Source organism: Melampsora larici-populina (genome assembly GCF_000204055.1).
Source record: "Melampsora larici-populina 98AG31 unplaced genomic scaffold MELLAscaffold_24, whole genome shotgun sequence".
NCBI classification, from domain to species: Eukaryota; Fungi; Basidiomycota; class Pucciniomycetes; order Pucciniales; family Melampsoraceae; genus Melampsora; species Melampsora laricis-populina.
Window position 1 is genome coordinate 296,584 of NW_006768788.1, and position 66,675 is coordinate 363,258.

Consider the following 66,675-nt stretch of genomic DNA (forward strand, 5'->3'; position numbering starts at 1 on the left):
AGTTTTGAAGAGTTGAAGAAAATAATCATTTGTGCTAGAAAAGATACAAAGATTGATGATTTCTTTTAGGTAACTTGAATGAAGATAATCAAGTTTGTAATTCCAACATCGCCTATCTTTGGTCTCATGGAGCTAAAGGTAAGCATAGAAGAAAGGATTGCTAAGTTTTCAAAAGGATTATGTAGTTGATGTGATTTTGATTTTTGATTGAACTGAGATATATGCTTAAAGGTTCTGAGGGTTTGTTGGATATATACATTGGTACTGCATCTGTTTTTTGGAGGGTTGATTTATTTTCGAATTAGATGATGATGAAAATTGAACAAAAGGTTTTCAAAGTGAATCTTATTCACCTTGTATGGGTTGGAACTTCGAAGGTAAACTTAAGGGAAGGAACGAGTTTAAAGCGTTGAAGGCTTTAGAAAGTTCTGATACAAAGATGAAGTAGGAATCAGATTTTGATGAAGAACTGTTTTGATCTCAAGGGAAGTTTGATTATATATATACCCATCTTCCACATTCGAAGGTACCTTTGATTCGGTTTTCTACACTTATTTGAGTTCCATCAACTATGTAAAAAGAATGTGGGTTCCTTGTCCCATTGACACCTTCCGGCGCCGAATACTGTTAAGTAGAAATGTCACGGTGGCGAGGGAGGACTTAGTTAAGTTTGTGTCACGGTAGGCGTTGAGGTTTCGTACATATGGGCTCTGTTGCGCTTGCATTGAGCCTGAGAGCTTGAAGGTTGGGCCTGTCGCACCTCTGGAGTAGGCAAAAGCCGAAAAATGAAAACAAACTAATTTCTACATCTTCGTTCCCGCTGCTTCAATTGCGATAAATCGATCATCTCAAATTGTAGATCAGCTGTAGTTAATCAACCAGATGATCTCTCATTGGGTTCATTGAAAGTTCATGTAATCAAAACTCATAGGTAGCTTGTGGAATTATAGGGTTTTTCACTACTAAAAATCACATGTTGAGGACATTGCATTTTCCACAAGTGAGTTCACGCATGCAATATGGCTAGCTAATTGGGGAATTATTGCGAGACAAAGTGTTACTTGTGAAAGAGTAGAAACGGGTAGGTTTCAAATTCCAACAGAGGAAAGAATGAAGTTTGAAATCAACAAAAAGAGACGAGTAAAGCCAAAGCGCTTTGAAGAAATTGAAACACCTAAATGAGGAAGGCAGCATTTTTACCGAGAAACAGATATAGATTATTTATGAACAGTGAGCTTGGCGGATTGAACCTGGCCGAGCTTCGGGTGCTTGGTCTTGAAGGTGATCACAGTTTCAAGCCGAATCGGAGTTCCAAAAGGATTCACCTTGAGACCTAACACCGCTCCTATCTTAACTTTGAAGAAATTGGGGGTTGATAGATAGACAGGAGCTAGGTTTTGAAGGAATATAATGCATAGATCAGATCAAGTTGATTACAAATCGAACGCGATGAGAGTTTAAGGAGATATCACTAACTATCTATACTTGCGAGACTGATGGGAGCAAATGATTTATAGGCGTAGAGAATTCCAGCAAAATCTGATGAAACAGGTGAAGGGGATTGAGATATTGGTCAAATCTTTCTTTCGAGCATCACGGAAATTTAACCACACACCGTCTCTGTTTGAAACTGTCTTGCTTGTACCGAATATCTGATTATCGACGGTCACTGTCGCACCAGCACCCATCATGTCATATATACTCTTATACTGTCCCGCTTGAAGGTAACTTGCGAGGACGCCTGTGAATTTGTGGATTATATCTCGGTCTTGTTCTGTCAAAATAAAAGGGATTTCATCAATCCCGTCAGTTTAATGAGGACATAATAAAAGCATGGAGGTTCAAAAACAATAATTACGTGTTTGGGTAAACACCGGGGCCAGAATTCCGAAGAGACAGAGAAGGATAGAAAGGAGGTGAAGATTCTGCATGATGAGGTAAGAGAAGAAGTTCTGGGATGAGATGAGGGAGGTATATAAAGATTGTACAGTATAGAGATTGAGAATCGGTTCCGATTGTAATTTATGTTCGCTTCAAGAAAAGTTTTAAAAGTTTTGTTGGAAGGGCTTGAGGTTGCTTGATCCTCCATGAACACACCTGGTTTTATACCCTCAGGATTATATGAGATCTTGATTTTACATATATGCAAACCTATGCAAACCCCGAATTTTGTTCCAATATCAACGGAATCAACGGTATGTAATTATATGGAAAGATTAAATCTTCAAATTCGATGCATTTTTGACATTTGAACTTCACCACGTCATCGAGAGAACATCAGACAAGCAAAAGCAGGCAAAAACTCAAAAACCCTAAACTTATCCAACAAAGCGTGCGAGAAGCAGCGAAGGACTTGGATAGGTTTTACTCAAACAAATAATAATTAAGTACTACGTATGCACCCCAGGGGGTCAATTTCCTCGGCCTCAGTAGGTTCTGGCAACTTGTCCAAGAATTTTGATGGGATCACCCAGGTCCCACAGGTCGCGGTGCAGAAATTTACATATATGTGACAGATGTCCTGAAAGATCTGTCACAAATATGTAAGTTTGTTTGCAATGGCTTCTCGGACCGTGAGTTTCCGAAAGTCATTTTTGGAGTCCGACGGATTTAATCCAATTATGTAATGGGGGAAATTGCTGGAAATCGTCGCAGTGACGTTTTGGTCTTCCAAAAATGATGACATCGAAAATCTTGGTGCGACGTGATCCGAAGGGTTCCTTCATAGGCCGCGAAGCGGGCGACGGTCAACTTCTTCTTGAATCGCTATTTGTCAAAGGGCCATCGCGGATGGGATCTGTCGCTCACGCACATACGGTCTTGACGATTCATGGGCCTCGCCAGGCGCTGTCGTCGTGGAAGGCGCGTAAACCGAAGCCTCGTCTATTCAAGATTTCATCCGAGTGGAGGAGCTTGCCCTGCGATCGAAGGGTCTGAAGGAGGCCTGGAAATTGAATTTCATCGGGATGCAGGCATATGAGTCATGTGAAAGAATCGTGGCTATAAAGAAGGTGCAGTTTGAGTCTTGGACAGGAGTACAGGTGTGTGGTGTGCGCAAAGTTTCCAAATTAAATGTGACATCCAAAAACATCTTGGAGATGTCCCAGAAGTTTCTGGATGTCACTTCTGGGCACTTCTGGGACCCGAAACTCAGCCTGAGCCGCGACCCGAAAAGCTCGGGTAATGGCCTACCCGCACCCCAAACCAATATCCAATGAGCCCCCCCGCGCCCCAAGCCCGACCCTGACCCGGTCAAAACCCGGCTCACAGAAGCCCCCCAACCCCTATCCCAAAGGCCTAAAACCCGCGGGTAGCCGGGGATCCCCATGGATAACATTGGGGGTTTGAGGACTATGCCGCCCCCGCCCCCAAACCCTACGGGGCCCCCGACGTATTGGGGTGCCAAAAAGCCTGACTGAACCCGGACCCCAAGGGTTTGGGGCTTGGGGAACCCTTGGGGCGTCAGTTTTGGGGCTCAGGCTGACCTGAAACATGAGTTTTGAATACCCCTATCCTTATCTGTGTGTTAAGTGTTATTCACAGCAGATGGGAATAAGCAATGATTGTGTTACTTAGCCTTTGACCTGTCAATTCACATCACCACATTATTGATGGCTGAAATGCAACTCACACCACCAGAATCAACAGGTTCAAAACCTTCTTGAACAAATTTGTGGTGATTGCGTCCTTTGCCACTTGTTTGCAACACTGTGTAAGTTTTCTGGTAGCACATCAACATGCACACACCAAAAACAATTCATAGAGGGATGATGGATGCTTTGAAGAGGTCTTTGCATTCAAAGACCCATTCCCTTTGTCCAGGTGATCAGAAAGCAAGGTCAACAAAGGGGTGCTGAGATTGTCACTGAAATTCAACAAAAATACAGAGACCTTTCTTCATTTGTTTTTTCAAATCTCTTTGTGTGTGCACATTGACGTGCTACCGGGAATTGTACACAGTGCAATGTAATTGCTGAATATTTACCCTTGCCACACTAATGATCACACTGAATTCTCATTAAGATACCCAAGAAAGGCTCTCCTCATAGATCTTCCCCAACATCAGTGACATTTCCTCTTTGATATTTATTTGTTCTTTTCATCTCTCAGCTCCAAACAAGCTCAATCCAGGTGAGAAAATTTCCCATTTGGCAAGCTCTCATTCAATTCTGATTATAGCCTAGTTTGTTCTAGATTGCTTCTGAGGTATTTTGACCCAATCGGTTCTATTCAATTTGTATAAAACTTCTAGATCAATCACTTTCTTCTTTTTTGCATGGATCCTTTGACACTTTGATGGTTTCTGTACTTCTTAAGCAAATTTCTTCTTGATCTCTGTTCATCTCTGACTCAATCTATCTGGCTTGCAGCCCGCCAATAACTTTGATCATTTATCTGACCAATGATTCTTTGTTTTGCTCTCTCTCTCTTTATCATCTATATCAATTTTTGAAAATTCTACTATGCAATTGGTGTTAAACATATAAGGTAAGCTCCTTATTCATTGTGGATTGCTTCTGAATTGATTTGGACTAATTCTCACCCTTGATACTTGAACTGGTGGTGTACGTTTTTTTTCAATTTGTTTGCACTTGAGAAAATCAATTGTCCACCTGTTTTTCTGGTCAGACAAGCACTTCTATTGACACAGAAAGTGATGACTTATTTTGCAAAAGTGGTCAAATCATTTTGTTGGAAAACAGGTTTCATCTTACAAAGACATGATTCATTCTTGATTTCTTTGAGAGGACCCTGGAGGCACGACTTGGTCCTAAAGCCCAGGGGGACTTAGTGGAGCTAGGGGTAGCCCTGAGTGATTTGGGTCAGCGGCCTGCGCCTGATATAATTGTATTATTCTGGCACAAACTTTTTTTCCACAGACGAATCACTCCCACCCTGAAGCTCAAATTGATGACTGATCAATTTTCTTAGTCCCTAGAATTTCTTTTTAAATGCCCGACCCACCCACCCCAAACAAAACACATGAAACATGGTAACTCTTGAGTTTGAGTGAGGAATGAATTCTCCCCACCGACCCAGCGGCGGTCAGCTAATCACAACAGGTGTTGGTTCTTGTGAACCAACCTCACCAGGGATTTGTTTCAGACAAACCAAATCCCTTGGTTCTGAGAAACCAGAGTTTGGTTTTGACAATGTGGTAATCAATCTATGAGACCAATCAAAAAAATCAAATTTTGAATTACATCAATTATATTACATATATTTTATCTTTACATACTCAATTTATATGAACAAACTTAATAAGATAATTATAAACTATTAACAAACAGATTACAAAAAGAAAGAAAGAAAAAACATAAGAAAAACTCGAAAATATAGGTATACAGGTTGAGAAATGGGTTTTCAGGTAGTATTATTAGGTTTATGGGTTTAGTAGGGTTAGAATACGAAAGAGGAGCATTGTTTTAGTCAGCAAAAACTTTAATCTTGATGGTTGATAAGAGAAAATAGAAGTTATTAAGGAAATGGGAAAAAGTCGAAATTGGTAAGCAAGGGCTTACAGGTAGTTTTACATATGTAACAGTGGTATCAGTAATATATAAGGTTGCCAAGGGTGTTTTTAGGGATTTCCACGGTTGGATATTACTGTTTAATGTTACAGAAGGAAAGAAAGGCTTAGTAAAAGGTGTGAAAAGTGAAGAAAATAGGTGAAAATAGTCGAAAATGAAGGTTTTCAGCTGATTACATGTGTCAAATGACGTCAGAACATGATGAGTAATAGTTCATTCGACGCGGAATCATCAAATTCATAATGTACAATCTTTAAATCATTAGTTACAGAGGTGTATGACAAAAGTTATAAGGAATCAAAGGATTTGATTACACATCAACAAAATCACAAATCATCAATAACAAGCAATTACATCATTGAAATGCTGAATCATCATAAGATCCAATCAATATTCATTCTAAAACATTCAAAACACAGCATATACACAGCATATACACAGCATTTGATCATAAGAATAGAGATTGGTCATGTTTTACTGGTCAAATTAGTAATAAATCTTATCAGATGACGAATAGAAGACCACATTACATCATAGTAATGATCATAATGGGTTGATGAGGTACTGATGGCGAAATTTAGGAATGTAGAGAGTGGTTGAATCATTGGATCAAAGCTGTTTACCAGCATTTTAGTCATCTTTTGGTTTTTTAGATGGTAAAGAGGATTTTTTAAGAGCTGTTTACCACTTTAACAATTTGTATTGATGTGTTTATAAGCTTGTGTACTTTGTGCGAAATTATGTTTCATTTCTTCTTCATCTCTTACATAGCATTAATCATTTTTATCATTATAAACTTATTAGAGCAGTACTAGGTCACTCAAATCAGCCCTTCATTAGAGGAGAAATTTGTTTTATGTGCTTTATATGACACTGTCATTCTGGGATAATATCAAAAAGATATTGAGCTTATTTTTCAACATTTTGACTTGACTGGAATAACACTTTAAATGTGTTGAGCTTATTTGTCTGGTGCTTTTTATCAAGATACTTTTCTCTTATTATCAAAGACCTGGTTATATTTCTCTGTTATCAGGAGACTTTAACAACAAAGTCCAGTTTGTTAAAGATTCTCAGAAAGAGCAGTCTCAGACACCTTCTTTAGATCTATTATATCTTCAGATTATCCTCTTTCAAAGCACTGTATAGCCCTTGTTGTGCTATAAGTACTACAACAAACCAAGGGTTGTGATAGTTTGGTTCTTGCAGAGCAAACTCGGAGGCTGGCTGTGCCACTGCCCCAAACGAGCTACCCTGACCTCGAGAGGTAAGAGTAGCTCTAACTGGGGGGAAATTCCCACAGCTCAGTTGAGCTCGTCCAATTTCATGTATACAATAACCTCAGGGTGCAAGTAAGCGCAACTCACTGAGGACTGGGTAAACAAATACATGTATGATATAAATTAGAGATTGAATATCAATCACTTTTTGCATTGTAAGTGATACAGTTTTAAACCAAACCAAACAAGATGAAACCAAGTGAAACATTACACACACACACAAAAGGATGGCTTCAATTGAAGCCACTTTTGGAAAAAGGTCATAGTAAATCATAAAAGATCTTTCAGATTTAGAAAGAAACATAACATCTTCTGTTTCAAAAAAAGATCAACTTTTCATAAACAAAATACCTATGAAGAAATCTGATCAAAAAAAAAGAAAAGCAATATCAATACCAAACAAAACAAAACAAAAACATGAATAAAAAAAGGGAATAAAACTTAAAGCAGCAAGAAAAAAACCAGCACCTTCAAGATGTATATTACTTTGTGGATTTTAAGTTTGAGTTTGATTTGAATTTCCTGAACTCTAATACCTTTGTTCAATTCAAAGACCATTTCATTCTTCTTCCTAGGTAATCTCTTTTTCTTGAGTTTCACATAAACATTAAAACTTTGAAACTTCATTATCAACTTTGAATACATCAGTATTTGAATCCAGACCTGAATTCGATTTAGAATCAGAATTTACATTCTCAAAGATAAATGTAAATCCTTGATAATTGATTTATAATTTTGATTTTGAGTTCTCAGTTTTTGGAGTTGAAATGCAAAAGAATTTGGATTTTACGGAATCCAGCCCCCCCTTTTGAGGGTTGACCACCCCCTTTTAGCCGGGGAAAAGAAAACTACAAGTGTATAATACAAATGTGGGATGAGAAGGGGGCGGTCTGGTACGGTCAAAATTCAGGTGAATTGAAACCAGTCATGATACACATAATTTGGTTTGCAGTGGTCTCAGATTGGTTGATGTGACACAGCAATAAAACAGCAGATGTAGCATCTTGATTCTGACTGTGGTTTGGGTTATCGAACCTGTGTAATCATTGAAATTGTTGATTATCTTTGTCCTCAACATTGGTAAAGGCTCAGACCAGTCATATGTTTCTGTGGCTGTGAGGGACACATACCTCCTTCAATGAGAAGATTTCTTCTAGTCAAAAACTCCTTTGCTATTTGAGACAAACATGATTCTTGTAAGCTACTTGCCATGGAAGTTGTGTTAACAAAGAGTGTCTTTGCCTTGAATCTGATTTCAAGGCATTTCTAGAAGGCAGATTGATCAAATTTATAGATGATTGGACGTTCAAATACACTTGCTATGGCATGTCCCAGTGAAGCACTCATTATGGTGGAGGTTTGTCAAGGTTGGTCTCTCACTTGGTTTTGCTCCCAAATCTTTGTTCCCTGTCTTATTTGGAGAATACAGCTCTAGACCTCCCCCTGCGTGGGATATGCAACATTTTGAATTGAAATACAGTGTGAAAGGGGGAGGTCAATCTTCACAAGGGGGGGCTGCTTTTAGTAAAATCCAAGAATTTAATTGAAGTTTTTGAACCAAATCATTTCTTTGACTATTGTTTAATTTCATTCAGTTAAAATTCTCATTTCTTTAATCTTGTATTTTGGAGCAAGTTTAATGTGTTCAAAATTGATTAGTCTTTCAAACATCAGTTTATTTGCTTTATTTCTCTTTCTCATTTTATGTTTTAATGTTTCATTTGATTTTGAATGGTTTTGGTTGTTTTCTTGTTGGGAATTTCAATTAATTGATCATGTAAATTTCTACATGATAATCTCACCTCATGTTCATTCATTTCATTTAATCTTCAAGGCCTCTTGTTAGTTTACCATATTGGCAATGAAACAAATGTAAATCTTGATTAAATTGATAATGAGGATCAGATTGGAAATTGAGATAGGCTTTAGTTTTGGTGTGCTATTCTCTCATGTTACTGGCAAGTCCCAATGTTTGTGCTTTGGTCCTTCTTCTTCTGCTTCTGAAGATGGTGGCTTTTCTTCTTAATCAGAACCAGATGAACCAGATCAACAAACTTGATGAAGTTACAAGTTGACTCTGTGGATCTTCAAAAACAGTATCATTGCTAATCCTACTTTTTCATCCACCCCTTCATCTTCACTGGAATTCATTCTTGGATCTTTTCTTGAATCTGCAGTTCATTTATATCTTATCACAATATTAGTTGATTTAGGTTATTCATTAGTTTTTTGTTGTATAACTCCTTCTAATCTATGTCCAGTTGTGTTTCCTAAATCATTGACTAAGGTTTTAAGAAAGGCTTGAGTTTGAATTTTGGTTGATAATTTATCAATTGGGGTATTTAAAGTGGATTTCAATTGAGAAATCTTGGATACCTCAGAATTAACATCAAGTGAAGGAGTATATATGGCAGAATTTGGGCTAATTTCTTTGGTTTGAATTTTGTTTTTTTGGATCTTGACTTGACTAAGATATCATCTATAGTTGCTACTGTCAAAGGCTTGTGAATTTCAGACGGGGCAAAGCCCCGTGACAACCTCACTTCACGGGGTGAATTTCAAAAGAACTCACTTTTGTATTTTTGGCGTTATCAAAGATCTATCATCTGCCTGCCCAATCCCTGCTAGAATCTGATATCGAAATTATGGCCGTCAATAAACGCTGTCAGGCTCAACGCCGCCGTTGGCATGGATCACCAGCTTCAAAGCCATCAAAACCTGCATCCAACAAAACTCCCAGTTTACCTTCAAAACCAAAGTCTTCTTCAGATATGACAATTGATCTAACAGCCAACAATAACCTTGAACTCGACTCTCAAAACAGCAGTCAATTGGATCTTAATTCTCTAGGCAAAGATGGATTAATTGATATAGAATCAGACTTTGATTCTGAGTCTCAAAACAAGAATCAATCTGGGCTCGACTCCCCAGCTCCTTCTATCATTGAAAGACATATCAACCATCCAGAGAACATCAACATATCCGCTGAACCAATATTTAAAACAAAACCCCAGCTAGCTCGAATCCACCAAAAATGGGAACAACTCAAGGTTGGCATTGACAAAGCTGAAGCGTACTATAATAGCCAATCAACTTCAAATTCACATTCCAATGAACAATATGCCACTCTGCTTGAACTGTGCGAGTACAATAATCTTCTCAAGGAACTTAATCTCAAAAGCCGAGGGTCTTGTAGCATAGAGGCCTCAAAGTCAGTATCAAAGGCATCTCTTCGTCGGAAAATTGGACCTGAGTCCGGAGTGGGAGGCGGAACTGGACATGCAGCTCGAATCCGGAAACAAGCAAGTTATCTGATGATTCATGGCCGCTTGATTGAACCACGAAATGGTCGTTCCACCAAGCATCCTTCAATACTCGATGATCCTGAGATTCTGCAGATGATCAAAGATTGGCTTCCCAATTACAAAGTTGGCAAGGTATGCACAGCACTTTGAACTTGAATGAAATCTTTTTAACAAGTCCTCCTCGATCCAATTACTTAGGTCACACCTCAACAGCTAGTTGACCATGTCAACACAGAAATCTTACCCAAGTTTGATAAATATCCAAATAATGTCGCTTTATCTACGGGCAACAAATGGATGCATAAACTCGGGTTACATGTCAAAGCTCAGTCTAAATGTATCTATTATGATGGTCACGAACGTGCGGACGTTGTTTTGAAGAGACAGGATTTTAACGAGCAACTCAATGAATTCAGCAAACGCGAAGTTGATTACACCGGAAACAAGCTAGATCAGATTGTGCACCCAAAACTTGACGGCTCAACCCGAGAGATTGTTCGGATTTATCAGGACGAGTGCACTATTCACACAGGCAAGGAACCAAAATACGCTTGGTTGTCAGAGAAGGACTGCGCGATCAAGCGCAAAAGTGAAGGAAAACTGATGCATCTTTCAGACTTTGTTGAAAATAAGCACGGCCGGCTTGTGATACCTCCAGATGTTGACTGTACACTTCCATTCAAGGATGCTGCAGTTGTAATTTACCCTGGAAGCCAAGGCGATGCATGGTGGGACTGTAATCAGCTGATTATCCAGGTCAAAACTCGAGCGATTCCCATTTTTGAGTTCCTCAACCCGAGATGTCAAGCTCTCTTCATATTTGACTGTTCCTCGGCTCACGAATCTTTTTCTCGCAATGCTCTTCGGGTTGAAAAGATGAACTTAGGATCTGGTGGTGTAAAACCTTCTCTTCGAGATACTATCATCCCCTCTGATGATCCGAACATACCTGCCAACCGGTGAGGTCAAATTCAGACAATGAACTTTCCTTCCGATTATACTGGCGTCAAGAAAATCAAAGGTCAGCCCGACTTCAAATTAGCAGACCAACCAAAAGGAGTCCAGCAAATTCTAGCCGAACGAGGACTGTGGAGCTATCACAACGAACAACGCGCATCAAGAGGTCTCAAAGCCATGGGATTGAAGTGCGAAAATTGCAGACAAACTGGTAGGGCTAAAGACAAGATTCGTCGAGCTGAAAGAATCATTCAAGACGCTGCAGAAAATCTCAATTCAGACACCACCTTGGGACTCAATGCGGCATCACCATCTGAAGACAACTCGCACGACTGCTGTGCGTTCAAGGTTCTATCCAACCAATCTGACTTCAAAAACGAAAAGCCAGTACTTCAGAAGATCATTGAAGAAGCAGGCCATTTGTGCATGTTTTTACCCAAGTTTCACTGTGAATGGAACCCGATCGAGCTCCTTTGGTGCTTTATCAAACCACGTAAGTTATTTTTTACTCCTCCATAAAATCACTCTAATTCATTGAATGCTCATCTTGATATCAATTTTGCTCTAGGATATCGTAAATTGAGTCACACTGCCGAGACAATTTCCGAAGCTAAAACTTTGTGGCAAACTGTCAGGACCAGCTGTCCGCTGATCACTATACGCAAGTTTTTCAAGAAGGTGGACAAAATAAGAGCTGACCTCATGTAAGCCGTTGCTTTTTGGTTCGATCTGACATGATTTCCCCTAAATTTACCATAATATGTCATAGGGAAAAAACAACGGGCCCTGATCCAAATGCGCAGGTCTACGCTTCTCACCGACAAGTCCCTTCGACAGCTGTATCAGAACTTTTGTGATTGGTTCCGATCGTTTTACTAGTTTATTGTTTTATTTGTTTTGTCTTTTTCATCGTTCATCTCCACATCATAAACATCAATTTCCTTTTGCTTCAATTTGTCATTTAACTACAGAACTATGTACTTCATGAGCAATGAAATTGGTTCTTCCAATTCAACATCCGATATCCATTCTTAGATACACTACAAGTTGACTTGCAAGCGAGACCAGTAGGTTTTTGTAAAAAAAAAAAAAAAACTAAACACCTCCGATTCCAGAAAAAAGTTATACATGGATAGAAATAGGTCTTAACATCCGATATCCATTCTTAGATACATGACAAGTTGACTCGCAAGCAAGAACGGTAGGTTTTTGTAAAAAAAAAAACAAAAAAACAAAACACCTCCAATCTTGGAAAAAAGCTATACATGGATAGCGATAGGTCTCATCATCTGATATCTGTTCTTGCATTCGCTAAAAGTTGACTCACGAGTGAGAACATTGGATTTCTAAGAAAAAAAAGCAAAAAAAAAAAACGTGGTCGGATGGTGAAAAAAAGGTATGCATGGAACCGCAGTGGGCTGAGGATTCTGAAACTGTGCTCTGATGCTGAGATTGTCAAGATTTGAGTGAGAACATTGAATTTGAAAACTGACGGTGCTCGTTTGAAATTCACAAGCCTTTGACAGTAGCAACTATACTCAGATATCATCTGGGTAAGTTGGTGAGTTGAATTGTGATATCCAAATGATTGAGTAGGTCATGTTGCAGCATTGGTAAAATGGCAACACATTGAAGCATGTGGCTGGTCACATAGTGGTGACAGTGTGGTGAGCGCGCAAACATGGTGCATGGATGGTGGGGTGCAAGATAGAAGACTGAAGGTGTCAGGCTGAACATGTTTTGCCGCACTGATGAAAAATGAGGTCATGTTGGAGCATTGATGAGATGGAAAGGTACCTTGGGCCAAAGGTGGTCAAAGGACATCAATGGTGATCAGGCGGTGTGGTAAGCAAACAAAGATGTTTGTGGGAAAGCAATGGGTGATGGGCGCGGCACAGAGAACATACTGCATGAATTGGCACAACAGGGTGTAGTGGGGCACCGGGACAAATTTAATTAAGCACACTGGGAAGGGGGATTGGGAGACCATTGCCTCAGTTTGTGATTTCATGATATATACAAATATATTTCTGTAAAAGGCTAGAGCAGACTGTAGCATGGATATGAGCAAAAACTGGAATAAACTTGTATTTGTTATGCTGTGCTGGCAGCACCACAAAACTATTCTGTGGCCCAAGTCACACACCAACCCAAGCCGGTTAGAGTCAGTGAGTCCAACCGGCTCAGGTCAGTGTGGGACTTATATAGGTTCATTTGTGGCCAATCTTTAATCACCTGGTCTTGTTACATACATCTTCTTTCCTTACCTGAAGTCCCTGATTCAACTACCTCTCAATCACCTCTCAATTGCAAAGCAGACTGCTGTTCACACAACATAAATCAATGTTGAGCTATGTGTTGTTCCTTCAGGCATTTCACCAAGGATACAGCCTGCAAAGTAAGTTGTCAGTTCGAGTCTAATAAAAGAGTCTTATTTGCTCAAAACTGATATAGTAACTTACTTGCTGCTAGTAAAAGTGGTGGTGTTGGCTTTGTTTCAATACAATGGGTTCCTAGTATTGAGATAAATTTGAGCCTAAATTAAATCTAACATCTTTGGGTGTTAGTATTTAAGAAAATTATGTACTTACTGAATTCTTGTGAAAGGATTCAATAGTCTTCTACAGATGGGTATTACTAGAATACACCTATCTCAGGGCAAGTCTAATTCTACTCTAATTTGATGAAGATGATCTTTATCAAATGCAGAGATATTGGAATATGTTGGACAGTTCATATCTAAGTAAATGTTAAAGGGTAGTAGGGTAATTATCCTTCAGTGATTGTTGTTAATTTCTTTCGAGTCTTTAGATGAGAAGTTAAAAAGTAAAACGGAAAAGCGTAAAAACCATGCTAGTAACTAATGGAGTAGATATCACTATTGGGAGATAGATGAGGTCTAGTCAAGAAGTAATCTGCTGGTTTTGTGGGTTTTTGGTTATAGAGTTTCAAGTTCTAAATCTGAAGTGGGGTTTTTGTTATGGTTGTAAAAGATGATTCTTTGCTTTTTGGATGGGAAAGATGATGGTATTTATACTTGTATTTGTTCAACAAGTACCATCGAAATCTAGTAGAAAGTTAGCCCAGGATATTAGTTGGGTGTTAATTGCCTAGTCAGGGTTGGAATGTAACCCTGACTAGGTTTTTGTTTTATCTGTATCATTTCGCCTAGGCAGGGTCAACACAGTCAGCCACTTTACTACATACCTGGTCTTGATCCTTTCTTGAAGGTGGCTGGTGTAGTATTGTGTTTCATTTCATTAGATCTTGGTCAGGGTCTAGACTTTGTTCATTGATTAATTTCTAGAAGGATTCTAGGGTCTTCAAGTTTCACTCTTGATACATGAGTGTGAGATGTAGCTTTTCTTATTTCATATTATCTTCTATGCGAGATGATTCTCGAAATAAGGGTTTTTTTTGTTAGTTTATTATTGTATAGGTACTTAAGTTTTCCTAGGGAGTTTGTCGTTTATCTCTCTAGGCTGACATAAGTTGTGATGAAAGTCTGAACAAAATCCATCAAGTGCTTGCAGTCAGGCATTTGGAATTATCTGGATAGCAATGCAAATTGGAAATACAGTAATATAGTTCATACAATGCTTGGTTCAGACAACACCCAGACCCCACCACGGAAAACTGGGGCAGCGCTGCGGCAGCGCGGGGGTCCCGCCGCGCCCTCAGTCTACTGAAGTGGCACTGGTATAAAAGCGCACCGGGGCCCGGTTTTTACTGGGGTCTGACCCGTTGCTGCCCCATTGACAGGACCCCAGGGGGAACCCAGGGGCCCAGTTTGGCTCATACTGTAGGTCACGCTCATACATCAAAGAAGAGGTTCAGATCAATTTAAGAACAAAAGTCACAGAGAAATGCAGAAATATATAACTAATTTATCAAAGACTGTACTTAACAGATAGATCAAAGAACATGCTTGATGGATCAATTCAAGAATGAAAACAAAGGATTGATTGAAGATGTGACTGGAAATTGATGAAAATCAATGAAGATGAAGGGCACCAAAAAAAAGAGAATTTGTAAAAGGTTTAAGTTGAAATCAGTGGTTCAACAAATTTGTATTGAGTACCTAGGTGTCATTTGTTCTGATCAATTTTGAGATTTGTTCAAACTACAATTGTTTGAATCATTGATCAATCAATTTTGGTCAACTTTTAAGTGAATGCAAAACCAAATATTGATTCCAAAGGACTATCTCAGAGTTGAATCCTTGGTAATAGAACAGAACAAGGCCTATAGCAATCCCAATCCTATTACCCCTTTGATCAAATCCCTTTTCCACTTCACTCTCTCCTCTGTCCTCCGCAAATTCAGGTTCTGTCTTGAATTTTCTTTTCTCAACTTCTTTCTCAAATATATTCTTTGCTATGAATCCTTCTGCTTCTTCCGTTGAAAGCGAGCTTGGATTTTTTTTGGCGGTAATTTGATTTTTTCGGATTTACAGAATAAAACCCCAGTCTGCGGCGCGCTGCGGTCCCCTTGAGACTTTTTCTCACTGCGGCAGCGCTGCAGTGAGGTCCCCTTGAAACTGGGATTGATTGCACCGCTACCTCTGTGAACCCAAGATCCGCCGCGCTGCGGCGGGGTTTGGGTGTTGGTTCAGACAATGCCTGAACCACTCTGCAGCAAATCTTGGAAGAAGAGCAGTAGTGGAGTGGTACGTAGATCTGCTATAACCTCCTCAATATGTAGCCGAAAGTAGGCAGCACAATCCTGGATCCAATTTTCTCATAGTGGTATAACTGCAGCGCAACCCATCAGGGCTTGAGTTTTTCCGCTATATAGCAGGAAAATACAAGGGTTGCAGCCTCAATTTGTGCCAAAAACCTCTTTCCAGATCCTCCAAAAGCTCCTCCCCATCATATAAACTAGATCTCAGACTACTGACACCTAGTCTTTTGTCTCTAAACTTCAAGTGTCAGCACTGAGTACATATGTGTGTACCTAGAGACTAACTTGTAATATATAAAAAACACATAACATGCCTAATTACATGTAAATACAGCCTAGAATATATTTGTGAAATGTGAATTTGATCAAACATATAAAAACACTAGCCAATTGGGCGGCGGGCGCCGCCTTGGTGGTTCCTCCCTGTGCCTTTCAAGTATTTGCAACATGACTCCTTGAGTCATGAGGGACTTCCCTCTAAAAACAGAATCCTGGTTAAGAAGTGAATTATTCCGGCTCAAAGATTGATAGATTGGTTGCTTTGTTTTGCCTCCTTGTATACACTCCTCAAAGTAAAACAAAACAGGAAAAGCAAGAAATTGTTACAAGCACTTGAGCTTTGAGTTCCTCAATTTTTCTTTTAGGTGATCCATAAGTGGTCCTCTTCATCAGTTTCTGAGTGGTGGACCTGCTCATAGCCTGTTCACCCAGAAACAGGTTGCAAAGTCCAACTACGGAGCATTCAAAAGTAGGCCCTTGCCGCGTCCCCAAAGTTGAACCCCCGTGGGACGGGGAACAGGGAAAGCCGGGGATTCCCTGAATCAATCTTGGAGAATCAAAGTCAGATGAGTCAGTCTTCAAACGACTTGTTGTTCTGTCCACAGGTGGATAATGAAAGAGTTGTACCTGTATTGGAATCTCATTCAATCAATCTTAGAAAAAAATTTAAAGGAACATCAACTTTCAAGAAAATCATAATGAACCTGATCCATTATTAGAAGATACATTGAATCAAAGTATGTTTGGAATTCCTGATCCATTAACTAACGAAAATTTCTCAAAAGTTTTCAATCAAATTATTAAAAGTTTTAAATCATCATTCATCTAATAGGAAAACTTCATTTCAAGAAATCTCATATAGAAACATCTTTGAAGTTGAAGTTGAAAACAGATCGTGTCTTGGAGGTAGAAATGGTGGTGGTAGTTCTTGAATAATATGTGATTCTAATGATCCCTTCCACTCGATCTTGATTGGAATAAACTGACATTGATGATTGGTGATTGGTGAAGGTCTTTTGTTGTGCAGTTGTTTGTTCTTGTTTGGTGAATTTGCGCTATTCCCTGAAAATACCAAAATAATCCCCAATCCCAAAATTTGGGGACTGGAAGTAACCGGGGCAAGGGTCTATTCAAAAGTGCAAGTTCCTATAGAGGCATGGGGAGCTTGAAGTTTGAGCATATATGTAATGGGTTCTTCAAAATTGTATTCTGTTTTAAACAAAGCTGGTTTTTTGTTGTTATAACTAATGTAGAGATGTTGGAGCAAATATATCCCACCAACACTAATACACTTTGATGAAAAAAGTGTACAACACATCCAAGCGCACCACAGGAGCTATATTCCACACCAAAGCACACTACAATGGGTCTCTTGGTGCCTGATACATTTCCTGATGGTAACTTGTAGTCCATGAGGTTTTGGGGCCATTTTTTGCAGGTTTGAATTCAACACAACCCCACAATGGGCCCCTGGCGTGAGTATATCACACTGCTGCAATCAGGATAGAGAAAAAACACTCCAGAATAAAACTTTGATGGAATGGAAATGAGCTACAAATCCAAGTCAACAGTTTGTAGTGTCTTTCAATTCTTCAAACCTCAGGAGCCCAGTGGCCAGCCAGACAAACTCACATCCTACCCACAGGGATCACAGTTATGAAAGCAAATCCATCCTCCAAAGGTGAAAGGTACAGGGTCCTTCTGTTGAGCACTTGTTTATCTTTGACTTGCCATGGTTCACACCTGAAAAACCCAACCATATAGTACCTACCTCTCCTTGGAATTGATCAATATCTGAAACCAAATGGATGATGAAGATATCAAAAAATTACAATAGCTCAACATGTTGATGAGAGATGCAATGTGTTTGACTCGCCTGAGACAAAATATACTTCATCTTTCAAGTTCAATGATAGTTTTTATGGTTCAAATCAAGTCAGCACAATGACTGTGCTCTCCAGATTCATTTTGATTTTATACAATTCCAAATTAAATTTGAGATGCTCTAAACCAAAGTAAAGAATCAAACATCAGAGCAGGTCTCATCAGCAATTTTGATGGCTTAAATTAACTTTGAGTTGGGCCCTCATTTGGAATTACATTAAAGAATTCAGGTGAATGGCACATCAAAGCATGTAGTTGGATGCCTTTGTTTTGATGAGTTGGAGCTTGAAAATTCAGAACAACAAATACAACCGGAAAAGATGAATGAACATCAACAGGTTTTCAGAATCAAAGTTGTTATTTAAAAGGTCAAAATAAGATCCAAGTAGAACCATTTGATGTTGTTGAAAGAAAATAATAAGTGCTGATGCAATTGGAGAAATGTCATAGCAAAAACAAAAAGACTAACATCTCAGATTGACTCCACCATCTTTGATTGTTTTTCACCTCGACCACCTGCATCAGTCATCATGTTTGGTTTTTGTGAACAAATTAAACTTTTGCATTTTGATGGGGCTTTGATAAGAGCACTATTGGTCAACTTTTAAAAAACAGAGGTCAACTTTTGAAAAACCAAGGTCAACTTACAAGATCAAAGACACATAATTTATTGAATTCTCAATCCTGCTCTATTACTACTTTAGCCACAACATGTTCTTTAACGGCACCTAAATTGTTGGGTGTTGGTATACCTGAGATCTCAGCAGTAATCTCTGGAACGGGAAGGGAAAAACAGGAATTGATTAAATCTTGTAGTTGAGAAGCAGGTAAAGGGAATTAAGGTGTTGACATTTTTCCCATGCAAGTTTCAAGTCTAGTGATGCAATTAAGTGTGATGGTTGAGATGGCTTTACAAAATGTTCAGAAAGTAAGGTTAAGATATTGGATCAAAATATTTCTCTCTTAGAAGAAAATGAAAAAAAAACATTGATTAGCCAATCAGAGCAAGGTAGCAAAATGCAAAAAAACAAATAACAAAAGTTGAAAAATTAATCTAGAATAAGGAACCTTTTGATTTATGAAAGACCATGACACTACAGACTAAAATTTCAAATACTTGCTTTCCACCACAATTCTAATCTGATTCAATCAAATTTGAATTTGAATTTTCATCAAAGTGAAGCAATGAGTTGACCAATTCTGATCTTCCATGCTCTGAAACAAATTGATAATTGAACTTGATACTGTACCAATCAGTTCATTGACATGTGCAATATATCCTCCAGATCCAATTCTGGCTAAAATTTCATTTGATACAAAGTATTGATTTGGTTTTAGCTGATAGGTTTGCACTTGAAGTTTCTGGATGACAAACACAACTGTGATTGAATAGAACAATTCCTTTATCAGGCTTGTTTGCTTTCATATCAGCAAGAAAAATAACACTGACTTTGATTGAATTGAACTAAGTGCTGATCGCACCCAAGACAAAGTGAGCCATGTCAATTCAACCAAACATGAGGAATGTAAAAGACTCCCTCCAAGTAAAAGTGAACTGATTTCCTATTCAAATTGATTTTGACTCTTGTCATGTTAGTTGCTTGATTCTTGAATTCTGCAATTAAACACAATCTTCACTTGCTCTACAATTGTGACCAAACAGTGTAGTTGTTGTCTAATCACCAATACACAAATTGAGTTCAAGTTACACTTCAATCTACTACTTCTGTTGATTGATTGGGACACATTAGTACATTTCCATCTTTTAATTCTTTTGATTACCTCCAATTTCTCTCGTAGAATAGAAAGCACAGTTTCGAAATGTTGAAGAGCAGATTCTGGACTATTGGCCAGCTGAGCAAGATAGAGATGAACGGTAGCAGAATGATATTGGATTTGAGATAACAACATGGGATTATTGCCGTCAATAATGATTCAGCGGATATCATCTCCACATCACCTGAAACATGTGTCTTGACTTTTGTGAGATCTTCCGTACTGGTTTCTTTGGCTCGATTTTTACTTTTCAGCCACATCATCATCCTCAAAGAGATCTTCTGGCTTTGTTGTATGCCTCGCATCATGATAGATTGTATCATGAGTAAGTACTTGATCAGGTCCGAGAACAACAAAAAGAAAGAATCAAAAAGGGGAGAAAGAACATTTGCAAGGTAGGATCGAGCTACTTGAAATTCCTAAAGTAACCTTCTCCACTGGTGGATAGGACACCACCGGTACTAAAATGTGGTTGGGAGGACTGAGATGGACTGAAACCTTTGCTGAATGATAGGCCATGGGAGTTTCAAAGATGCTGATCGCATCTCTAGCTAAGACTGCATCTGATTGATCTCAATCTTGCCATATTCTCCATTGTTTTTCTGACCAATCTTCGAGCACAGCCATCTAAAGAAGAACCAAGAACGAAGAGAAGAAAAAAAAGTTTTGGAAGAGAAGCGATTGATCAAATGATTAGAGGAAGAAGTTTGACAAACATTTTTGGGATTGTAGCCTGGAATCTTTCCAATGTGTTCCTTGACTGGTTGGATAGTAGATTCCTTTGGTAGCTCATACACAACCTAGAGACGAGGCTTGATATGGTCAAGAGGGATGAAGAAGACCATTCCTTTCGGTTTCTTGTTAACAGGAAGTTGTAGAGTCCGATTTGTCAAATTTGATGGCAACCTAAAGAAACAGACGAACAGTAGTAATCGATCAGGATCCACATGAAATGGTAAAGAAGATATGGATTGTAAGATGGTAAAACAATTGACCTTATCACAATCAGGACAAACCAAAGTACTTTTATACTATCCTTGAAAGAGATCTACAATCACACCATCATTCCTTCCTCTATATAAGTTCCAACAAGTTTCAGCCAATTTGATTAATTCTAAATCACTGTCACCATGTTGAAAATCGGGAACCTCATCAGAATGCTTCTTAAGAACTCGATTAAGATCTTGCAGTAAAGCATCTAACATAAAGATTGAAAATTCTCGTGAATTGTGTTGACCATGAACTGAAGATAAAGAATTAAACCTTCCAATGATTGATTTAAATTATCTCGATGCAATTGATGAAGAGCCGAAGCATAAGATGCTGGAGATTGAAGTGTGGTGATTGAACCTTCTTTATGTTTAGGATAAAGTTTATTGATATTGGTCATTTGATCCATTTGACCTAACAAGGCTCGCCATTGAATACTGGAACCGTGGTTTGTCGATCTGAAGCGCCCTGATTGAGTTAAGATTGATCAGACTTGATGTATTACCAATCAATCACCATCATGTGTTTGTTGCTCAATGACTGAATTTTTGTCTGGATCAATTAAGAGAGCTTCATTCAGATTGATTTGATCGGATTCAGGATTAATTGGTTTGTTTAAAAGGCTTGAGAAATCTTGAAGGTTGGGAAGGTGGATTGGATAATCTCCAAAGTCTTGTGGTCTGAAAAGGATCGGATCAAATAGATCTTGGAAAAGTGAATGAGGTGAGAAGGGATTGTGAGAGAGGATTAACTTACAAGTGCATTGGCTAAGGGGGGGTAAGGGTGAAAAAAAGGGTGAAAACCAGGTTTTGCCCAAATTTTGTCCAGTTTTGGGCGAACTGGGTTTGATGATATGATATGATTAATTACAATCTAAATATAAAAACATGCAAGAATCCCGCATTAGTACCTTTGGATTCTGTTTGCCTGTGCTCCACCCCATATGATTATCAGCTTTCTTTTGTTAATTTTCAACTGTGATTTGTTCCATTGATTTTTGTATGTAGCACATTCTTTGTTTCTGTTTGAGTCTTTTATTTAGTAGTGCTTTTTGTAAGAGTTCAAATATTCATAAGGATTTTGGTAAAAGCTTTGTCAGCAGTTGTGGAAACCCCTCTTGTGTCCCAATGCTGTGTGTTCTGAGGTTCACACTTTTCCCTTGTCTTGAGACATTTTGACATGTTGTTTGCTTATATGTGGTTTTCTCCAAAAGATTATCTTTGCCTCTGCATTGTTCTACAACCTACTTGTCATTCTTCTCAGTTTGCTTTGTTATCCTTCTTAGTTTCCTTTCAAAATTTGTCTTTCCCTCACCACGTGGACTGCTTTTGAGCTGTTTTCCCTTCAATTTTTTTTGTGATTTTGAAAGTTTCACTACAAAAGTCATAGTTCTTGCTTGTGTCTTGCTTAGTTTTCTTTGCCATATAAACTGGTCATGTTCTACTGAATCTGGAGTATATTTTACCTTGTCCAATTTTCTTCTACCCACAAACCATTGAGCATTCAAACGTTGACCAAACTCACCATCAATTATACAAGAAATCAGCCCTGCATTATTGCTTATTCTGTAGGATTTTTTTTCACTTCCTGCATCAGTCCAGCTGTCTTTTGCAGTGTGATCTCCCTCAGCTTTTTCTACGCTTCCATCTTGCCCAGGTCGTTAAAAAGTGTTCAAAAGATACCTAAAAATATGCTTTATTCTGTGTTAAGTTGTGTCAATTGCAGTGAAAACCATAACTAATTAGGTTTTGTTATAGCTGCTAAGTTATAAGAGCATCCACAGTGGTCAGGCCCCATATTGAGGCCCCAAATCGACCAAACCCAATTTTAGTGGGGCCCTAAACCACTTGGGATGCAGTGGTGTGGGCTCCAAGTTGGTACAGAGCATGGGTTACACATACTCTGAGGCATAGTATGGGTGTGTTTACACATGTGAAGTATGGGGTTTGGCAAGTGCGGCAATTTGGGGCTCGCCGCTATTGTTGTCAAATCTGACAAATGAGGGTTAAAATTTGGAGTCGGCCTGAAATATATTTAGCAATAGGGCCCTCCATTGCAGCAAAAATCCAGGGCCCTATTGCTATATTTTGCAATAGCCCCAATTTGGGGGTTGCCACTGTGGATTCTCTAAAACATTCAAATGGTTCAAGTTCAAGTGTATCCCAGTGAAACTGTGGCAGGAATTCCTGTCTGTTCTCTAGTGTACTTATCTATGTACACTCAAAACAGCATGTAATATGTAATAAAACAACATTTACACCTCATGACTCAGTGTCAAGAGTCAAAATGTTTATACTACATGACATACTTAACGTGCTTACATGTAATTAAGCGTAACTAGTAATTATAATAACAATTAATAATAAAAGCAGTGGACCATTGAAGTGTTATAGACAATTATAACTACACTGATCCTGTCAGGGTGGCTATACTAAACTGAGAATTAAAGATCTCAAGAACTTACTCAGTGAGGTCCCTGACTAGGTATTCCGCTGGTTACGGGGAATAATCAATAGTTCTAACCTAAATGTCAGAAAAAGAACGCACAATATGATTAATTCGTATTGCTTATAAAAATTGAATCCTTGAAGGGATTTCACGGGCCTACTGTTAGATTAACAGAAGTAGGATGGTCAATCCTAGACCCGTTTTTCTCTAAAGCTGGGGAGCTTAGAGTGCCTGGTTATCCTAAGATAACACAGGGATCTTGTCCAACTTTGCGTTGCAAGAACTGAAATGTGACCAAAGAGAATTCACTTACTAAGTAAGCAAAGAAGTGTTACGTTGGAAAATCCGGATTGATTGAATTAATAGAAGTGGTTTCGAAACTGGGTCGCTGAAAGTTTTTGGCGAAGGAGTAATCAGAAAGCTACTAGTAAAATAGACAATGAGAATTTTCTTTAGTTAAGCAAGGGGAGAGCAAATACGTTTATTGCACAGTATCTAAAAGCTGAACTGGTGAAGTTAATAACTGATTCTGGAAGTGGAATAATTTAGGCTTTTTAGAGAGGGGCTACTTTAGTTCTTAGTAAAGGAATCTAAAGATCTACTAAAAGAGAAATATTACTGGACTTCAGAGGAAAGATATAACTAAAGGTTATTCTAGTTTTAGGTGCTGTGTAATTCGATGCTTTTCTTCTGATTGTGAGTCAGGTATTTTATACCTTTTTGATTTATTAGTCGATATTTGCTTTTTAGTCAATTCGGACGGAGATGTTCCTTGCGAGAGTATTAGTATTTGGATCTTCACGTCTATTGCTCCTTTCGATAGAGTAATAGTATTAACTACTTTAGTAATCAATCCTTTGGTAAGTCATCTGATTACTTCGATATTTTCTCATCATTACGTACCGTGATCACTGATAGTAATCGTGGAGTTCTTGGGTTTACGTAACCTGATCCTTGGTAGTTATCGTGAATTTCTTGAGTTGTGTAATGTCGTTTTAAACACTTAGATCATTGATAGTGATCGTGAAGTTCTTGGTTTTACGTAACCTGATCATTGATAGTTATCGTGAAGTTCTTGGATTGCGTAATGTTGTTCACACGCTTATCCTTCCTCCTACCGAAGTTCCTGGTTCGCTATCTCAATGGTAGGTATCTTCATTAGTCTTTGCTTGGCTATTACCACTGTTTACGTTATTTCTCTCTTTTACCTAAAAGGCGTGTTCATTTCAAGACTTCTCTTTTAATGATCTTTCTTATAGTCTTTTTCCTTATTCTTTGGCTCTTATTTCGTCCTGAGAATATGTCTTTAGGTAATATTTATGTGTTCTTTTCTAGACCTTTGAAACTAGGTCAATTAAGGTGTATTTATTGAATCTTTGATACTAGATTCTTAAGGTGGACATATATATATTTTATGCTTTTCGTGGATTATTATATACAATATTATAGGTTCTCTGACTGAAGTCCTTCTGGTGTTTTAGACTTAAACACTCGAGGGCTGACAGATCCTTAGAGAGGAGAGTATATAAACCTCCCCTCTCTCAGCCTTCAAGCAGACCCCCCAAGCCTTTATCACACAATACTTTTAAAGAACAACTAATTCATATTGAAATATATCATCAATATTCTTATAAATATAGGAAAGGAGCTCCCTGAAGAAGAGTAAAAGTACAGCTTACATTCTGGATCCTCTACTTAATCAATCTAGATTGCTGACCTCTGACAACCCCAAGATAGTGACCTTAAGAATAACCTTCATATTGGTGACCTTGAGAAGAACCCCAAGTTGGTGACTTCAAGAAGAACCAGTCTAGTGATATCTACCTCACTCTTTACTCTGTTATACAAAGATTAAAGGAAGGTCTTGCATCCAACTGTCAGCCCTGAGCCCTGTGTACAGGACCATGGACTAACATACACACATATAGTAATATGTCACTTGTCTAAAACCATGATGATTACACCTCATGGGTCAGTATCAAGAGTCACTTAAGCAATAAGAGTAGCTATACCTTAAATAGTAACATAAAACCTAACCCAAAGAAGAGCAAACCTAAGTGCCAACCATTATTTGGCACCTAGGTCTTGGAATATATAAACCTCTTTTCCTCCCACTTTGGAAGAAGAACCAACTTCATATCATTCCACAACACAACTCCACAACTTACCTGATTCTTCACCAAGAATATTGAGTAAAGTGATACTGTTGTAATTTGATTATCATAGTTACAGCTGTTTCAACGAAGATTGATTTTTTTTGAAAATCTCGCCAATGTGCAAAACCCGGGTTTTGTCCTGTTTTGTCCCTCACCCGATTTTGTCTCTCCGCTAATTGGAAGAATACAGAAAAGAATAAACCTGTAAATTGAGTTTTGTCTCTGGTTTTACCCGCTGCGGAGACAACTTTCTCCAACAAAAGTTGTCAACCTTTCTTGAAACAGCTGTACTTTCTTTGTTCAGGTTATTGTAAAACCTCAAGTGGTGTTCTGAGCTGGTGGGATTAATAGCTTACACAACAAGCTTTAAATTTACAAAGATCACCTCATGAAGAGTCTAAAGTACCCAGCGGCACATCTGATTCCTCAGAGTATGAAGCACTGCAGGCTTCAGAGTTGTAAGATCAGCCAGAGATCAGAGCCAGATCCTTAGAAATGAAACTCAGCCATCCCAATGGCAGCAAATCCTCTTTTTAGAGGTCAACTAACTGTAGTTACTAGTCTTACTTCACCTTTTTAGTGAAGAGTCAGCCCACAAGTTGCTGACCCCTCACACCAACCTTCATCAATTATAACATTTATTAATTATAATTATAACCTCCTTTTAAGGAGTCAACTAACTATAGTCTGTCTGGATTTGTCCAAACAGACTGCTGGTTCCCTTTACCTTCTTTCTTTTCCCCCTAGTCTCATTTGTAATTAGTATTTATCTGCAATAAGATCATATATATTAACAAACATCAACCCATTAGTGAACATAGAGGACTTTTAAAAATTTCACTGCCTTCACACTAAGTATATGTACAATTTCAAAAGCAGTGTACTGAGGACAAAAGTGTTGAAATTTGATTGTGTTGCCTTGCAGCAATAATATGCAATTTCTACAAGTAAATACCATGGGAAATTACACTAAAGGCAGAAACTTCAAGAGCCAACAGACAGAAGGTACCTTGGATTCCTTAGTTTTTTTAATGATAGTTTGAAGGGACTCAGAGAGGCAAACAAAGGTTTTCTTTGGTTCAAGGTCTTTCACAAATAGGTGAAAAAATTTTGTAAGAGGGCCAGTTTTCACCAGCCAAAGAGTAATCCCCTCACAAGTCAAAATCTGCATTGTATCCCTTAGGGCACGTTCACTTAAGGAATTTCTGACCAGAAATCACATTCTGTAATTTTTTTAATGCAAAAATGTAACGTGCCCCACCAAATAGACATTTTAAATTTTGCAGAATGTGATTTCTCACCAGAATTTGCTTAAGTAAACGCGCCCTTAAGCATGCAAGAGTCAGTGTGGAATTTTCTTTAGACTTGCAAATAGCTAACCTAACAAAGTCCCTCTTGACAAGCAAGTCTGTGAGAGAGGCACTTTGTCAACCTGGAGAGTAAATGCACTTACTCCTTATATGGACAAGCATTTTTTATTTACACTTTCTTGACACTTGTACAAAAGTTACAAGAAAGACCCTCACATCTCACACTCAAGTTTCAAGAGTGGAAAATATTAGCCAAATTCTTTTTGAACAAGACATTTAGGGGATACAAAGTTAAATCTGGGATTTTTTTCCCAGTTTCCCAGTTTTTGTTTTTGGCTGTGTTTGGTACTTTCCCACGCTCTCCCAGTTTCCCAGTTTCCGTTTTTGGCTGTATTTTGGAAACTGGGAAACTGGGAAAAGAATCCCAGATTTAACTTTGTATCCCCTAATTGTCAGATTAAATTTAGTAATCATTAAAAAGGCTTACATATTTGAAATGTAAACAAGCAGGGTCTAATAAGAAAAAACCCTACCAAGTTAAACCAACCAGGCAGGGCCTAATATAAACCCTACCAAGGAGAACGTTCTGTAATGAAACAAGGAACTCAGCCTAGTCAGGACAGAATTTGAGACCTGACTAAGCTAGTCAAAGAACTTTATTGTGAATAACAAACCTTTAAGCTGTGACAGAACAAGTATAAATAAACTTCTTAGTTGACAGAAATAACAAATTGACATTTTATACTCACACAACAGATTTTAAATCACCAAAGCATTAAAACCTTTTTAAAAGTCTTTTATTCAACCACCACCAGCCAAATACTTATGAATTAGAACAAATAGCAAAATCAGCTCCTACCTTCTATTTTATCTGCTCATTGTGGGTTTGGTTTAAAACATTCTTGATCAATTGTCCAAGCCTTGATCCCAATTTATAGTGTCTGCAAGTTAGTAACAGATCAACCCACCAACTTTCCAAACTTTGTCAAATATTATTCATAGACCCAAATATCTGAATAACACAGGGTTCCACTCTAAGCTTTCAGTATACAGTAGAATTACTACCCAAAGATAGGAGTAGTTATGTACCTGTCTTCAGAAGACCTTGAATAAATCAATTCTTATTGAGCGAGTACTCTAGGTTAATCTTTCCAAAGGATCTCTTCCTGTGAAACTAACAGCTTGGCTCAAATTTATTCAACAGCAGTATTGGGATAGCGTGTTGTAACAAAGCTCATAACAACTCCTTTTCCTAAAACGCAAGCTAAAATTCAACTTCTAGTCTTATAAGGTCTAACCTTTTAGACTCAGGCTGATAGACTCATGGGTTATCCACAAAATTTGGTGTGTGGGCAAGGAAATTTTGGCTGAGGAGTTTTTCACCCTGCCATAATGTATTACCATACAAATAAACAGCCTTCAGACCAGAGATAGATTCTGTGTGCCGCTCAACCTACACATAGTGCTACTTTGGAATATCTCTCTTGGTTTCAGCAAAACACTATAGAAAGACTTGAAAAATGGGCTTGTGTGTAACATCTCAGCTTGTCCAGTATGAGCTTTTGACAGGTTGGACAGCTTTCTTGGGTAATTGGTATTTTTTGCAAACTTCAGCCTTCTATTGCTTGGCTATAATTGCATCAAATACGCAGTGAGCCATGTGAATGTACGGAGGCTGAGCAGGCGCACAGGTCAGGTTGTGGGCGCGCCGCGGCGCGCCTAGGCGTCAAAGAAATCCCCAAAATTGGGGTCGGCGCGCCTTACCAAACAACGCACCGGATCTTTGGTGTTCTACGTCCTGTCACCAATATTGGAGACCTGGATCCTTGCTGTGAGCTTTAAAGCCAGCTCTTTTTAGCTTTTCTCACCTCCAAAAGGTAAGTTTGTGGTGGTAGATGGCTCTAGCAATACAAACGTAGTAAATGACATTGTACAAACACCATTTCCGTTGTCGGCAATTTTTTTTTTGTAAGAAAACCTAAGAAAACGCGCGGGGCGCGCCAAGTGGCGCCCCGGCGCGAAAAATTACACAAAAACGCGCCTCGGCGCGCCTACAAAATTAACAGCGCGCCCCCAACCTGACACGCAGGAGCTTCCTTTGGTCCAAAGACTGTTTGTTTGTAGGGCAAAAAGTTATGGCCGGTTGAAAAACTCCCCAGCCAAAAGTTTCTTGCTCACACATCAAATTCTGTGGATAACTCATCAATCCCTCTCTCACAGGCTCGCTCGCCAAGAGGGACTTTGTTGAACGGTTATTGCAAAGCAAAACACAGGAGCTATGTATGTATATGAGTCTCAGCGTTGGATATGATCCGAGGCACCGGGCTTTACCGGGCTCCGTAAGCCGGTCGGATATTGGCTGTCCAAAAAATGGACGACCCCGTGCATATCACGAGTCTACGTGAACACCCGAGGCGGGCGGTGATCCGGAGAGGATGGACCGGTGCGAAGTCCTGAAGCAATAAAGATGCTGAGCGCATACATTTTGATCAAGTTGAGATTGATCGGTCGATTGCCGTCGAGAATCAGAATAGCCATCATCCTAATACTCAAATCAAATCAAATCGATCAATGTACTGGCCAACTGGATCAGCTTCAAGAATCTCAATCTCAAGTACTTTCACTTTAGATAAATTAACTCATCCTTCAAGAAATCAAATTGACTCTCAAGAACCTCAAGCTGATGAACTACTTGGTATCACATCATGTCCCCCTTTCTCCCTTGCACCAAATGGACTCTTTGCCACTTGGACTCTTGACGAACTCACAATCTGGTCCACAAAACCCAAGGCTGTAGTAACTAAACTTAGGCGATCTAAGCAGAATGTTGAAGACTTGGGCAAAACTTGTGAAGTGAAATGGAAGACAGGGGAGACTCCTATGCTGATCATTCTAGTTAGTTTTCTCTTGTCTCGTAGTGCTCTGAAGGGACTCTATGAACCAACGCTTTAATTCTCTCGGAATACAGACGACGAAATCCAACTTGCTTATCTACGATCTCACACCACTTACGCCGTCCTCAAGTACCGTTTACAGCTTACCCCCCAATCTCTCCAACTCATTCCTGCTCACTGGGCCAGCAGAGAGGGTACCGTTCCCCAAGCTTGTCTTGCGTTATCTGGGTGAATTCTTGCGCCGAACTGAGGATGAACATATCAGTTGGTTAGTAGAAAGCCATCCAGCCTGGATCATCTTCAACTCATTTGGATGCAGATTTTGCAATCATTATCTAAGAGTTTGATTTCTCATAGCTTCGAACCGAGTCCCACTCATCTTTTAGTGTGTATAGCACGCCCTAGCTCCCAATTGAGATCGTTACCCTGGCCATCCAGTGTCGATTCGCCCAAGTCACCTTTTAGACATGCGACCGATCAACAATCATATCAATCGCAACCATCTAGTACCAGCTATCTTGGTAACTTGGATTGGCTTGTCAATCGCTCAGGTAGGTAGGCAAGCTTGAAATCCCTCGCGTATCTCAATCTTTCAACCGACAGTCAATCTTTATGCTGACTTTCGATCATCTTCACGTAGTCACTGTGGTCTCGATCACTTATTCTGGTCCATTGAGCCTCTACATCTTCGTGACATCCGATGGCCGTGCATATCTTGTTCATCGTGTTCACTCTCCTCCGACACCAGGCTGTATAGCAGTCGAACCCATTCATTGGGTCGGACGCTGTTTTCATTCGTTGAATAAAGACCACTCCCAATTTGATTCCTCACTTCATTCGACGCCTCCTAACCTCGATGATACCCACACACTAAACCTACCGAAACAAGCGACAGACAATAAGGGTATCGACAGTCCGGCAACTGGCGCATGCGCAATCAATGTAAGGTTCAGCTTGGTAGCTCTTGCGCTTGATCGGTATGTGCTGCATACATCCTCATCTCATTCGATCATCTCTGTGGCACTTTCAAATTGCTCTGAGGTCTGATGGCGATCTATCTTGATCAAACCTTATACCTCGATTGTAGTGGTGTAGTTGCGGTCTACGCTTTGGGCTACTTTACCTCATCTACGACCTATTCACATACACTCAATCTGGCTACAAGCCTCAACAACCTATGTAGATCTGATACCGGTCCGGTCAATATGTGCTCCTGGTCAGTAAGCTGCCCTTTTCACTGAGAGTCAATTGTAATCGTTTGGTAGGTCCTAGTCTCTTGAGTCAATTTGTCTGATAAACTTGGTGGGCTCCATACTACACATAGGACATCAGATGGGCACGCCCTCGCTGTTTCATGGAGTAACGGCTTTTCAGTTTGGTCAGTGTTTGGGCGTCTACAAGCTTGGGGAAACGGCCTACCAACCGACGAAGAAGGCGATACAGTACGTGATAACAAATGGCAGGATGTCTTCATGGGCTCAGGAACTAGTTTGGTAAGACTCGTTTTCTGGATAGTTTTTCCCTCTATTACAAACTATCATTACCGATCCTGACGTCTTTAGAGTTTGAAATGACAGTTTTGGGGACCGGGTAATTTCGAACTCTTCCTACTGACAAAGCCTCACTCAGGCACCACTAAATGGACCTGCGATGAACAACTGTTTGTTTTACCGTTTGCCAAGAGTGCAGTTACGACTCTACATTCTCCTGTTGGTGGCTTTCTTTCGGATTTGTCTTTGGTCGGGAGTATGACCACCATTCTTAGAGAGCTCATGCTCATAATCTGATTTGAAGTTGTTTGTCTTGAACAGGACAACACTAAACATGCCTTCCTTCAATTGGATGACCGAGTTTTAGCCTACCGTGGCGCCGACTCACCTGATATGTCGGTGATCAATCCCGAATCAGATGTATGGCAGCATATCAAGATTCCGTCAGATTACATTAGCACAAACTGGCCTATTGAAATGAGTTGCATTTCAGATGATGGTAAACTAGTTGCTGTGGCAGGCAGAAAAGGTCTCACTCATTTTAATTCAGTTTCGGGTAGATGGAAGTTATTCGAGAGAGAAGAAGAAGAGCAAGCTTTTTGCGTGTCGGGCGGAATGCAATGGATTGGAAATGTCCTGGTGTTTGGATGTAATGAAGGTGGATTGTATTCGGTATGCAGATTCTATAATCAACCAATTCCAATCACTGATGATCCATAGACTGCGTGTCTGTCGGGAAACTGATTGCTTTCTTCGGCCCCGCTTTCAGATCAGACTGTTTTCACGTGACAATCCATTGAGCATGTCTTACTGTCTATGTGACCATGCGCTTCCTGCACCGATCGTCTTGCTCTCGATATATGATACCTCCTTACTAGTCTACACCGGTGATAATACCTTACATCATTTTTTAATCGCAGGTGGTAGTTTGACACCTTGTGGAAGTATTGGTTTTGAGGGTGTTGTGGGTACACCGTCCAGAGTACGAGGGATGTCATGGTTAATCCCGGATTCGCAACATCGGTTCGGTGATCCATCTAACGATCTAAATCACGCCACCATCATATTTTTGATCGATGGTAAAGTGGTGCTTTTAAGGCCTGGGAAGTCGGAAGCAGATGAAGTCAAGTATGATTTACAGATCTTGGCGGATCACATCGAATTTTATTGGGCGGGACGACAGTCAGATCAAAATAAAAATACTTTGGCCAATTCGCTTTGGGGATGGGATGGTAAAAAGATTTGGGTTTGGCTGGACGCATTGAGGATCGAAGATAGCCAGTTAACGGTGGATCAGCAAGATGGTGATGGATATGCGGTTGTTGAAGGCAACTTGACCATCCCATTGAGTTTCCATCCTTTAGGTGAGTTAAATCCATCTCATCATGTGAGGTGATGATATGTTGTAGATTAACAGATGGCTTTGATTTGAAACATTTCCCTTTTTCTTTTTGTTTCGGATAGCTGTTCTGATGGACAAAGGAATCATCATTGGTGTCGAACACGAGACTTCTATTCGCAAATCATTTGACTTTGCAATGTTTCGAATCACTACAAACGTAAGCAAACTCAATGACTAAAATTTTCTTAGTGTCTGAGTCGAGCGATCAGAAGCTAGTCATTGACTTCTAACTTCCGAATGGGGTTATGAATAAATTAGACTCATCTTTTCATACACCACATCCTTCGATTTCATTTGAGTCGCAAAGAGATGACCGAAGCAATTTGTTTTGCAACTTACTATTCACCGCTAGTTTACTTTTCTCATTCACTTGAGGTTCTATTACATGCGGTTTTGGAAGACGAAGCGGATTCAAATCCGGTTGATATCGGCACCGCGGAACTCACCACTTCATCTTCTACTTCATCGCCTTTGTCTTCACCCTCAAAGTCGATTCATTTGGTAGAGACGAGTGAACAAAAAGGATCAGAAAGAGTGCTACCATTAGTAGTAGAATTCTTAGATCATTTTCAAGAAGCGCTTCAAGTAGTAGTAGGATGTGCAAGGAAAACGGATGTGAAACAGTGGGGTTATTTATTTAGTGTGGTAGGAAAGCCTAGAAATCTGTTTGAGAAATCACTTGAACAAGGTCTTTTGAAGATTGCAGCTTCGTATTTATTAGTACTACATAATCTGGATCCATTAGAACAGAGTAGTAGAGATACAATTAGGTTATATAAGGCTGCTATGGCTGCGAAGGATTGGGCAGTACGTTATCATCATACTTTTTCTATTGATAGTTCTCAGAAAAAGCTAATGATTGTCATTTCTTCATTTTGGGTTCATAGTTATGCAAAGAACTCTTACGATTCTTATTCTCATTAGATCGTACAGGATTGATTATGAAAACAGCTTTAGATGAATCAAAATCAGGAAAAGAGGATTTGTTAATGAAAACACCACCGAGTTTAATTGATGGTAGTAGCAAGCTTGTGAATGCTATTGATGGGATTGATCTAGAAGATAATGGCATGGGATTTGCTTCTCCACCTCGTCCTACTCATTTACATGGATATTATCCTTCTGTTGATCAAAAGAAGGTTTGAATTTATTTAAAAAAATAAAGGAAAAAAGCAGTGATTGGCTTGATTGATTAATTGATTAAAAGAACTTGTAGATGGACAAAGAGGTTTATGTTTGTGTTTTTATAGTTTTTATGTGTAGAAAATTGAGATGTAAGAAACAAGAATGGAGAGATTATTTATGATTTGAGTTTTCTTGTTCAATTACCAATAAATTGGTAAGTAGAAATCTTCAACTACAAACCATGACAATTTAATTAGATATGCAAGTCATAGATCAAAGGTTTCTAGGATATTGAGATTATTATCTTTGAGGGTTCCTGATTTCCTGTTCAAGCTATTTGATTGTTGTTGATCAGAAGCGTCTTCTGTCTAATCTGGAGCTATTTATTCTCAATGGTTGGGCTTTCAAAGTAAGCTGGTGCCTAGGCACAACAGAGTCTCAGGAGTTCCTAAGAGCAGCATGCTCTTTTGTTGTGCATATAACAAGTATAATTCTCATTCAAGCAATCAACACAAACATATACACATAATTGTCAAGAAAAACACATCACATATATGGGATACAAAGTTAAATCTGGTATTTTTTTCCCAGTTTCCCAGTTTCCCAGTTTTCCAAATACAGCCAAAGACACAAACTGGGAAACTGGGAAAAAAATCCCAGATTTAACTTTGTATCCCATAATAGTACACACTTATAATTTAGAGGCTTGGTTCACTGATTTAAGTAGCATTCAAGAAGGGGTCTCACCACTCGCATCAAAAACATTCACACCTGCAACTCCCTTTGATTTTGCATACTTGACTTTTTCTGTCAAAGAGGTTGGGTCATCATAAGCAATGAGAGTCTTGGTGGTTGGGTTAAAGAGGAGCGGCTACAAAGAAAGAAAAAGTGGATGAAAGAGTTAGCATCAAATCTAAATTATTTTCAAGTTTAGATAGTATCACTATGAGATTGGCTTACAGTTTGAGTACAGTTATCATAGTGACGTTCAAATCCTCCCTGTCCAGTAGTGGCATTGGGAGTCAGAAATCCACAAGTCAGTAAGTCCTTGAAAATGAAGCTACCACCTTCCAAGGGGCTATCACATCCAGTTGGATTAGGCGCAACATTCTTGACTGTTTGAGCTTGAGCTGACTTGTCAATAGGACCAAAAAACAAACTCTTTTCTTTACCAGAGAAGTTAGTTGGGTCAAGTGTTGAGCTAGATAAAGTGTACTGATTACCATATGCAGGAATACCTAAGAGGATCTGAGATGCAGGAAAGCCGGTTGAAGTCCAGGTGTTGATTGCTTGTGCCACCAAAAATTTATAGCTAGGGTCATTGCAGGTATCAAATAATGGAGCTTCAGGTCCGAAGACGGGAGTCACCACGGGGAGATAAATATCGTAGGCCATGATAGTGATGAAATCAAACAACGTGGCGTATTCTTTGTGATCCTTCAAGTATTCTCCGTTTGGTCCCATGAACCCATGGACAGAGACTGCTGCAGTGAGCCATTTGGATCCAATCGAGGCCCTGAGAGCAGTCAAGAACTTGAGTAAGTTGGTAGAGTTGTCTTTAGAGATAATGTTACCTTTGTTTCCTGGAGTGTTTGGATATTCCCAATCAAGGTCCACACCGTCAAATCCGTACTTGGTCAGTGTCTTGGCAATAGTCTTTGCAAAGGTCTCACGGTTGGAATCAGTACTAACAAGATGGGACTAGGATCAAGATTCTAGAAAGGAGAATAGGTGACAGGTGCATGTAATGTGATCTAGCTTCAAACAACCTGTAATCATTCGTGTCGTGTATGATCTACACAGCTACACTCTTTACCACCTGCAGCATTATTCCCTCATTACCATAATGACTCTCTTTACCTTCTGGAGGATTGTATATATATCTGTGGTTCTTCATGAACTCCAATTCTTTGCACTTATATATTCTTCTCACAAAAGACATTTATATTCTTTTCTTTAAAGTTTATTCTTTTTGTGACCTTTTTTCTTCTATACACATTATCTGTTTATAAAAGAAATTTTTTTGTCCCACCACTCCCTTCCCATTCACTGCAAACATTAATCAACTTCCCCAAGTGGGCAGGAAAAAATGATTGGGAGTATCATTTGTCATAAAATGATCTATCACTCCACACCTGATCCATAAACCCCACACTACATATGTGTAGCAGGCTCAGTGAATTGGTGTTTATCATGTACATACAGTTCTGCTCAGTTATCTGCTCAGCAGGATGAGTTATTCATATGTAATACATGCTGTAACTTTTTTCAGATTGACAAAAGCATTCAAAAGATGGACTACATACACTGACTCAATGTTTTGGTGTAATCTCATCAACTCAACTGCATGTAATACCCTTTCTGTTACTAAGAGATAGCTTCAAAAATATTGCCTGAGCAGCTACAGAATTATATGTAGTGAATTCTTGGGACAATTTTTTCCAAGTCAAAAAAGTTACATGTGGTATAACATGTGATTTATATATTCTGATGGGCAAAAAACTGAGCAGACCTGTATGTACATGATAGAAAACTATTTACTTAGCATACTGCACATACGTAGTGTGGGTGTTGAGGCTCAGGTGAGCGGTATTGGATCTTTCTATGACAAACTGTACTATTAATCATTTTCCTCTTCCAATGTGGGGAAGTTGAATGATGTTCACAGTGATTTTACATATACTTATAGGCCGCCCCATAGCAAACCTATTAATTGCCTTTTTACATTAGCACATGTACATATTAACTATTCTGTATACTTCTTATTCACATTGCAACTAGGGCTCTTGCCCCGATTCAGGCTAAAACCCTCCCTGTGAGTATAGCCCAAATCACTCTAGCACCCAACCTATTTTGAGCTAAAGTACTTGCTACCTGTCCATCCACCAATTGTCAATGAGACTGTGACCTGATGAGCTTTAGCAGCCTCAACAACTGCTTTGATATTTGCTTTGTTGTTGAACACAAATTCAGCTGATGGAGAGTCTGAAGTGACAGCCACAAATTAATCAATATGGTTGTAAAGCTCCCAAGGAATGCTTTCTGGGGGTAGCAAACCAGCTTGATAACTCTGCAAGGATTAAAGGAGTAAATGTACATAGCATGTCATCTTGTGAATAAAATATATTTGGAGTTAGTGATCTAGACAAGAAATATACTTAGAGGATAGTATCCTGAGACTTGAAAGCCTTTAGAAGCCTTTTTGCAGCACACTCCAGCTTCTACAATAGTGCACTGGATGATCAAGGTGAAAATTGCAAGCACAATAAACAAAGATAATTTAGAATTCATGTTGGAAGTGATTGTTTGTAAGATTGAGTATGCTGGTGATAATTTTTTTTTGTGGGTGGTTCAGAGTGATGTGTGTTTTTGTTCTCAAAGTGCTTGTGCGTATGAAGTGTTGGAAGTGGATGAAGGAGGCTCATTGGACATAGATTGAGTCACTTTAAACACTCATCCTGAACACTTTGTGAAAAGCTTTTACTCAATTGCTGATGGTGTGTGGAAAGCAGATATTGAACAACATCTGGTGATCTGAATGCCTTCATGAAATTGCCAGCTTTTGAGACATTAATTTTGCAAGGGTACGGATGCTCATGAAAGAAAAGTTTGGATTGCTATCAAAACTAAGCATTGGTGTCCAATCTTTCCAAAATGAATGTCAAGAATGATCTGTCTGTAACATAAAAAGTTGTTTAATCACAAAGGTTAAAAAAACCTTTTAAAGTCAACATAAGAAAGCTTGTCACAAAAATTCCCTGTCAATTTTGCTAGAGTTTTGCGGGTAAAGTTAGTGAAGCTTTTCTGAAATGACTGTATGTAAATGAAATGCTGACCTCCCAACATCAGTAACAAAGACTCAATGTAAATCAAATCTGATCTTAGCCATCCATAAGTTTTAAAAGCAACCAAGCATGAAATCCTGAGAAAAGTTTATCATAATCACACATCTGCAAGTCTTCATTGCAGGAGGCCTGGTCCTCAGCCTTCTGTATGTGCAATGTCTTTTTCAAATGGCCATTGAAGGTATAAAGTAAACAACTGGACTTTTCAGATAGACACCCAACTTGAGATTTCCAGCATTTTAGCAAAATAAAACATATGTATCATTCAAGTGAAGGATAACATTGCTAGAATTTTTACATCTTCAAGTGAAACTCAACAGACAATTGTAGAGCTTGACTAAAAATGATTGTGGTTCAGATGCAACACAAAGATTGGATTGAATAGACTTGAAGTCCTATAGAACCATGACTTCCAGAATAAAAGACAAGCAAATTTGAAGAATGCAAAAAACGTAAAAAGAATTGTGACTTTAAAACTTTATAGAAATGGGAATCTCACAAACTCACTATGATACTTGAAGTGAAACTGCTAAGCAGTAAGAAGTACAACAAATTTGAGAATGATTGACCACTTTTTTTATATCAAAAAAAGTCATTGCTACAGACACACAAAAATATTCTCAAAACAACAAGCATGATGACCAAAATAAAATAACTCTTAAAATAAAATAAATAATTAGGAAAGATCACATGAAAAGAAAGTTGAACAATTTTTTTCAATCTTAAACATAATGGAATGTATAAATCAGAGTAAGTGTTAAACAAATAAATAACATCATTAATTATGTATGATGAATAGTAAAGGGAAAAGATCTGACTTGTTAGTGCACCATCAACAAATTTACCTCAGATGGAATAGGACCCCGGATAGCTTCTATTAAAGGTACCGACCAAAAAGGTATCTTTTTGGTTTGAAATTTCGGCGATGTAAGTGACGAAATAAGTATGTTTTGACCACGTTGGCATTGGATCATAGCAATGTCGGAGGAAGGAATGGGAAATTTTGTAGCTTTTCTAGGCCTTCCTAGGCTATTTTTGAGTGTTAAGGACTTGCGAGGATTTTTTTGGCAAATTTTGGTAGTTTTCATTCAAAATGTTACCGACAAAAGAGGTATTCTTGGCCCTCCAGACCCTCAAATTCAGGTATGAAGGACTGAATATTTGGTGTTTTTTCATCGGTATGCTTTATAGGAGCTATCCGGGGTCCTGATGGAATAATCGAAGTTATCATCAGACTCAATTCCTCAAACAGAACCTTTCAAGCTTTTGATCCCAGATTTTTTTTTGGCGCCAAAAGATACCCTGATTCAAATCCTTGGACAAGATCTGTCCCAGGGTTTACATCCTGGTATTGCCTTGGATTCTGCAACCCAAGGCATTCTATGTTGGTGATGACACATTGGTATCAAAAGATGGTTCTGATCTTATTCCATTCCAACAATAACAAGTTACCAACATCAAGAAAAGGCTTCAAGCAATTTATGTGAAAAAAAAATCCAAAGAAACCCATGAATGTCAAGGTCCAAGCCCTTTTATGGGGATAAGGACACCAGCCAGTTCATGGGGCTTCCACCAAGATAGGGAATATGGAAATCTTCTCAAGGATCATGGATATTAGAGTTCCCAAACTTGAATCTCAACATTCCAATGAAGTGACTTTCTTGATCAATCATCATATAAATCACCACATTTCATGAATCAGATTTCTTAGTACAAAAAAATGATTAAAGGTTGATGGTGAAACCCCACCAAGTTCAATACCCTATAATCAACTTAACTCCTTGACTCTTACCTTTCTCTTTCTATCAAATAATACATCATCATCATCATATCTAAAAACACAACCAAATAAATAAAAATACTCTTTTTCCCAACAACTACATACATAGACACTACTTAGAGATAAAAGAAAACTAACAAAATAAACCAAAACAAACAAAACTTAAACCAAACTCTTGAAATCTAAATTTGCTCGTTCTTCTAAAAAAACCAAAAAAACAAATTTTACAAATAAAAAAAGTATAATTTGATTTTTCTAAAAATCAACCAATACTTATTTCTCTTTCATCTAAATTCCAACCAAAACAAAAATTTCTTCAATCAATCATTCAAAAAACAAAGGAAACAACTCATCAACAAAAATTACCAAAAACAAAAACAAAAGAAAAATAGATTAAAAATAGAATCAAAGAGGAAAAAAAAGAAAAAAATTAATCCAATCATGAGTTTGGATCAAGAGATTCATTTTCAACTTTCTTCTACTTTAAAATAATAACCTTCTTGATTAACCGGAGTATGACCACACATCTCAGCTAAACTGGCATCTATTTAATTCGAGAAAAACAAAACACATTCAATCAAGATTTCAAAACTTCAATTCAAACTTTCTCAAAAAGAACAAAACCACCCAACCAAAAAGTGAACATGAAAACTTACATTCTTCATCTACATCCACTTTTTTAAAATATTTCATTTGCCATGGTGTCCCATTGGCAACTTCTTCTTTCCTTTTACTCCTTTGTTCATTCTATCAAAATCCTTCATCAATTCTCATGACTCCCCATCTCTCTCTGCCCCCAAAACAAAAAGAGAGAAAAAAAACATCAAAACTTACCTCTAATTTTGATTTAGCAGCACTAGCACTTTCAAAATCCCCTTTCCTAATCCCATCAGCCACATCTTTCCAAACCTTACGTGATTCATAAACATCTTGTTGATCCAAGTCTTTAACTGAGATGACCAAATGTTTTTCTTCTGTTTGATCTAAAAAGATTTCTTGAGATCCTCCTGATGATTTGAAAAAACATGGAATCTCTTTTACAAATTTCGATATCCCATTCCATTGTCCTTCGATGTGATAAATCGATTTCTTCGATTCAGGTGATGAATAAATCTTAGCTATAAAAGTATGTGGTTTGCCTGAGAAGTAACCTAGGATGAAAATCAAGTTCAATCAATGTTAAGATTGGGTGTACTAAAGTAAGAAGGTATTAATTAATACCTTTTCCTTTGTAATCAATCACAGCATGATACCCAGTTGAAGATTGAATATGAGAGGTCTCAATCAATTCAACACTAAAAGTTCGATCCCCCCAAAAGAAAGAGAAGAATCACAACATCAGTGAAACCAAACGATTAAAACTCAAGAATGAAGTTCACTAACTAAGGACTACCTAACAGAAGTCCTTCGATTCTTAGTTTAGGTAACGTGACCAGATAAGATTCAACCGTCCCATCCGGTAAAGTGATTCTTACAATCCCATGTCCAACCTGTTTAACTATTCAAGATATAAGCAAACCATTCTATGATGTCTGATCTTTATAAAAGAAATCAATCATTCATACCTATCACACTTTTACCACTAAAAGAAGTCTATTTTTTTCAAAAAACAGAACCGATCGGATTAAAGATTGTGTATATGGATCGAAGAGATAAATGACTAACTTTTTGTGCACAATGTCCTTGATACGAAACTTGACTTGTTGAATTCGATAAGAAATAAGCCGATACAGGTGGATGACTAAAGTAAAAGTAAAGTCAAAGAAAACAAAAGAGATGAAAAGATTCAAGATTAAGATCTTATTGTTTCCCCTATCAAGATCAAGATCAAGATTGATCCTAGAATCAAACACAAAGAAAACAAACTGACTGAGAAACTTGTTCAGCCCAAAGTTTGATTTCTCCTAAATCTTGAATTCCATCTTTACCTCCATTCCAAGTACCTAAGAATAATTCACCCAAGATTGGATTTAAAGGTTTTTCTTTTACAAAATCAAAGAAAACCAAACATGAATATACGTTTTTTTTGAATGATTAAGAAATGAAATCTTACTTTCGGATCCAGTTTGAGTTTCACGTCTAGTAAATTGACCTTTAAGAGTAGCAATAAACCAACTATAGTTATAAACCAAAAAAGAATCCATTAAAAGAAACTCAGAAACCGGTTTTGATTTTCCTTACGATTTTCAATCAGATTAGATATTCAAACTAACCGTAAAACCAAAACCATTCGTTCTTCAGGTGTTTGACCAGTAGAGATCAACGAAAACTCTTCATATGGTTCTCCCTATTGATTCAATCCAAGATCATGATCAGCATTAAATCACATCAACGTCTTGTAATGGTTAAGAGTCTATATCGAAATGAAGAAACTAACCCAATAAGATGGAAATTCACAAAGACTTGTAGGACTAATTGAAACCCAAACCAAAAGGATAAGTTTCAAAAAAGTATTTATAAAAGAAGCAGAGACTTACCTAAGGATAAAGGAAGGAGCGGTAAGTGAACTTAGATCACCTGAAAAGGTAGCAATAGCTTTTAAAAAACTAGACCAAGAACTAGATATTAAGAAAGCAAATGAAGCAAATGAGTGAATGGTTATGGTGATGAGATTGAATGAGAGGTTTTACCTTTTCTGTTGAGTTGGAACAGCAGTAGGTTCTTCATGATCTTCAAGTGCCATGATGAATCTGTTGGTTGGATGGAAAAGTTAAATTGGCTGTCTTGGTTTGGCTTAAGTGATCTTTCTTTCTTTCTTTCTTTCAGGGTATTACTAAGTATTCTGATCTTCTTATGATTGAGTTTGGCTGATTGAGGATTAAGAGTGAGATTGAATGAAGTTCAGTGGCTGTGTAAAATGAATAAAGAACAATAATCATCAAGTTGAGTTTGTACCTTAATTTCAATTTGGTTTCCTGTGTTTTGTGGTGAGTTTTTCTTCCTTTCTGTTTTTCAAATTCTTGACTTGACTTCTTGATCGGTTCCTGTGGATCGACAGTTGATTATATATGTATTTAAACAATTCTGACGATCGAACAACTTAAAAGAGGTTCATTACATCATCAATCATTGACAAAAACTCAAAACTCAATCCTGCTCAAGCCTCGATCCGAGCCACGGAGCTCGTATATACCCGGCCAAGAAGCCGACTGGAAGCCCGTCAGGTCCGGATGTTGGGCAGGGCCTGTGAAGGTGAGAAAAACACTACACTTCTAATCTCCTCCATCTTTGTAAGAGCACAAGAAAGTAGCTGTGTGAAAACTCAAGAAATCCCCTCACTCCTTGCCAGACCTCCCACAAATCAAGGTAGTTTATCAACTTACAATCGATCCCACATCTCAAGTGAATATCACTCTTCTAGTATAAAATGTATTGTTCTTACTGTTCCTAGTCCAGAAACAAAAAAACACATGAACAATCATTTAATCAATCTAGAGTATAAAGTTAAACTTTTGAAGTTTCAATACCTTCACAAGGATCATGAGATAAACTGAAAAAACCTTTAGAGCTAAGAAGGCTTACAATAGAAAGAATGGCTGTATATCAAGGACTTTGGATTTTTCTGAAAAACAGATCATGTGGGGATTTTTTTCAGCAGAAGTTCATTTTTTTCTACCACAGTTGTGTACCATCCATTCATGAGGACTCAATGAGCCAAAGATGTTGGGGGCCTGAAGTGCATTTGCGTTTATTTCATTAGACATTTCATATACATAAAAATGACCACGGAGAGGTTTTAAAGGGGCATATTGAGTATACTGTCTCTTTTTCAAATAGAGGAAAGCTTTAATGAAAAAAAACAGTTTTTTAGTAAAATATTAATTTTGACAAAAATGTCTAGAAAGATCTCACACTTTAGATTTGAAATTGAATTTGAGTGTAAACTTTTAATAGCTTGTATGGAGAAGGAACAGTACTGGTTAATTTTGTTTTTTCATTAGGTTCTCTAAGAGATAAAATTTGAATAGATATGAGTGTTTTTTTTTGACATAAGGATGTTCAATGATACTCATCTATGCAGCTTGCATGGTACTAGACACGCCGGGCAAATTGAGGTCATGGAGTGAATACAGGTTGCGCAGTCATGTTGAAAACAGAAAACATTTTTGCACCCTGAGTCATGTCACAGCTGCATGACATGTCTTCATGTATTGCACCCCCACCAGTCATACAAGTGACATGGGTATCTGGCCCACAATAATGGGCCAATACAGACCTCATGAGAGGCTTATAGCTATGTGACATATACATCTCAGTACGTACTCAAATACATGTGATTGGTATGATTGATACAGAGTGTGTACAGGATAATGAGTCCTGCATGTGTGACAGGTGCCCGAGGTCCTGGCATGCATTCAGGACCGTGCAACCTGTATGCACTGCATGACCTGAATTTGCCCGGCGTGAGACCTGTAGGCCTGGAACCAAGAGGGATGAGCCAGCAACCATCATGATGGATTCCAAAAATCACTTTTGTTATCATCCCAATAGTATACACAGGATCATCCAATTTGCTGGTATACTCATAATCAATCTGATCTTTTTGAATGCAGGGTGAGGCATGGATGAGTTTTTAACCCAGTACCATATTGAGTGTGTAGTCCAATGGGGAACTGGTAAAAGCAAAAAAAAACTTGTAAAGCTCGACTGGGCAATCCCCAAGCAAGCAATTCAGGGAATATTTTTCCAGTATTGTTGAGGTTTGAACAAGCCAAAAGGGATCAGATAGTTTTTGGGGTTGATCAAAGGATTCCAGAGTTTTTGTCTTTTAAATTATCTTTGATTTCTTTCAAAGACCCATTGAATCATTTTGAGGGTTCTGTCCTACTGTTTTTTTCCTAAAATCTCTATGGTTGAAAGATATGAATTTCCCCCACAAAACAGATCAAGAACCTTACAATTTTGGTACTGGTAGGAATCCTGAAAGGATTAGGATCTCTGGTATATGAACTTATAGAAACCTGCAGGTATGGATGTCCTTGTGAATTACAGGATTGATCACTGATTGAGATTTTTTAGTCTTTGATTTGGAGTCAATTGTCTTTGTTTCTTCAAATGTTTCCAAACAAGAAAGATGTCACCAGGAATTGTGGTAGGTCTGACTATTGATGATCATCTTTTATTCAAAGGCAGTACAATAGTCAAGATTCAAGATAGCATTGACATCATACTTTACTTTGAGGTCAGGACCAAGCTTTGACTGTGTGCTTGAATGGTGGCTCCAACATAAACATCAAACAATACAGTAGTCCAAGGACTTTTATTGTGCCACAAAACAAAAAAACCCTTGGACCACTCCCTTCAGCCCAGGGCTGCCATCACAGTAACAGGGGATTATTAGGCTGATTTATCTTTAGTGTGAGCTTGTATTAAAGAAAAGGTCTCTCATAGATGGAAAAATATATATCACAGCAGTCATCTTACCCCCTGGGGAATCAGCTGTCTATGAGTCAAACACAAAAAAGCAATCATGTCCAAAGTAAGTTAGTTGCTTATTTAGTGATGGAGAGACAAGTTTAAATGGATCATTTTGTTTTGTCACACAACAAAAACACAAGCAAGCATACACACAAGTATGAAGAAATAAAAAAAGACAGAGAAATTGAGAAACACTACAAGAAAGTGTACCTATGAGTCAAACACAAAAAAGCAATTATGTCAAAAGTAAGTTACTTGCTCATTTAGTGATGGAAAGACAAGTTTGAGTGGATGAAGATTGAACTTGTCTGACTCGTAGCTTTATATAGGAAGAACAACCCAGCTAAGAGTTATAACAGTGCACACATGAGAATATAGAAAATATATCATATAGGACAATTAACAAACATGACCACCAAGAACCATGAAAACATGACCAATGTTGGAGATAACAAAAAAACAGACAGATGAGATCATATCACCCAACTTTATTTGTCATAATAGCAACACTTTCAGATATAGTGGTGATACTATGTAGTGTTGCAAATCAACTGATATATATGCACTATTGTAAGAACTTTGTTTGTGTTAAACTTTTATATTTAGGGGATACAAAGTTAAAACTGGGATTTTTTTCCCAGTTTCCCAGTTTTCGTTTTTGGCTGTGTTTGGTACTTTCCCACGCTCTCCCAGTTTCCCAGTTTCCGTTTTCGGCTGTATTTTGGACACTGGGAAACTGGGAAAAAAATCCCAGATTTAACTTTGTATCCCCTAATTGTATATAAGACATGAGATTGATGCATAGAGGATTGAATTGACTCAGACTCCAGAGTAAGACCAAATGACAGGTGAATAGTAGAAAACATGCAGTTTGATGGTCTTTTGAACATGAAAAAAAAGTTGTGCAAAGAAATCAGCAAACTAAGGAAGTCTGAAACTCAAATAATTTGTGGAAAAAAAAATCAATGCATTGGGTCCTTGTGATTTTCTGTATTTCTTCTTTCTCTGTGGGTTCATAGACCGTCTTGGGAATGCCTGATCCTGAAGAAGTACTTGTTAATATGTTATGATCCAGCATTTCTTGGGAGAAGTCTATATGGGAATGTTGAGATCTGGGATCTCCTCTTGGCTGATACTATCATGAGAGAAATTCTTTTCTTCTCTTGTAAGTCTTTCTGGTTGTATGGTTGTTTTGTCTTGGGTAAATTGTTTGACTGTGGATTCCAAAGGACTTAAAACTCTTCTATGAAAAATTTCTTCTGAAGATGGTTTCCAGGCATCATTGAGGTCAGGCATTAGTACCTCCAAAGGAGAAGAACCTGGTGTTTCTTCCATTGGATCATTGAGGTCAAAAGCGTGAGATATTGAACCTCTTTGTGGCTCATTTATGTCCAGGCCTGAAAGGTTGAACCACACCCATTGTACAAAACAAGTTCAATCTCAGTTGTTCTTTTTCAGGCGTTGTTTATTTGATTTTAAAAGCATCTTACCTGATGAGTTAGGCTCACTTCCTGTCATTTGGATTGAATCTTTTCTCCCTTTTTCTTCTTGTACAGATTCAGGTTGGTGGGTTTCTGAATTCTGTTTCCTGGCCATATTTGGTACATTGATTTGCTGATGCTCCAATGAAATACCTTTGCAAGTCTTAGTCCTGTGTCTCTTTTTAAATGCCATAAGAAAGTCTCTTGTTGAACCTGTTTCACCATCAATCACATAACTTTTCTTGTCATAAGGGGCTTTCACCTGTTCATCTGAAACATTCTTTTCAAACAAGACACTTGGGTGTCTGCTTGATTTCCTCTTTGGTATCTTGAAGTTTAGCCTGTCTTTGATATCTTCATCAAATCTCTTTCCTTGGACAGTAGCCTGGGTATCAAAGGATGTGGCAAAGAGCTTTGGATTATAATCTTCATCACCATCCGAGTATGCATAAGATTTTTTACGCTTTTGTGATTTGTTCTTGTATCTCTTGGGTGATTGCTTCTTGAATTTGACTGGTATCTCATTTAGCTCATCTTGATCTGGATCAAGTTTATCAACTTGAATAGAAATTGGTGACTGGTCAATTGGACCATTCTTTTGAACCAAGCTCATCTGTTCATAAAGCTTGTTCAGTGTCACAGAAGACTGAAGGTGATCTAAATAAACTCTTCCAAGTCCAAAACTAAACCACTCAAATGTCTCCTTATGTCTTAATTTTAATGTAGAGGGTATAAATGATAACATACTCCAGTAGTACATCATAATCTTGGCTTTTATATTTTTTCCATCAGGAATAGTGGGGGAAAGTTCTTTCTTGATGACCACCTCCAAGACCCTAGCTATTCTTCTGATTAAGAGATAGAACATCACACAATTCTCCATCCGCTTTTCAGACTCTCTGGGATCAGATTGCATGGGCAAAGTTCTCAATGCTGATTGGAGTATTTCAAAGAGTACTGTGCGGGCTTCAAAATCATCATCTTCAAGGTCAAGCACCAAGTTTATAGTTCTTGAGATATGATTTAACATTTGTCTATGTCTCAGACTACCATCTTTTGCGGTCTGCTTGAGGGATTTGAAGCCAGCTATTCTGCAAATATAGCGGGGAGGTTTGTGAGAATCATCTGCAATCTTGTCTGAAAGCCACAGAAGTCTTGATGAGATCTTTGAGTCTTTGTTATCAGAGAGGATCCAAAGTTTGTGGATGTTTTCCTCAAGTTGGGGCGAGCCACCACTATCTAGCTCAGCAGGGTGTCTGAAGATGGGAATTGTTAGGGGTCTATTGTGATCATATGGTGTCCTGTTGATGAGGTACCTGTGCAGCTGTTTAGGATTGGCGGAATGGTTTTCCAAAAGTGTTCTGATTTTAGGTAATGATCTTGAAAGACTTGGTGTAAGATGATTGCATATCAAATTCTTGTCCTGAATAACTGCAGCTGCTAAAATGTCAAATATTTCAATAAGTTTCATGTATGACTGATAATGTTTAATGTATTCCAGATGATCTGTTTGAAGAATCATCTTCTTCCAAACAAGTGTCCCTTCTACTGATAAATAGTTTGAAGAATGAACTTGATCTGCAATGGTGGCCTTTCCAAATTGATCGAGCAACATGTGCAAACTCAATTCTGACATGACAGCATCCAGGAATGGAGTAACAATGCATGATTCAAGTGAATTTGGTGGGAAGTTGGTTTCTTCAATCAGTCTATCAGTCAATCTATGTAATTCTTCTTTATCAACTTGAAGTTGAGATGATTGATGTTTCAATACCTCAATGAGATAATAAACCACCATGGCAAGTGGTTTGTTTGGTTTATATCTTGCCCATGCTTCAGCACGTTGAGGAATCCTATCAATTTCTCTAGCATGGATGTTTGGATTATCAAACATATCTTTGACAACTATTTCTAGAGTTCTTTTGTAAGTCTGAAAACTTTTGTTTTTTCTTACCACTACTTCAATCGTTCTCAAGTGTCTCCATGTATTCAGATGCTCCTGTTGTACAAGATGCCTGTCCACAGGTCTGATGAGCTCTTCTTGATCTGGTTTTGACAATTAGGATTGGTTTTAGATAATGATATGAGATTAATTTGGATGAAGCCATGATATATTGTACAATTGATTTCACTGACCAAAGTATGATGCTTCTGCCAATTGTCCTACATCCAGACCTCTTACATCATTGGCCTTATCAAGTAGTGAACTGACATGAATGATCAAATTGAACAGGGTGCTAAGATTGAGAAAGAAATTGGATATCTTCCTGTAATGCATTATAGGGAGGTGGTGCTGGTTGTGAACTTATATATGATGCCTAGTCAATTGGAATCTGTGGATGGGTTGTATCTTCCTTGTGAATTTCTGATTATTAGATGGCACAAGTCAGAATAAAAAGACTCTCTTAGTTTTAAGAGGGCTTCACCAAAATAGATCTTGAGCAGCAGCATTGAAACTTGTGCGTAAATCAAAGTTACAATGATTTTACAATGAGGTTCTTCAAGATTATTCAAAAGATGAATCTGTGCTCAAAATCCTGTATTCTTCTCCATTGCCTTGAGAGCCTGACCCCACCCTCAGAAATTCACCTGTATGCCTCCCAGTCATGCCACATGTCTCAGCCTGGAAGCAAGTTGTACAGGCTTTGGCAAGGGTATCTTACCAAAACTCATTTCATCTGAAATCATCAAACCACCCCTCAAGTGCTCCAAGATTACTATCACCTACTAGCAATTTGGCACCCAGCTGCCACCCAGTTTTGAGGCATAAATCCCTCTACTTGCAATTCATAACAGAGGATATAATTAACATGATTGTAGCATTGAAACCATTTTTACTCCATCCAGATGAACAGCCATGAGATTAAAACTTGCTGCCTTTCACTTAATACACTCCCAACTCTTTGAGGATCATAGATTTTGATTGAAACACTCATTTGCTACTACTGTTTTCAAAGCTCAATTATTGGCAAAGATGATATGAATAAGGGGAAATGATTGATTGAAATGGAATGCAACAATATGAGTGAGAGAGAATTGTCTGCTTATAAAAAGAGGCAAATAATGATAAAAAGAGGAAAACAATGGTAGCAAGGGTATTTTTGACAATCAAGAAACAAAAATAAAACAGAGCGATCCGTGATAAAAAAGAAGAATTCGACCATCAAAAATGAATGGGTATTTAAAATCAAAACCATCCAAGTGCATTGATTGGCTCTTTAGCAAGAGCTTCTTGAAAACAGAAAACAAAAACTGTATGACTCACCTGATACTTTAAACATCATGGATTTCACAACAGCTAAATTGGTAACAAGTTGAACAATGAGGTGTGAGAGATACAATGGGATCTTGTGGGGTCACCTGAAATAGCTATTTGTGGTTCAAAATAGAATTGTGGCTTTACATATGGCAATTGGTGTCCTTCTTTTACTTGGGACACTTACCTTTATTATATTTAACCAGATCCTTCTCCAAACTTGTGCCTCAGTTATCACACAATCTCCCTTTCCCTCTAATGCTCTGTGTTCTTATGCTGAAAAATGAGAGAATACCAAGTGATTGGTGTCTGGATGCCTCACAGATTCAAATCCTTCTCTTGATCAGAAGAATAAGCTCCTTGGGTTTATCCTTCAATCTTCCTCTCGACATTCTTTTTGTCTCTGGAACCCAAGAAAGTAGACTTTCTTGAAGAAAGTCTATGTACTTGTCTTTTTCTAGCCGTTGTCTTTTGGCATTCTCCAATGCCTCGTGTGTGATCAAGCATAATTCTGGAGTCTCAATCATACATAATGCTTGGTTCAACTTAAGGTAAAGTAGTTGCTCACGTGAATCACTCAACACATTATTGGAAAGGATTCCCTCACTGACTGCCAGACCTTTACACAGATTTGATGACCTATCAAATACTCTACACATTGAACGCATGAATTACCACCCTCTACATATGTACACTATTGTGCTCTAAACGGAGTTTAACCTCAAGCAGGCTGAAAGCTGACATACCCAGTGATTGGCAAAACAATTGCTTGACCGTCCAGACTGATAGTGGCTCTCCGTGACCGCCTCTGGCTCCACTACATTCTCCCCCAATCAGAAGAACATAATGAAAAAGTAATTTTTAGGGAAAATCAAAGCGCCGACAACTAAGAGAAGGAAAAGGTCAATATAAAATATTTAAGAAGTTGAATGGGTGTCAAAAAAGAAAAACAGGATAAGAGCTAAGTTGAGACAACAATTGATAACAACAAGAGGAGCAAAAAATTCGCCGATTAAGTATGCATCATTGAGGTCCACGTTCGTACTCTGCTTTCTCCGTTTCATGTCGTTTTTTATCACGACAAGCCATGTCCTCGTCTATGCAAAAAAAATCATAGGGGTTAGGCGCATACATCCAGTGCGGATTCGTAAAGATAATGACGATGAGACAAAGGCTTACAAGGCTTCTTCTCTTCTTCACCGAGACTTTTCCATTTGAGACCTAACAGCCGCCCAATCTCACCTAAGAATCGGAGACGCAAGAGGATTAGGTTTTATAATCCTTATCAAAGCACTTGTCAAGACACTCACCGAAGGAAACCTCGGGGTTTTCGGTCTTGATACGTTCACGCCAGTCTTGACTGAAAAACTGATCAAGCAAAGGCGAAACCAAATTCAAATTTAATGAATATATTTTCATTTTACCTCAAAGGACCGGTTGGAAAACAAACCATGTAAGCCGACAGGGGTCGCTTGGGTGCGTTTGGGTCTTTCTCCCTCTTGACTCGTCTTTTGATCGGATTTCCATCCGCGTCCAGCTTAGGCGCACGCTTGGTTGCAGCTTCTTTTGGCATTTTGAATGTAGAATGTAACTAAGGGATAGAGCCTGAAATCAACCTTGAGAAAATGGCTGGACGTCTATTGATCGAGCAAGTGCGATTAAAGGGATGAGAGGATCACAAAACACGATTAGCAATTGCAACGGATTCGAACACCAGTTGGTGGTAAGGATCGACGGAGGAGTGAAGTAATCAAGACGGGTATGAATCGGTCAAGTGGAAATCAAGTGGGTTTACTCGAGAGCACTAGACACGCCAGAGGACGAAAAAAAGCTACCAGCTAATCAACCAATTCCTCAATCGGAGCTTAGGTCGCGTGCTGTCGGAGATAAAGATGCTAATGGCGGAGGCAGGCCAATGCAAAAACGAGAGGCAAGAGAAAGCGCGTGTATGGATTGCCCATAAACCTGACGCGACGGATGGTCCAGAAGTACGGACATGTACGGACGTTGTCAGTAACTGCACCCCGCGGCTGTGAACACGTAGTGTCACATCGGTTGAGCGCCTGTCAAGAGCGGTCCGGAAGAGCTCCTGGCTTGACCGCGAGCTGGGTCTCCTGGCTTGAGTTAAACGTCGTTTGAGAGAGAAGAGGACAGGAATCATGCCAGAAACCATTTTGGTGTGACGCCTCATTCAAACGATATTTGATAGCATTCAACATTCACGCGATGAGTTGTAAGGTCAGAGATTACGGCATAGATCAGTCAAAATAGATAAGAAAGCCCGATATGGAAGATGGTCAAAGGCGAAGAGGCGAAACCGAAGCGCATTATATGTTGGCAGGGTGTTGAGTGAAGCCAAGTCCCCAAAAGGTCACAAATCCAAGAAAGAAAGAAAGATTATAATGCTCAAGGTTGTGCACATGATGAGCCCAGTGATTTGTGCAAGTAAAGAGCTACATTTCTGATTCTGGTTTGAGGAGAGTGGCAAATGAGGTGATTGACGTGTGTCATGATGACGGAGTGAACAGAAAACGAAAGAACTAGAGAAGAGAAGACGAGTACGCCTGAAAAAGGATCTGCTGGACCCAAGTGGTGAGATGAGTGAAAAGTTGAAATGTACCGACTGACTTGTATTGTTGTACTAAATGGCTTGAGAGGCAGTAGGACAGCCAAAGGGCGGAGTGGGGGTTGTAGAGTAGAGTGCGAAAAGACAGGCTACACTACGCTGACCGACTCTTGAGGATTGGGACTGGCGGGGCGGGCAGTTGTGTAGAGCGAGACTGACTGAATTGAGTGGTAAAGTGAGCGGTATAGCGGAACAAGTGAGAATAGGTGGTGGAAAATAGCACTGGAGGGAAGAGAGCCTGATTTGAGTTGAGTGTAGGGGCGAATAGACAGGGGCAGTGGGCCTTGAAGAGCAGGGGGGGTATCCCAATTGGTTCTGTGTAATTTTTAGCGTATGTGTACTGTACGTAGATAGCTGCAGCTACCAAGCGAACCGGACCCACATACCCACGGTGACACACAAGCGCGTTTCGCACGTGTGCTTGCGTATCTCGGGGCGCGCCTTTCTCCCCGTGTCTTGATTTGACCCCGTGACGGCGCGGTTTGTTCGTCGCGTTGTCAACCTCTGGCAGCCCCATCATCCATATCGAGAAACCTGGCTCAGCATAGTCGAGAGCTCCCACAATCTCATACCTTCAGATGAAGAACAATGAGCTAAAATAGAAAACACTCTGCAGTGCGAGTCTGATCAGACTTCTCAACGCGCTGCAAAATGTACAGCGCGGGGGCAAACGGGTGAACCAGAGAATTGATATCCTACATTTAAGGAGGCTTCTATCTGCTGAAGTTGTCGATACATAAACACTCGTTTGGTGAAACAACCCAAGCAAAACAAGCATGTACATAATTTACATTAACATCCTCAATTCATGCCCCGAAAAATAAATCATGGAGAGACTCGACAATTCAAAGAAAAGCTGATAGAAAACGAGGCGAAGAGGATCTCATTAAATTGAAGGAAGCCTTGATTCATAAAATGATTTCATTAAGGCTTTCTCTCCCTACCGAAATTGATTTGATCAGGATCCCTATGTATATCGGATTTTCATCCAGACAACAACACTTCAAAAAATCTGGCTCAAGAATGTAAGTTGAAAATTTGCCGCTATCAATTTGAGCTTTGTACATGAGTTGGACAGGGGTTGTGAGTTCATTCTTCGAGTAAATCTGGGTAATTTCTGACCAATCTTCTATAGTTCTTCAAATGTGAATGTTCACCTGTAAGAATAACTCTCGAATTCCTATCGCAAGTTTTTTTGGCTCTTAGCCTTGACCTCAGTGCCGTCGTCATTTGATTCCCGATTCCTACACTGAACCACACGTAATCTCTGTGACGTGGGGTCAAGATGACATTAATTATTACAAGGCAAGAAAACAATCCCTCAATAATGAACTTATTTCATCTTTAGCTGTGTCAGGATGAACCTGCTTCTCGATCAATGATCGCTAATCAGATTCGACCTCAACAGTACTTTCAGCCTCAAGGCTTTGAATTCCAAAAAGGAGGGAGTGAAATGCGCGAGATCACAATCAAAAAACATGAATCCAAACTAGAATCAACCACGGTCATATCCTTTGACTTTGACCGTCCCTTGAACTGATGTGGCTTGAACTGATTCAGCAAGCTCATCTCGTCTATAATAGGCTCAGACGCTCAGAAAGCTGGAGTCTTGCGTTAAGAGATGTGACCGTGGTCAGTAAGATATCTGAGGAGTCCCCTTTACTTAGATAAGTACATCCATGCTTCTTGTGAGCCTTTTTTTGACACGCATATCCAATCCAAACCTTGGTCAAATAGCATGCAAGGAATTTAAATGATGAGTCAAACACAGCGAGGTTAGATGTGGCGCGCCCACCACTAAGGCTGATAAAATGAAGTGGACCTTTGTACCCATGGGTTTTGTTGCGTTCATCCAGGACCAAAGACTTTCAAGATTCTTCAAGTCTTAGCATCGAAACATTTGTACCATCCAAGCTTTTCAACTTCGAAGTCATGCAGGGTGCACCGAATTGCTCTACACAGCCCTGCATCTGCGCACTGGTTGAAGGCGGTTGGGCTTTGAGAATAGTGCGGCGCAGCTCTGCCCAAATTACACTTCTCCTGATCTCTCCACTCTCAAGACCAGTTCAGTGAAGGTGAAAGGCCAGTTGACCAATTTCAGTTTGATGATCGATAGAATGCCAACTTCAACACCTAAACCGAACACTAATCCAGAATCAAACTTTAGAACTCAACTCACTGGATTCAAATGGGCAAGAGGTGTAAGTCTTGAAATAATTCTGGCAATAGTCTAGAATGAGATAAACTGATGATCTGATTGGATTGAAAAGCAGGTCACTGATGATTCAAATAATACACAATCAACTGCAAATTCAAATTTGTTTTCAAGATTTACTGGATCGATTTCAGGTTATGTACCATTAAGAAGTAATGAAAGATCAAATGAAGAAGAAGCGTAAGAACACAATCATTCTTGCTTTGTTTTCAAACTTTCCTATAAAGATTGAATGATCGTATGATATCTATTAACATCTTTGATATATTTTTTTGGCTTTAGGTATTACGCTTTATCTCGTTGGGAAAGGACAATAGGATTTTTATTTTGTATTGCAGGAGCTTCAGTTTGTTTTTTAATCGCTTTTTTAACATTACCATTACTAGCTGTAAGTTTTTTTACATTCATCAAAATCAAACTTCAATCATAAAAGTATTAATCGATTTTTCATTTTCTTTGATTCAAAAACAAACAAACCAACACACAAATTAAATTAGTTTAAACCAAGGAAATTTGCTGTTGCATTTTCTTTAGGTTCATTACTTTTTATGATTGGTTTTATGATCTTACAAGGTCCAATTCAACATTTTCAACATATCTTTTCAGTTCAACGTTTACCATTCACTTTATCTTATTTAATTAGTCTTTTGGCTACTTTTTATTTTGCAATTGGTGTAAGTTTTTCTATTGATTTCCAACCTTTTTGCATTTGCTTGTTTTTGAATGAGCCTGAAGTTGATTTGGATTTTTATTCTTTGTATGTGGGATGTTCTGCTACATTGTTGTTTAGCTTCATTCTTATCTTGGAACTCTGATTGCTGGTATAGTACAGGTCATTGCTCTGATATCATATTTCGTAGCCTATTTCGTGAGTCTTTCTCTTCATTACTTTCTAGCCTGCATAGACACAAGAGAAAGCTTATGTTGACAACTTGCTAATCCTGTGTCGATCGTTTTATCTTGATGTTCAAAATAGCCTGGTGGTCTAACAACGTTAAAATTCATGGGAAGCATGGGCCTAAGAGGTGCTACAAGTTATCTACCCATCTGATGCATACTTTTTCTTTTCCTCATCTAGACTCTCATGATCAGTGACTATCTATAGTTGCATTTATATCTAAAACACATCGAGTGAATCAGTGTGTTCCAACATGTCTCTTCAACTCCTTCTGATACAAAATATTGTCTAAAAACATTTTCATTCCTCAATTCTGTATACTTGTCATTTTTCTTCAAAATCATTGCAAACATTATTTTGTATGTCTATTTTTGAGTACAGGGAATTGACCTAGCACTTTGGGATCTATGTTTCCGTTACTACCTTAGTAAAGTTTTACAAACTCAAAAACACACCATAGAACAGTAGTTGAGATTTACAGTCCTTTGGTGAAGATATTGCATGTAAGAGGAGGACCCAGTTATGATGAAATTTCTATGGATGTGCTGATCGTTCTATATGGATAATCAATGAAATGAATCCAAAAAAGGGTGGGACCGGTGGTTTAGTCATCAATCTTTAGTTTAGCGGGTGTAGATACCTCATATCGATGTTCCGCCCAACAATTTGATCACTGTGCATCAGAGGAACATAGGATCAATCTCAAGTCAATCTAATGAACCAAATACTTACTACCAAATAGTTCAATTGAAGAGCAAATGAGACTGTAACTCAACCATTTTCATATACAGTAAAGACGATTCCACCGGCCAAACTTAATCTCACTAATCTAGGAGTAGTACCTTTCCAAAATCGACTGACACCTTCGAATTTGAAGATTTGATATGCACAATCGAATGAGTTGACATACTTTGTTTTAGCTTCAAGTGATTGCATCCGAGTCTTGATCACACTAAACAATCCTCACCAGAATGATTAAAGTAAGCATGTCAGCACATTCCCCAACAAAGACCACATTTGATCGGGAAAACTACAATGTCGAGAGGACTGAACTCTAGAGGCATAGTACAATAAACTGTCACCACACCCGCTACACCTCCTATTCCAAATGTGATCAAGGTAGGAAGTTGTTGACCAGATCGAACGTTTCCCTGAAAAAGAGATTTTAAACTACTATAAGTCGAGAACCTAACAGCAGAATTTGCACCTTGACGCATCATCTATCACCATCCCAAATTAATCAAATCACCGAAAGAAACAAAAATCAAAAGCCAAATCAAGTTAGGAATGATATAAATCCGAAAAAAAGCGAAAAGTATTAAAGTAGGAGAGCGCAGACAGACGACCGGGAATAAGCCCCTATAGATTCCAGCTAAACCTTCCATTCGTATAATCTCTCGAGTGCCTTGAACAAGACCTGAGAAACGAGGTTTAGGTTGCATAGACTCATTGACGAGTTTGGTCTTGATTGTTTCAGATGGTGTGACAGCGATGATGGCTTCTAGCATACCAGCCCCCAAACCAGCTAGAAGAGATCGTGGACCAGTGAGTCTACCCTGGGGTGAATGAGACGTAGGTTAAGTACTTTGGTCAAGGAAGAATAAATGAGAATGAAGAGAAGCGTACTTGATCATCAGCAAGCATTGACTTGAATTTGTCATAACTTAAAAACCTGACTCCAGCTTTTAAACCATTTCCAATGACTAGAGCTGAGCAACCTGAATATAGTCCTCGGATTCCATCTTTTGCTACAGTGGATCGAAGGATCTGGATCGGACTTGGTGGCTGGGGAACATGTCGTGAGAAAGACGAAAGAAATGAAGAGGTTAGATCAGATGAAGAGAAGAGCTCGTGATAAAATAGAAGGTTCGTCATACTCACCTTGCCATTCGTCTGGTTGGATCTGAATTGAGAACGAGTTTTGACAAATTCGGTAGGATACTAACGCCCAACGCGTGGATGATTAAAGGAATCAAAAAAAAGTAGTCTTTGTCAATTTTTCATTCAACTTCTTTGATGACGCGGTGGGATAAGAAATGATGACTATAAACTGACTGTCACAAAGCCTTCGACCGAACCAGCAACAGCTCCAGCAAAGAGGGCAGCCGCAGGATTTGTCTGTGGTGGTAGGAAATGAGACCACATTCATCAGTTGAGTTTCAGTTCTTGATGGAACGGAGAAAGATATAACGAACCTTTGAGCTTGACTTTGATGTTCCCGATGACATTTTCCTTCGGTTTGATGGTAGTGCGACTGGAGTTCAAGTGGGATCTGATTGGTGGATTATTGATCGTGATGTGAAGGCAGACAGAGGCAGACACACCGACGGGCTGCTAAAAGAAAAGCCCGAAACTGAAATCAGCTTCAAAACAAAAGCCCCACTAATTTCAATTTGCGTGTCAAAACTCGATGTCAGTGGAGTTTGAACCCCTCAAAGCGCCAATCAAAACGAGCCATCAAACAACAGCGCTGAAAAACGCCTGATGGTGTTTGATGGTACATTTTTTCATCCAAGTTTTCACCTTTCCCTGAGGAAGTCGAACCATGTAATTGCTCATGCCTACCACACATGGTCTCCCTAGTCATGAGCAAGCAAGGACCACCTCGAACGCACTATGCACTATGTAAGGTCGTTCTCATTTGCACTTGGACAGTCTGCCCAAAATCGCAACTGAGTGATTTTTCACCGGGACAGTTTCCTCTCCTCACACTACAAAAAATATAACATTTTCTGGGCAGAAAACATAAATATTGATCAACAAAGAGAATGAGTGGTCAGGAAGAAGACAAACTACACAAAAAAATATTTATATTACTGTCTTCCCAGTGTTGAGGGACCCTGGAAAGCCGCTATGGCCACCTATATCGATGCTGATTGGAAGTTTCAGACTCGGCACCTCACGCTCAAAATGGTCACCTGGCACCACGCCGGCCGTCTTCTTGCACAGCCAGTAGGAAGGTTGTTAATTACAAACACCTTGTATCACAAGATAAGTCTTTAATCTATTCTTTCTTAGTGTCTTTGTTTTATCATCTTTTTTTGATCTTTTTTAAGCTTTTTCCAACCAACCATCATCGTCTGGCTACTTACATGTTAGCTCAGACGACTGATTCCGGCAGTTCAAATGCTACTATGGCAAACGAGCTATCAACCATGTTCAGTGAAGCTGACAATCCGGTGCATTGGGACTCGGCTGCCAACCAGGTCAAGTGTTATACACACAAGATTGGCCTGGTTGTCAAAGCAGCCCTCAAGGCCTTAGGTTTACGTGCTGGGCACAGTAAACCTACCACCTCACCTGGTGTTACATTACCAGCGCCTACTATGTCACTCAATGAGGGTGATGAAGACCTTCAGTTTGATTCATCGGATGAGGACCAAGACAATGCAGATCTAGACAAAGAATCGAGTGATCCGCCATTCGACAGCACCTCGGATCTTGACTCCGACAATGGTGGAAAGGACTCCAACATTGCTATGGCTGTACGCAAAGTAAGGCTATCTTTCATTTTGAATCATGTTTTTCCAAGATGTCTGGCCTATACTGACATGCTATCTCATTTTCTGATGTAGGCCAAAAAATTCAACGGTTTATGTACCACAACCTCAGCTAGGTGTCAAGAATTTATAGCTAAGGCCGAACAGTTGGAGTACAAGGGCCGTTCCCCAATCTCAGGCTGGGGAGTGCGCTGGAATGTTGACGCTGACTACGTCAAGAGATTGTCTGATGCACGTGATGTAAGTCCCATTCACTTACCCTTCCATTATTTTTCTTCATCTCTTTATCTTTTTTTGTTTTGCTTTTGTTTGTTAGGTTGTGGATGTGATTCTCCTCAGCAATTGCAAAACTCATCATTACCAAGGCTTAGACATAACCAGTGGTGAATTGAGATTTTGGTCAAGATACTGGAGGTGAGTTTTTTCATCATTCACGTTATCTTTCACTTTAGTTATGTTTTTTAACATCTGTATCTCTGCACAGGTCTTTCTGTATGCAACCAAACACATGGAACATGATTCTCCAACTGGCTGTATCTTGCTTGCTGAATACTCATGTATCATCCTTGAGGTTACTCGGCTTCTGGACAACTGCATTGACCCAGACCTCAAGCACATGCTCCAGTTGATGTGTACTGATAATGAAGGTTATCAAGATGAAGCAGTTGCCTCAGACATGATTGTCTTGAGTACCATCTTCAATCCTCAATTCCGAATCCGATTCTTTGACTTTAATTATCCCGACGAGGTGGTCCAAGCCAAACATCTGTTTACATCTGTTGTCAACAAAGCCCTTGATGACTGGCCTGAAGATCCTACTAGCTCAGAATCCAAAGACGTACCTCAAACCCCACCCTCTTCCTTTTCACATTCCCCTAACTTTCCCGACTTTGATGTCTTTACCACTCAAGTAACTTCTCAATTGGCTTCCAACAAACGCTTGAACAAATGGGTCAAGTATGTCAAAGGTGTCCACTTATTACTTGCTGGTCAAGATGAACTTGGTTGGTGGAAGTTCAGTTGGTCTTTTGCTTTCACTTACTCAATTATATTTCATCTGATAGTGTTTCTTATTTCTAGGAGCATGCAAAAGATTTCCCTGTACTTGCAACCCTGGCCTGTAATTACCTGTGTTACCAGGCACGTCTTGCCCATGTGAACGCACCTTTTTTTCTGTGGCGGATATTGCCATTCCTGGTTGTGCATCATGAATCAGTAAGATGATTTAGAAGCTGGTAGAAGTGCGCAAGTGGTTGAAGTCAAAGATATCACTATCAGGTCAATTTGCTGAAGCTTCAGCTTATATCCTAGCTTTCAAATCTTTGGACACAAAGACTAAGAAGAATTAGGTTATCTGTCAACTGAGAGGAATTCTGCTCCGCAGAATTCCCATTACAGTTGCAACAGAAATCACATGCTTTGCTAAAAGCATCTTAAGAATAAAACTAAAAACATAAAAAAACCTGGTTCAGGACAAGAACCTTTACACCTCTAACACTCAAGTCTCAAGAGTGCAAATTTAACAGTTACCTTAAGAAAAAACCAAAAAACTAGAAACAATGTCGAGGACAATATTTTGAACCCTTCTCCTCGATTTGACCCGGTAACAATTTAAAATTACAATCAAAACTAAATAAGGGTCCAATGACCTCATAAACTTGACCAAGTAATTCCAACTAGGCAAATAGCAACCAGACCCAGGCCGAAACAGTGACAACGTCACCCGGCCTAAAATTCTATTCCCTAGACCAACTAAAAAAGAAAATGAAATCTCTCCTTTAAATATAACCTCGCTTTTGCAAAGCAAAGAACAAGGATCATCTTTTTTACAACCAAACCAAAAATTACAAGTTACTTCTTTAAAAACTGTTTTCCATTTTAGAAAAAGATCACATCTTTCATCTCCAAGTTCGAAACTCCTGTTACACTTTTTAGAATCTAGATAGAATCTACTTCTTCACTTTATAACATCAGTTTCCCACTCTTATTCTCTCTTCTCTATCTTTTCTCTCTTATCTCCAATAAATAAACTAGGACGTTAAAGATCACGATAGTAGTAACTATCTTTGACTAAAGTTCCTTTCAATTTACATTTTTTTGATAAAAGATCTGTTTTATCAAACCAACACTGAAGCATCACCCTAAGGAATAGCTTGCGTCTTTTTTAACTAAAAACATATTCACCTTGGAAGAAAATAAAAGTGATTGCACTTTTATTTTAAATACTGGCAGTGGTTTTTATCCCGCACCTAAGACAGAATATAACTAACAATTGTATTCTTTTTTCTACTCACAAAGAACTTGAAAAATAATCTCCCTCCAGTTTCGAATAACAAATTGTGTAAAACTCGATAGAATACATTTTGTGAGTACTGTTCAGCACTGCTTCATTTCAAGTTTACCCCAGCTTGAAGTCTCAGGCTGACATTATCATTTCTTCAAGATATTGTATTTTTTCTCCAATTTCTATTCACTTTCTCTTTTTCCCTCTCTACCCCATAAAATCCTCTGTCTGCCTCTGATCATGTGGTAGATTGTGAGGGTTGGGTGCTCTGCTGAGGACTCAAGACTCACTAAATGGGCAAGTGAAGGTTTGTAAATTTTAAATAATTGTCTTTATATTTCAATTATATAGTAATTACAATAGAAATTTATGAAAGAAAGAGAAAAGGGGGAGGAGGACTGGTCTGTTTGGATAAACCCAGACAGACTACTGCTAAATGAATGCTTAAAAGGATATTTAAATTATAATTATAATTAATGAAAACTGGATCCAAGGTTTTCCTTCAAACTTCTATTGACAGAATGAAGAGTGAGGTCTAGATCACTACACTGGTTGTTCTTATGCTCACCAACCTAAGTACTTGTATATAGGCCACTACCCTGTGAGTTGTTGAAGGTCACAAACCTAGTAAAGAATCTACTTGGGGAAAGTAGAGGATCCAGAAGAGTGAAGGGTGTGTTACTTACTTTTAGTCAGGAAGCTGTCTAAAGTATATGAAATAAATCACTAGTCTTATTATATAAGACTCTTGATTGTGTAATTCAATATTACTTTAAAGTTGTTCTCTAAAAGTGGTATGTAATAAAAGCTTAGGGGAAAATCTCTGAAGGCTGAGAGAGGAGGAGTTTATATAATCTCCTCTCCAAACCTAACTGTAGTGATATTTGTTTGTATCACTACTGTGGTTTAGGGTTGAATTATTACTATTAGTTATGATTATTATTAATACTATATAATTACATATACATGTTATGTAAGTTATGTAGTATAAGCATATTAACTCTTGACACTGAGTTATGAGGTGTAATTGGTGTTTTGCTACATATTACATATGATTTTAAATGTATATGTATATGTACTTGATGTTTATATATGTTCTATTATATGTTACGTGTGTTTTATAAGCTGTATGTACATGTAATTAGGTTTATAAGTGGAAATTATATATTATAAGTTAGTTTTGGGTACATGTATATGTACTCAGGGCTGACATAGATACAGCTATGTAATCATAAATAGCTCTCAAAAATGAAACAAATTGTCAATGTTTCCCATTACTTTCTCTTTTGGCTTCTCAAGTTGTGTGTGTGATTCTTTAGTTTTTTAAAACTTTGTGTTCTTTCTTTCATACCTTGTACATCCCCACTCTTCCATTGATGACACAAGTAATCAAACCGGTGTTTCAACCATTTTGACCGTGCTTCTATGCGCTACCAGAGCCAAATTTTGAGCATAGCAAGGCAGAGCAATCCATTACCGCGCATGACTCTAGGAGTTCATAGCGACCAGGTACTTGTAGCAAAGCAATTTGGTCTCTAATCATAGCACCAAATCGCTGTGCTTGTAAAAATCTCATTTATAGTGCAGCACAGCGGAGCATGGTGGTGTTGTCTGACTGCTGCAAACAAGAGGCCAGCACTCTGTTATTGTCAAAGAGTCTGTCTAGATGCCCAACAAGGCAATGTGGGTGTTGAAGATGGTAAGCAATTGATACGCTAATCTGGATCCTAATCTCCAATTTGTCAATAACATAGCAATCAGAGATGCCTTTCCAAATCCACTATGCATATACACCCTTTGGAAGCACTTGGTTGGTCTCTCAAAGTATAATTTGTTGTGGACTATGTTTGGTTTCACATCCTATTCAACAAGATTGTGAAGGTATCCATTGCTGTGGTAGTACCTAATGTTGTCTTTTTGGTATTATCTAGTGATGTCTTTTCGTCCTATTGGTCAAGGACTTCCGGTGTGCAGTTACATGTCAAGAAAAGGAGTTATTCAAATTAATGAAATTAAATTAACAAAGATATGTACGGGCTGGGATGTGTGAGTAAGGAGATTGCTATGAAGGAACATATTGGGGTATTATTGTGTCTGTTTTGGGAATGAGTCGTGTGCAACTTGAGTGTTTTCTTTTGAATGTGTTTAATTAAATTTGTGCTGCTCTTGTGTTCTTATTTTTACTTAAATATTTGTTGTTGTTCATACCCAGATTCTTTTTCCTTATCAAAAAGAATCTTATTTCTGCTTTGTACTCATTTACTTCACTTGACCGTACTGTGATCCTGTTGCTTACGCACAGGTTTGTCACGTTTTGATTAGCTCTACATAGCTTTTGTGGCCTGTTGCCTTGACTTACGCATTTCCTGATTACCCCAGGTTTGTCACATTTTGGTTAGCTCTACATAGCTTTTGTGGCCTGTTGCCTAGACTTACACATTTCTTGATTACCCCAGGTTCTATCTTTTATTGGCAATGCCACACTACTTTCCTCTGAGCTTAGTCATTACGCAACTTTACATCTTCACACAATCCATGAGTGTGGTGTGAATGCTGCAGTCTCATATGGCAAGTCTGAATCTGGATTGAGATCCACCCTCCACTGTTCAGACAGCATAGCTACTCAAGACACAAATTCAACACTGTCTACTTGTACTACAACTCTCATCAAGCTTTCTTTGAAGATAAATGTTGTGGTGAAGACTCAAGAGCCTGACTCGCCTTGTGTTTCCTTCATCCATCAACATTGAGCAATATCTGCCGCCCTTGGAGGCTTGCTTGACACATTTGCTGCTTTGCATTGCTTCTTGAGTCTGTGATTACATTGTACATACCTTTTTCTAGAACTGAGAAGTACTGGAAGTTTGGTGTGGCATACTCTGTCATGGACGATCAAGATTGTCTGAGATGTGTATAGTGCAATACAGTCAAAACCCTCAAAAGGCATACCCCATTATTTCCATAAGGGCATCCACAGCTGTGTGCAGTAAACCGTGACATACATAGATTTGGGGTATTTTCATCCACATCTGTTACCCCCAAACACATACTTAGCTTAGGCAATTCTCTACGTATGAGTTGAAATAGGCCAAATGTGTTCTTTTTTGGCTTGCACCCTAAATCCTTCTGTACCTCACTTCTCCCATAACCCCCAACTTGTCAATTGCACTCTCCAAAAATCATAAAACTTGATGATCAACTCACCCATAATACACCTCCCCAATTATGCTACAAAGCATATTGTAGGGAACCACAGCTGTACATTGTTCAAAATTCATACCTCAAAAGCTGCCCTCAATGATCTGTGCAACCCTGCATATGTTACAAATTTATGACATGGCTGTGGATGCCCTAACCCCTTTAAATCCATGGGGTATGGATTCCACATTTGCGGTGGGGGCCAAATTTGGACTTTACCACCTATTCCCTTATCCCATACCAAAATCATGATGTTTTTTGATGAAAACACTGTTAAAGCCATAATTCCTGGGACATCTGGAGGGTCAACAAGCCATCCATTGATGGATTTTGTAAGAATTTGGCGCTTCAATCTTGCTCAAATGTAGTGTTCTCCGCAGCAATGGTGGCTTTCATCCTTTGACATTGTATATCACTTCTACACTGGAGGGAATGCTAACCAGGTCCTCTGTGTGTGTGAGCTCCATGCTGCTGAGCAACACACAACAGTCTTCTAATACTGATTACTTCAAACTCCAAAATTATTGATCAATCTCAGAAAACCCCATCCATCACATCCAAATTTCCATCAAAGTCAAACCTTGTGTGATTGATATGTTTCACAATTGCCCATCTCTATCAGTCTATCAAAGACTATCTCAAGATAATTCCTTTGGGATCAATTGCTCATCCCAATCCACCCATTCTCAAGTTGACCAACCATCTAACTCCAGTGGTATCAAAACATTCCATCGCAAAAATCATATTCCCTGTTTTCAATTTTGTTCACTTTGGTCACTTCTTGAACTCATTATAACTTGTAAGCACAGGCATAGATATGATCAATTGTATGATTAGATGTACAGTCCCCTCCAAGTGGTTTACATAATCATTCAAGTTCTGCAGTGGCGGGGCCGGGGCCTGTCGCAAACCCAATGATTACAAATCTTAGGCGTGGGGACGTGTACAATGCTATAATTGATATCCCATCCAAGAATTGAGCTGAGCACATTATCCCTCTAACCCCATAGCAATTTTGGTTTCAGAGGGTTTGTATGAATCAAAGCCTTGTGCAACCCATCTGGCTGGCCCGCAAAATTGGCCAGCCGCTGGTAATTTCACATTATGTACAGGCATTTCACATGTATTTGAATATGCCTGTGTGTCACACACCTTAATCCGCCAACTGGTGTGATACTTATGAACAAAATCAAATTTGATCCATCCTAAACAGAAAAAAAGGATATTTGAAAAACAAACTTCAACAAAGTGCAAGCGAAATAAAAGAAACAATTGTGATTTAGGAGACCTTGGTGGTATTTAATTTTGTGCTTGTCTAGGGACGGTGGGTGGGTGACAAAAGATGAATTGGCACAACAAGATTGGCAGAAAAGAGACTACGTCTAAAGCAAGTTGAGAAATCTGAGATGGTTTTCTTCATGAGATGAGAATTGAGAGGCAAGTATTTATGCTGTATCAAACTTGCATATTCTCCAATTTGTTGTTTGAAGCTTTTTGTATCAGCTGCCAATCTTTCTACCCCAATCTATGTATTTCATATATCACACTAATAAATGATTTATGACTATAGAAAGTCCCTGTTAGAAAACTAACAAACAAGAATAGCTCTTCCCTGATTAAACAACAAATCTATATCAAAGTGCCATCACAGTTTCTCAAAAAAAAAATTCCACTTGATCACAAAGGATGGGAATGAAAAGACAAAGAGGAAAGTCTCCTCCACCGCCTCCAATTCCTGGAAGCTTGCCACTTAACTGAGCAGTCTGCATTTTGAGGTTGATGGTCATAATTTCAGTTGTTCAAGCCAAGATGGGGAGCACATGCTAAGTATGTAACGGGTTTGCTTTAGCAGATCATAATAGTACTAATACATGATACCTTGGTTCGGGGAAATTGAAATGACACTTTGTTGACAGATTTGGAATTACATATGGCTGCAGTGTCAAACGTACTGACCAGCGTCCCGCGGCCGGCACTGGTCATGAGGTTTGCACAGGGCTGCTAATGCTCACGATATAGAGGGAATTTCTAGAAGATCCATACCAGGGCTAAAACTCTCTAAACCCATAGCCAATCAGTTCCACCAAATAGTATCTTGAGCAAACTTAACTGAGTCCCATTGCTGGACCTAACCACAAACTCCAACTTTAGGTGTAAGTCCCTTGCTATAGTTGATGGTTGGGTCCAGCGTTGGGACATTAAGTTTGTATTGAGTGGCTCTGAGTGGCTGCCGCTGGCTGAAATGGGTGTTGAGTCAGCATGAGCCCCGTTTACCGCGGGCTTGGGGATCTCTGGCTTCCGTACCGTTGGTATGGTCCCTCAGGCTAGGTCTCAGCCCCCCGGCTCCGTACCAACTCCAACAGAACAGGAGCCAGGCCAGAGTATGAGGATCCCCAGTTTATATTGGGGAACCAAGCTACTGTAATTATAGCAGAGAGGCATGGTATTGAGGACAGATAGGGAGAATTTGAGGTGAGGAAGGACTTGTACATAGCCATAAGACATTGAATACACTGAAATACTTGCATAAGGAAGTAGAAGATCAGCCAGCATTGGCTCATGAAGAGGATGTGCAAAGATTTTCTGCTATAGCAGGCTCTACCCGATAAAACTCGACGGGGGCCAACAGGGAACCGATATTTCGCTAGGCCCCCGCTTTTTGGT

At 38.9% G+C, this 66,675-nt stretch overlaps 10 protein-coding genes across 10 annotated transcripts; 2 read left to right on the forward strand and 8 right to left on the reverse strand.

Annotated features, from left to right (window-relative positions):
- Positions 1 to 1,217: 1,217 nt before the first annotated feature.
- MELLADRAFT_107547 (uncharacterized protein) lies at positions 1,218 to 1,931 on the reverse strand (the record flags this gene model as incomplete). Its single annotated transcript, XM_007411349.1, has 4 exons — positions 1,218 to 1,390; positions 1,477 to 1,539; positions 1,616 to 1,774; positions 1,859 to 1,931. The coding sequence occupies 4 exons, from the start codon at positions 1,929 to 1,931 to the stop codon at positions 1,218 to 1,220; spliced, it is 468 nt and encodes a 155-aa protein (XP_007411411.1).
- Positions 1,932 to 20,726: 18,795 nt separating this feature from the next.
- Positions 20,727 to 20,900, reverse strand: MELLADRAFT_87985 (uncharacterized protein; the record flags this gene model as incomplete). Its single annotated transcript, XM_007411348.1, has 1 exon — positions 20,727 to 20,900. One exon carries the CDS (start codon positions 20,898 to 20,900, stop codon positions 20,727 to 20,729), a length of 174 nt encoding a protein of 57 aa, XP_007411410.1.
- An 8,069-nt stretch (positions 20,901 to 28,969) lies between these two features.
- On the forward strand, positions 28,970 to 33,530 carry MELLADRAFT_107549 (uncharacterized protein; the record flags this gene model as incomplete). Its single annotated transcript, XM_007411184.1, has 12 exons — positions 28,970 to 29,042; positions 29,397 to 29,494; positions 29,568 to 29,761; positions 29,932 to 30,044; positions 30,134 to 30,470; positions 30,581 to 30,709; positions 30,818 to 30,986; positions 31,071 to 31,202; positions 31,305 to 31,655; positions 31,753 to 31,965; positions 32,875 to 33,192; positions 33,273 to 33,530. 12 exons carry the CDS (start codon positions 28,970 to 28,972, stop codon positions 33,528 to 33,530), a joined length of 2,385 nt encoding a protein of 794 aa, XP_007411246.1.
- A 710-nt stretch (positions 33,531 to 34,240) lies between these two features.
- On the reverse strand, positions 34,241 to 35,211 carry MELLADRAFT_36840 (family 18 glycoside hydrolase; the record flags this gene model as incomplete). The annotated part of the gene is made up of 2 exons (XM_007411347.1): positions 34,241 to 34,381; positions 34,471 to 35,211. Coding segments are annotated over 2 exons (882 nt in total), but the record flags the coding sequence as incomplete, so codon positions are not given.
- A 3,886-nt stretch (positions 35,212 to 39,097) lies between these two features.
- MELLADRAFT_48789 (uncharacterized protein) lies at positions 39,098 to 42,169 on the reverse strand (the record flags this gene model as incomplete). Its single annotated transcript, XM_007411346.1, has 14 exons — positions 39,098 to 39,679; positions 39,792 to 39,882; positions 39,970 to 40,286; positions 40,357 to 40,430; positions 40,519 to 40,633; positions 40,701 to 40,728; positions 40,801 to 40,876; positions 41,006 to 41,117; positions 41,189 to 41,250; positions 41,349 to 41,422; positions 41,513 to 41,546; positions 41,613 to 41,693; positions 41,766 to 41,942; positions 42,031 to 42,169. The coding sequence occupies 13 exons, from the start codon at positions 41,816 to 41,818 to the stop codon at positions 39,603 to 39,605; spliced, it is 1,194 nt and encodes a 397-aa protein (XP_007411408.1).
- A 3,824-nt stretch (positions 42,170 to 45,993) lies between these two features.
- On the reverse strand, positions 45,994 to 48,312 carry MELLADRAFT_107552 (uncharacterized protein; the record flags this gene model as incomplete). The annotated part of the gene is made up of 2 exons (XM_007411345.1): positions 45,994 to 48,080; positions 48,171 to 48,312. The coding sequence occupies 2 exons, from the start codon at positions 48,310 to 48,312 to the stop codon at positions 45,994 to 45,996; spliced, it is 2,229 nt and encodes a 742-aa protein (XP_007411407.1).
- A 2,013-nt stretch (positions 48,313 to 50,325) lies between these two features.
- Positions 50,326 to 50,803, reverse strand: MELLADRAFT_31192 (uncharacterized protein; the record flags this gene model as incomplete). Its single annotated transcript, XM_007411344.1, has 4 exons — positions 50,326 to 50,387; positions 50,470 to 50,532; positions 50,601 to 50,658; positions 50,741 to 50,803. Coding segments are annotated over 4 exons (246 nt in total), but the record flags the coding sequence as incomplete, so codon positions are not given.
- Positions 50,804 to 54,033: 3,230 nt separating this feature from the next.
- MELLADRAFT_36798 (uncharacterized protein) lies at positions 54,034 to 55,182 on the forward strand (the record flags this gene model as incomplete). The annotated part of the gene is made up of 6 exons (XM_007411185.1): positions 54,034 to 54,117; positions 54,190 to 54,311; positions 54,414 to 54,519; positions 54,629 to 54,805; positions 54,922 to 54,999; positions 55,108 to 55,182. The coding sequence occupies 6 exons, from the start codon at positions 54,034 to 54,036 to the stop codon at positions 55,180 to 55,182; spliced, it is 642 nt and encodes a 213-aa protein (XP_007411247.1).
- Positions 55,183 to 55,226: 44 nt separating this feature from the next.
- On the reverse strand, positions 55,227 to 55,382 carry MELLADRAFT_52802 (uncharacterized protein; the record flags this gene model as incomplete). Its single annotated transcript, XM_007411343.1, has 1 exon — positions 55,227 to 55,382. The coding sequence occupies one exon, from the start codon at positions 55,380 to 55,382 to the stop codon at positions 55,227 to 55,229; it is 156 nt and encodes a 51-aa protein (XP_007411405.1).
- A 418-nt stretch (positions 55,383 to 55,800) lies between these two features.
- On the reverse strand, positions 55,801 to 57,174 carry MELLADRAFT_36865 (uncharacterized protein; the record flags this gene model as incomplete). The annotated part of the gene is made up of 6 exons (XM_007411342.1): positions 55,801 to 55,981; positions 56,083 to 56,249; positions 56,373 to 56,585; positions 56,656 to 56,814; positions 56,911 to 56,970; positions 57,085 to 57,174. The coding sequence occupies 6 exons, from the start codon at positions 57,172 to 57,174 to the stop codon at positions 55,801 to 55,803; spliced, it is 870 nt and encodes a 289-aa protein (XP_007411404.1).
- Between the last annotated feature and the right edge of the window lie 9,501 nt (positions 57,175 to 66,675).